The 66,887-nt window shown below is 47.6% G+C and overlaps 9 protein-coding genes across 18 annotated transcripts in view; 3 read left to right on the top strand and 6 right to left on the bottom strand.

Moving 5' to 3' along the window:
* Positions 1-3,873, top strand: part of LOC114800001 (RING finger protein 10-like) — a 7,827-nt gene extending 3,954 nt beyond the window's left edge. For both annotated transcript variants that reach the window (XM_028997047.1, XM_028997046.1), the window contains exons 10-17: positions 612-745; positions 822-939; positions 1,341-1,442; positions 1,551-1,691; positions 1,777-1,859; positions 1,944-2,007; positions 2,927-3,091; positions 3,169-3,873. In XM_028997047.1, coding sequence (XP_028852880.1) covers positions 612-745; positions 822-939; positions 1,341-1,442; positions 1,551-1,691; positions 1,777-1,859; positions 1,944-2,007; positions 2,927-3,091; positions 3,169-3,242 — 881 coding nt within the window. In that variant the 3' untranslated portion in view covers positions 3,243-3,873. The remainder of the gene's footprint in view (positions 1-611; positions 746-821; positions 940-1,340; positions 1,443-1,550; positions 1,692-1,776; positions 1,860-1,943; positions 2,008-2,926; positions 3,092-3,168) is intronic.
* A 1,248-nt stretch (positions 3,874-5,121) lies between these two features.
* LOC114799509 (protein unc-119 homolog B-like) lies at positions 5,122-8,685 on the bottom strand. Of its 2 annotated transcripts, none has more exons than XM_028996224.1 (5): positions 8,350-8,685; positions 7,227-7,340; positions 7,045-7,156; positions 6,225-6,397; positions 5,122-6,152 (listed from the first exon to the last, which is right to left on the bottom strand). In XM_028996224.1, the coding sequence occupies exons 1-5, from the start codon at positions 8,663-8,665 to the stop codon at positions 6,040-6,042; spliced, it is 828 nt and encodes a 275-aa protein (XP_028852057.1). In that variant the 5' UTR covers positions 8,666-8,685; the 3' UTR covers positions 5,122-6,039. The 2 variants fall into 2 exon arrangements, with proteins under 2 accessions (XP_028852057.1, XP_028852059.1); XM_028996226.1 differs by having other exon boundaries at positions 5,124-6,152; positions 7,045-7,153; positions 8,350-8,681.
* Positions 8,686-10,401: 1,716 nt separating this feature from the next.
* LOC114799790 (malectin-like) lies at positions 10,402-15,194 on the bottom strand. Its single transcript, XM_028996668.1, has 5 exons — positions 14,795-15,194; positions 12,559-12,737; positions 12,255-12,431; positions 11,114-11,171; positions 10,402-10,691 (listed from the first exon to the last, which is right to left on the bottom strand). Exons 1-5 carry the CDS (start codon positions 14,979-14,981, stop codon positions 10,435-10,437), a joined length of 858 nt encoding a protein of 285 aa, XP_028852501.1. The 5' UTR covers positions 14,982-15,194; the 3' UTR covers positions 10,402-10,434.
* Positions 15,195-16,303: 1,109 nt separating this feature from the next.
* On the bottom strand, positions 16,304-27,124 carry LOC114799377 (calcium-binding protein 1-like). Its single transcript, XM_028995976.1, has 7 exons — positions 26,575-27,124; positions 18,112-18,142; positions 17,840-17,983; positions 17,572-17,681; positions 17,417-17,491; positions 17,257-17,329; positions 16,304-17,168 (listed from the first exon to the last, which is right to left on the bottom strand). The coding sequence occupies exons 1-7, from the start codon at positions 26,995-26,997 to the stop codon at positions 17,143-17,145; spliced, it is 882 nt and encodes a 293-aa protein (XP_028851809.1). The 5' UTR covers positions 26,998-27,124; the 3' UTR covers positions 16,304-17,142.
* A 2,920-nt stretch (positions 27,125-30,044) lies between these two features.
* Positions 30,045-34,217, bottom strand: LOC114799712 (beta-galactoside alpha-2,6-sialyltransferase 1-like). The gene is made up of 5 exons (XM_028996514.1): positions 33,731-34,217; positions 32,728-32,825; positions 31,153-31,254; positions 30,690-30,864; positions 30,045-30,286 (listed from the first exon to the last, which is right to left on the bottom strand). Exons 1-5 carry the CDS (start codon positions 34,215-34,217, stop codon positions 30,045-30,047), a joined length of 1,104 nt encoding a protein of 367 aa, XP_028852347.1.
* A 1,239-nt stretch (positions 34,218-35,456) lies between these two features.
* On the bottom strand, positions 35,457-38,157 carry LOC114799711 (beta-galactoside alpha-2,6-sialyltransferase 1-like). The gene is made up of 5 exons (XM_028996513.1): positions 37,728-38,157; positions 36,971-37,068; positions 36,778-36,879; positions 36,526-36,700; positions 35,457-35,922 (listed from the first exon to the last, which is right to left on the bottom strand). The coding sequence occupies exons 1-5, from the start codon at positions 38,155-38,157 to the stop codon at positions 35,666-35,668; spliced, it is 1,062 nt and encodes a 353-aa protein (XP_028852346.1). The 3' UTR covers positions 35,457-35,665.
* A 3,540-nt stretch (positions 38,158-41,697) lies between these two features.
* LOC114799710 (beta-galactoside alpha-2,6-sialyltransferase 1-like) lies at positions 41,698-44,005 on the bottom strand. Its single transcript, XM_028996512.1, has 5 exons — positions 43,657-44,005; positions 42,817-42,914; positions 42,624-42,725; positions 42,372-42,546; positions 41,698-41,954 (listed from the first exon to the last, which is right to left on the bottom strand). Exons 1-5 carry the CDS (start codon positions 44,003-44,005, stop codon positions 41,698-41,700), a joined length of 981 nt encoding a protein of 326 aa, XP_028852345.1.
* A 5,670-nt stretch (positions 44,006-49,675) lies between these two features.
* LOC114800111 (E3 ubiquitin/ISG15 ligase TRIM25-like) lies at positions 49,676-56,474 on the top strand. Of its 3 annotated transcripts, none has more exons than XM_028997224.1 (6): positions 49,676-49,987; positions 50,184-51,426; positions 51,588-51,683; positions 51,896-52,129; positions 52,257-52,416; positions 54,581-56,474. In XM_028997224.1, the coding sequence occupies exons 2-6, from the start codon at positions 50,863-50,865 to the stop codon at positions 54,643-54,645; spliced, it is 1,119 nt and encodes a 372-aa protein (XP_028853057.1). In that variant the 5' UTR covers positions 49,676-49,987; positions 50,184-50,862; the 3' UTR covers positions 54,646-56,474. The 3 variants fall into 3 exon arrangements, with proteins under 3 accessions (XP_028853057.1, XP_028853056.1, XP_028853058.1); XM_028997223.1 differs by having other exon boundaries at positions 49,676-50,009; XM_028997225.1 differs by having other exon boundaries at positions 49,676-50,009; positions 54,499-56,474.
* A 307-nt stretch (positions 56,475-56,781) lies between these two features.
* LOC114800100 (tripartite motif-containing protein 16-like) lies at positions 56,782-66,617 on the top strand. Of its 6 annotated transcripts, XR_003751328.1 has the most exons (11): positions 56,782-57,136; positions 57,311-58,553; positions 58,715-58,810; positions 59,023-59,256; positions 59,384-59,543; positions 62,366-62,425; positions 63,876-63,935; positions 64,092-64,241; positions 65,564-65,764; positions 66,071-66,161; positions 66,282-66,617. XR_003751328.1 is itself a non-coding variant. In XM_028997209.1 (9 exons), exons 2-9 carry the CDS (start codon positions 57,990-57,992, stop codon positions 65,788-65,790), a joined length of 1,551 nt encoding a protein of 516 aa, XP_028853042.1. In that variant the 5' UTR covers positions 56,782-57,136; positions 57,311-57,989; the 3' UTR covers positions 65,791-65,836. The 6 variants fall into 6 exon arrangements, 4 of the variants coding, with proteins under 4 accessions (XP_028853042.1, XP_028853043.1, XP_028853040.1 ...); XR_003751329.1 differs by lacking the exon at positions 65,564-65,764; XM_028997209.1 differs by lacking the exons at positions 66,071-66,161; positions 66,282-66,617 and having other exon boundaries at positions 65,564-65,836.
* Positions 66,618-66,887: the final 270 nt, after the last annotated feature.

The raw sequence follows: 66,887 nt of genomic DNA, 5'->3' as shown, positions 1-66,887 counted from the left end.
GATAACCGTCTAAATCGAGACACGTCCAAAAGTCCCCCTGATAACTGAGAGCCCCAAAATTGTAAAACTAATAAAGCACTGTTCACCCCAGACTAGTTTTAAAGTGAAGTGATTGTCACACGGTGCACACAGTGAAATTTGTCCTCTGCATTTAACCATCACCCTGAATGAGCAGTGGGCAGCCATGACAGGCGGCCGGGGAGCAGTGTGTGGGGACGGTGCTTTGCTTCGAGGCACCTTGGTGGATCTGGATTCAAACCGCCCGATTATGGGGCCGTTTCCTTAACCGCTAGGCCACCGCTGCCCCCGAGGCTTTTTGCGGGCTGCCGAGGCGCTTCTCTTCACTTCGTCACTAAAAGGGAGCGGAGGAGGGCGGAGCTAGTCGTGGGTCTATATCTTAAAATCTATATATTATCCCTGGTCACAGCCTGGCAACGTCAGAATAAATTGTTCCAAATTTGCCATATGACCCGTCCCAACCTTCCGTAGTTGTCAACGGTATATAAAATATGTATATCACACACACACACGTGTACGTAAACCATACGTATCCGTGCATTGGAGCGTTTTATGAATAATTAGAATAATAAGTGACTAATCTGGTGAAACAGCGGAGGACGGGCAGCAGATGTTCCTGAACCCGGTGAACGTGCGCTGCCTGCTGAGGGAGTACGGCAGCCTGGAGGCCAGCCCCGAGTCCCTCACGGCCAAGGTGGTGGAGGTGCAGGGTCACGCGGTGACCGAGGTGAGGCCCCGCCCCGCCCGCTCTTTACCGCCCGGTCCCTAGCGAGCGTCCAGACGAGCCTCCGCTCTGCTTGCAGGACGTCCGCCGCCGCAACCGCTACCTGTCCCACCTGCCCCTCACCTGCGAGTTCAGCATCTGCGAGTTGGACCTGCAGCCGCCGGCCGTCTCCAAGGAGACGCTGGACAGCTTCGCAGGTGAGGGCGGAGCCAAGATGGAGGGGTCGATTTAACTCTTACCGTATCATCTTACAACCTAAGGAAGGAGAGAAATATTTACCAGGTGCCTTTTATAATCAGTAGTGACCGGCACCGTCCCCCCCGGAGACACTCGGGGACGTAAGTGGGTGGTATCTGCGTAGTGATTCCTGTAGATCTTGACTGATATAATGAGGCGTAGTTATAAAAGTCGTTATACGGTGCGACCAGCGTTCACCACGCCTACTTTCTGGCCCCCACCAGAGGTCAGACCCGATAAATGCTGATAAATTCCGCACCCGCCGGAACATTCTATTCCGATATTATCGGATCAGGAGTAGTGAGGAGGGTAGAACGTTGAATTTGATGAACGTGTGTGGAACATCTCCCTCCCTCCTCAGAGGACTTTGAGAAGAGGAAGCGCCTGCGGCAGAAGAAGGTGAGGGACGAGAAGCGGCGGGAGAAGCGCATAGAGATGGAGGAGAACCGGAAGCAGGGGAGATGTGAGTGACCGACAGAAGCCGTGTCATGGCTACACCTTCCTGCGGTTGTCCTCCTGGAACGCCGCTTCGTGACCAGCGCAACGTTGTCATTTGTCTGTGCCGGAGTAGATCCGGAGGTGCACATTGGCCTGGAGAACCTGCAGCAGTTCCCGGCGTTCGGCTCCCCACCCCAGATGAGCGGCAGCCCCCCGGACGGCCCGGAGTTCCTCCTGGGACCCTCGCCGCCCCTCAGCAGCAGCCCTCAGTCGGGTAACCGCGGCGACGGAGCGCTCTTACGTGGCCGTTAATCCTCTCCGTCCGGCGGTGTTCAGAGCTGCTCTTTAACTGCTTTCAGACGGCGTGATGTTCCCCAGCCTGAGTGGACGCGGTCCCGCGCTCAGCGTGGACGAAGACTCCCACTGCATGTCCTTTGCTCAGGTTCATGCGCTCTTCCACCCACGAGCATGTCTACAGAAGGTGAGCACTTGGGCTCTTCATCAGTAACTCCTCTCTCCTCTGTAGATGCTGAGAGATGGGAAGGCCAGAGCTGATCCTGCTCCTGCTCCCAAACCCACCCTGAAGAAAGGTGAGGAGTCTTCACACTAGTTCAAAATACTGGAAGCTGCTGCTGCTTGCTGCTGGTTGGACACAAACCACCCACCCACACCCTTTTTGTTTGTTTTAAATGTTAGCATGTAGGCATTCCAGTCAACGTGACCACGCCCACTACCGACACCGATATGCAGGTTATCAGGCGCTTTAATTCCTAGTCAACGTGACCCCGCCCACTACCAACACCAACATGCAGGTTATCAGGCGCTTTAATTCCTAGTGAACGTGACCACGCCCACTACCAACACCTACATGCAGGTTATCAGGCACTTTAATTCTAGTGACCGTGACCACGCCCACTACCATCAAGCAGGTTATGAAGCGCTTTAATTCTAGCAAACGTGACCACGCCCACTACCAACACCAACATGCTGGTTATCAAGCGCTTTAATTCCTAGTGAACATGACCACGCCCACTACCAACACCATCAAGCAGGTTATCAGGCGCTTTAATTCCTAGTGACCACGCCCACTACCATCAAGCAGGTTATCAGGCACTTTAATTCTAGTGACCACGCCCACTACCATCAAGCAGGTTATCAGGAGCTTTAATTCCAGCGAACGTGACCACGCCCACTACCGACACCAACATGCAGGTTATCAGGCGCTTTAATTCCTAGCGAACGTGACCACGCCCACTACCATCAAGCAGGTTATGAAGCGCTTTAATTCTAGCAAACGTGACCACGCCCACTACCAACACCAACATGCTGGTTATCAAGCGCTTTAATTCCTAGTGAACGTGACCACACCCACTACCAACACCGATATGCAGGTTATCAGGCGCTTTAATTCCAGTCAACATGACCACGCCCACTACCAACACCAACATGCAGGTTAGCGTAGGTTTGACTTATGATTTTTCTTTTTAATAAATTTCTGTCTCTGTGTAGATGCATTTCTGGCTGTCCCGGTGGCAGACAGTGACGGAGAGAGTGACTGCTCAGACCGTGTCCTGGTCCCCAGCTTCCAGAACTCCTTCAGCCAGGCTTTTGAGGAGGCTCTGTTGCAGCTGGACCATGGGCCCCCTGCTCCTCCACAGCCTGTACCTATCCCAGGTGTGTGTGTGTGTGTGTGTGTGTGTTGGGTTTTTCATCTATGAACACCTTCTCTAACATGTGATTTTGTCTTTCAGAGGAAAAAGGAGGAAAGAAAAAGAAGAAGAAACAGAAGCTTCTGTTCAGCACCTCGATGGTCCACACAAAGTAGAAGACCAGATGTGAGGTCCAGCTTCACTCTAGCCCTCTCTGCCACCCCCACCCCCTCTTTATTTCATACGTTAGATTAAATAAACCCGAATGGCCCTCAGACCATTTGAATGTGAGAACGAAGCCTCCGGTCTGAAAGATCTGTGTCTCAGAGGAGACAGTCCCAGCAGTCCATCAGCTGAAGATCTTCTCAACCCTGTTGTGCACCAGGATGCCTGAGGTGATGGCTGGACCTGAGCTGCAGATCTTTCAGCAGAGCAGAGAGATGGGCTTATTTTCCATTCTCGGGTTCTATATTTTTTACCCCCCTTCACCCCTCAACTCGAGTTCTGCAACCAGCAAGCTAGACCTCCAGCAAAGCCTGCTAGAACCAGGAGGGACTGAAAGGGTTTGTTTTTAAAGCCAATGTGAGCCATATAATGGCCGACACCGTACGGCACTGATTCAATTTCTGCTTTTTCTGCGCTTTTGATTTTCATGCAGCAAGTCTGGCTGGAGGACGTGTCCCGTTTATAAGGAGAGAGACTGAGATTTAGTTTGGTTTTTGTTTAATTCTGAGTGTCACCGGTAGTGGGAACCTGATCAGATATAAACCTGAAGCTGGTATTAATAAAGGGTATTATGCACAAAAACCAATGTGTCTTAAGTCAAATTTATTTATTTATTTATTTATTTATTTTTTATTAAATGTAGCTTAAAAAAAGTGACGTGACTGCAGCACAGCACACAGTGTCCTCTGTATTTAACCATCACCCTTGGTGAGCAGTGGGCACCATGACAGGCGCCCGGGGACCAGTGTGTGGGGACGGGACCTTAGTGGCGCCTTGGCGGGTCAGGATTTGAACGGGCAACCTTCTGATTAAGGGGTCCATGTCTTTAACTGCTGATGGTGATCGTGAAGCACAGCACGTGGTGGCACAGTGAAATGTCTTCCGCCCTTTAGTATAGGGTGAGCAGCCATGAAAAAGTTCACAAGTTACTTCACTCCCACAACGAGTGGTCCGAACTCGCAGGAAACTCGTCCCCGTAAAATACATAAACGGCAAATATCTTCAGTGAAGTAACATCCCTGCAGAACCGATACGAGCAACTAAAACGACCACGATGGTGCGATGCGCGGGACCCGTACACGTCACCAGCGCTATTACGGTTAACATCTGATGGTCCGTTCTAGGAGTTAGAACGTGGTCCAGTTTAATTAAGCCGGTTAAATTATATTGAATAGTGTATATTTAAACCGATCTTTAAATATCTGGTAAAGATAATAGTCTTGAATTGAATTCATTAAAATTTGTTTTGTAGCGTTTCAAACCTCCAGCTTTTTAAAGACATTGAAATTACAGGACGTTCCACATTATCTGAGCGGGTTTTAGAACATGTAGAAATATTACAGAAATGTTGGTTTTTCCAGAGAAAACGCAGGAGCGTACGAAGTTTAGTTGTGATCTAAGGGGTGGTAGTAACCTAGTGGGTAACACACTCACCTATGATCCAGAAGACCCAGGTTCAAACCCCACTTACTACCATCGTGTCCCTGAGCAGGACACTTAACCCTGAGTGTCTCCAGGGGGGGACTGTCCCTGTAACTACTGATTGTAAGTCGCTCTGGATAAGGGCGTCTGGTAAATGCTGTAAATGTAAATGTGATCGTCTGGTCCTAATTAAACGCGAGTAGAATTTCCTGATCACGGATCATATTATATTACGCGCGACTTAGAGCATTTACCAGACGCCCTTATCCAGAGCAACTTAGTAGTTACGGGGACACTCAGGGTTAAATGTCTTGCTCAGGGACACGATGGTAGTAAGTGGGGTTTGAACCTGGGTCTTCTGGGTGATAGGTGAGTGTGTTACCCCACTACCACCCATATAATTATTAAAGCAAAAATATGAAACCCTGGAAGAGAAGAGGAGACCTCGTATTATACGGTCACGCGGGCGTTTGAAGAAATCAGACGGCTTTACGAAACGAGTCCTTTATTTCTCTGATTAAAACACTTTTTTTTTTTTTTTTTTTTACCTCAAACTCATACAGAAGAAAAGGCGGATTTGAAGTGAAACCCGGGAGGCGTGGCGGTCCTTCGGTGACGTTCTGCATGTTTAACACGCCGTGCGCCCAGAATAAATTCCTCGTCCTGATGCGGCCCCGCCCTCGCCAACACCAGCCAGCTCACAGGAAATATCGAGATTCCGGAAATTCTATCCACATGAAGTACCTGCCCCACGTCTGAGATGTGTGGAGAGCAGGAGCAGCGTGAACAAACACACACACACACACACACACACACACCGCGCCCGTCACTACGTGACCAGGCCGTGACGAAGGCCCCTGTTAAGGACACTTCTGAGGGCGGGGCCGCGGGGCTCTGCACCTGACACCGGGCTCTCGGACGGACAGCTGAGCGTGACAGGAAGAGGCCGGCGTCATGGCGACGCAGGTCCCCTCGTCCAGCCGGCGCCGCCACTTGCATTCGCCATAGTGCCGAAGCAGAGGGGACAAGAGGGGAAAGTCATCGTGGACGCTCGGGCCACCTTAATAAACACTTAATAAACACGTTTTGTGCAGAAGAACCTCACTAACACGGTAAACCGGCAGCGAGCGCGCCTTCCTCCGATTCCGGGGTCCCCCTGCCGGCAACACTCACCGGAGTCGAGGAACGTTGTTCTGGTTCAAACCAACGAACTAGAAACCGAGCAGAAAAACAAACAAAAAAAAAAAACGAACAGAACACGAGCGAAGGTCAGAAGAAGAAAAGCAGGGATGAACCGTCCACTCGGGCGGGGTCAGGGGTCAGACCCTACTGCCCTCCGTTGTAGGCGTAGTCGGCCTTGTTGTGCATGATGAGCTTGTTGTCCACGAAGTAGAAGCTGTCGGACCTCGTCTCGTACGGGTGCGCCACCATCAGCCGAACTGCAGGGGGAACAAAGACCAGGTGAAGACCACGCGAAGACCACGCGAAGACCAGCAGGACGGGGAACTCACTCATGTCTTCTGGCAGCTGGGGGAACTCGTAGATGTGTTCGCAGGTGTTGCGGCTGTTCGGGATGCAGAAGCTGAAGTCGAAGTCGAAGCTCTTGAGGAGCTGGTCTCGGAAGTAATGCCTCTCGATCATCCGGAAGCTGCTGACCGGCCGGTCGCCCACGGTGAACTCCACACTGCGAGCGGGACACCATCGCACATGGCAATAACCATAAATAAATATTCATTGTGAAACTAGAAAACAGACCACCAACCAAAAGGTGAAAGGTTATCTTAAGACTAATTGTGGCCAACATGTAAACTTGTCTGGAACGGTAGGTAAATTAATGAAAATGACCTAAAGGGCCGTATATAAAGTTATCACCAGTCAGAAATTAAATGCTTAGACAGACACAGTCGTGGCCGTACCCACCATAGACCCTCCAAAGGCCCACCACAGACCCTCCATAGGCCCACCACAGACTCTCCACAGACCCTCCATAGGCCCACCACAGACTCTCCACAGACCCTCCATAGGCCCACCACAGACTCTCCACAGGCCCACCACAGACTCTCCATAGGCCCACCACAGACCCTCCACAGACCCTCCACAGGCCCACCACAGGCCCACCACAGGCCCTCCACAGACCCACCACAGACCCTCCATAGGCCCACCACAGACCCTCCATAGGCCCACCACAGACCCTCCACAGGCCCACCACAGACCCTCCATAGGCCCACCATAGGCCCACCACAGACCCTCCAGACCCTCCATAGACCCACCACAGACCCGGAACATCATCAGGCTTGTTTTAATCGATGTGTGTCTGCAGACGTGACTCACGTGGCTCCGACGGTTCGTAACCGGAGGAAGGCGGGGGTGAACTGGTACCGGACGAAGCGTCCTGAGCTGGAGTCTCCCTCCCCACCCTCGTCGTCCTCGTCCTCCTGCTCTGCTGGTGCAAGTTTTGGGGACGGTCACACATGCACGACACCAGTTACACCGTCCAGCAGAAAAGCCCTTACCACAATTTGGGGGTTTCGCAATCTCAAAAAGGACCGTGTTGGTCTCCAGGTCCCTGATCTTGAAACGCGTGAAGTCCACGTTGTAGACGTTGTGCTCCGGTTTGCACAGGTAGTCTGCAGGGGTTCAAAAAGCGTCACGGGTTACGACCACGGAGGTGTAACTTAAAACGAGACACAACGTGTTATCTCTCAGGACCTGCACAGCGCCGGATCCGCATAGACCACCCGAACCCAGCACGACGGTACAGGGTCCGACCTGACACAGTTTCACCCACTTCTCCTCATGTACGGAATCTAGAACGTCTGTACAGATTCTGGTGGTGATGTTGGTCGTGAAACAACCGAGCGAAGGTGGTAGAAAAAACGGTGTCGTCCTTAAAATGTGGTAGTGGCCACACACTCGCCTGTCAACCAGGAGACCCAGGTTCAAATCCCACTAACTACCATCGTGTCCCTGAGAAAGACACTGAACCCTGAGCGTCTCCAGGGGGGGACTGTCCCTGTAACTACTGATTGTAAGTCGCTCTGGATAAGGGCGTCTGGTAAATGCGGTAAATGTAAAATGTAAACGGTGCTTCACGTCACCAGGGTCACTTTCCCGGAAGCTAAAATGATTCTGCGCTCTTTTACTCGGTTCTTCCGTAGTTCCGTTTTAATGTGACAGCAGGTTGTAAAAACCGCGACGTCAATTTTAAATCTCGGGGGTTCCGGATAAACGTGATCGGAACGTATCGATGGTGTTGCTACATGTTACTATTAACCTGCTAGTTAGTTGAGTTAAAGGGCTTTTCCGGGTAAAAAGTTGCTGTTTTGGACGGAGAACGCGTGTTGCCAGATTGGTTGGATTAATTATGATTATATATATATATATATATATATATATATATCGCTGCTTGTCGAGAATTCGCATTTCTCGTTTAAACACGATACAGTGTACAGGTTACAAGAGTAAGAAAACTTCCTTATTCCCGACCGTTTAGAGTGTGCACGTCGGTGCATTTTTCACTGTTTGGAGCGGAAACCTTCCGGCACCTGGCAACATCAACCAAACTACCAATTTACTGCTGGTTAACTAGATGTCTAACTAGGCGCCACACCACACTATCCACGCAGCCGCGCTCACCGCGGGTCACGGCGCGGAGTCCCAGCACTTCGTCCGGGCCGATGTCGGTCCCCAGCGCCCGCAACTCCTCCTCGGTCACAGGCCGCCTGTCCGGCTGACTCCGCCTGGACTTCAGCCGCTTCAAGACGCCGCCGGCCGACTTCCGCTCCCTGGCGGCGGCGGGGCCCTCGGGGCCGGTGACCGCGGCGTCCGACTCGTTCCGGGGGCTCTGGCTGCTCATGTTTGGCGGGGATCGTCGCGTCGCGTCTGCTGCTTGAACGGATCCAAGATGGCGCCCGGCGTCTCTATGGAGAGCGCACGCCGACAACGCCAGCATCTCATTGGCTGGACGGGCCCGGGGTTACCATGGATACGGCCACGACACCTGAGGGGCGTCACGTGGTGCAAACTATGCCTCTCATTGGTCGACGCAACAACGCACAATAATTCCATGTTGCAAGATAAGAATTTTTAAAAACGAGTTTTTGAACTGGTCTTGCTTGCTGGCAAAAACCAGTCCTGCAACGCACGTTAGATTAAAATAACACATTTATTATTTTTGTGCGTGTATATATATATATTTAAACAGCAGTTCCTCCTCAAGATGCATATGGAGCTGAGAGCATGCTGCTGGGGATTTCTGTTGCAGCTCCTTCACCACTGTGTCTGGTGTCGAGAGGGTGTGGAATTACTGAAATCACACCGAACGGCGAGGAAATGTCACGGAAAGAGCAAAACGGAGGCCATGTCTTTGGTTCTAACCCAATCATCTACAGGTGTTTGAAGATGTTAAACGCGCAACGTATGAAATGCACATAAAAAGCGCACAGCAGGAAATGGCAGAGTATGTTTTTGCATGTATTTAAAAAAAAAAAAAAAATCAAATCAAATCAAGGCAATAATCATCAGAATCAAAATAATTATACACAAGACAGAAAAAATGCTTAAAAAAAGGCAGGCATTGAATACCACAAAATATTTTAAAAAGCAAAATCCTGAGAAAATAAAAAGCAATACAAATATTATTTTTTAATCAAAAAAAAAAAAAAAAGTCAAACACCCCCCACATTTAAATTAAACCAAATATATAAAAAACCGAATCTGGGGTGGGGGGGGCAGCCACGTTTCGCCGGTTCGCTCTTCTCTTTCTGACGGTGGGTCAGTGCGTCTCCGGCGGTCTCGTTTAAGTTTCGGTCGCGGCCAGAGAAGGTCACTTATCAGCCAGTCGTTTAAAATAAAAAAACCCCGTAAAACATCGTACCGACGAGAAGAGGAAAGTGGGGACCCCCCCCCCCCCCCCCCCCCTCCGTACCTCATATACACACCGCGTAGCCTCGCATAAGAAAGACGGAAACGAACGAATACTTTGGTGCAGATCTCGATGGACTTTTGAGTTGATTCGTACTTCTTGTTGCTGTTAAAAAGGTTCTTGCTTTTACGATTGCTTGTTAACATTAATGAAGAGAAACGTATGGGCTCCAGCGCGTCTGAGGTGAGGTACAGATGACGGGTGACTCGAACCAAACACCAAGCGCGTACTGAGAAAATGGCACAAAAACACAATAAATATTTAAACGTCAAATTTATCCAGAACATTCCCGACGTCCCCCCCCCCCACCGCCAGCGTGGTTCCGGGACAGAGACAGGGTGAAATTTGTCCAGCACGTCCGCTCACAGCGGTGGGACGTTGGGTTGCCAGGTGCCATAAATCCATAAACGCTCCGTAAGAAAACGGAACCGGCCGATCGGCGAAAGAAACGACAAAGGAAAAAGAAAGAAAGAAAGAAAAGAGAACAGCACCCCCGAGATTCCTGCCGCCACAACAGCCAATCGCGCTGCGCGGGGCGTCCTGGAGAGTCTCGTACCGAGAACGGGGAGGGGTGCCCGGTCACGGGAAGCTGGTCGACCGCCGACGGGACCGGTCGGTCCAGTCTGGCGGGACGGCTTGACCTCGTCCCAGTTCACTCGGATTTCGCCACGGTCCATAAAGAAGGAAATGCTGAAGAGCCCCTGCCCCCCCCCCCTCCCTCCCGATGCCCCGCCCCCATCCAACCCCCCACCCCGCCACCCCTCTTCCGCAGTCCTCCGCACGGTCCTCTCGTCCCCTCACAGTCGGCAGAGGCAGAAGAGGGTGGGGATGAAGACGCCGAAGGCCACCAGGATGGGGAACATGAGGCTGCTGTTGTCGGCCGCGTACGGGTTGGGGGTCCGCGGGCCGGACTGCACGCGGTTCTTGGAGGCGGCGGCGCCGGCGGCGGCGCCGCTCTTCCGGCTCCCGTCCTCCCCGACCTCCAGCTCCTCTTCATCCAGATCCTCCAGCTCACGCTTCTCCAGACCAGGATGGGGCTGCAGCTTGGGAACATCTGGCAGGGAACGAGAAACGAAGCTGGAGCGATCTCGGGCCGCATCTCGTGTCCATGGATGGATTAAAATGATCCTAGTTGTCACGGTTACACCAGACACGTGCCCGTATCGCCTAAAAAGGGGTCAGCGGTGACCTAGCGGTTAAGGAAGCGGCCCCGTAATCGGAAGGTTGCGGGTTCGGATCCCGAACCGCCAAGGTGCCACCGAGGTCCCCTTGATGAAGGTCCCGTCCCCACACACTGCCCCCCGGGAGGACACGTTTCACCGTGTGCTGTGCTGCTGTGACAATCACGTCACGGCATTAACAGGTATGGTCTACCTTACAATAAACACAGCCCGAGGAAACCATTTTTCACCCAACATCTCCATCATACGACACAACAAGGGATCATTTTGTGGCGCCGGGCTGCTGAATGCTCACCTTCTAAAGTCCCCTTCATGACGTACAGCGCACACACCTTCGGGTTGTCATAGTAACTCTACACACACACACACACAGAAGGAGAGGCAGGATTAATACAGAATCAGCGCAATATTTTAACCCCACTTCCTACCACGTAGTCCCTCAACTGAACCCTGAACGTCCCCAGGGGGACTGTCCCTGACTGTATCAATTCAGCATTAACGCAATATTTTTAATCCTGAATATAGAGGTGGAAAGTAGTAGCCTAGCGGGCCGCTCTCCTACGAAGCACAAGTCCCGGGTTCGAACCCCACTTCCTAGCGTCATGTCCCTGAACCCCGAGACTGTCCAGGGGGACTGTCCCGGTCACTACTGACTGATTAATTCAGCATTAACGCAATATTTTAATCCTGAATATAGAGGTGGAAAGTAGTAGCCTAGCGGGCCTGCTCTCCTATGAAGCACAAGTCCCGGGTTCGAACCCCACTTCCTAGCGTCGTGTCCCTGAACCCTGAGACTCTCCAGGGCGACTGTCCCGGTCACTACTGACTGTATTAATTCAGCATTAACGCAATATTTTTAATCCTGAATATAGAGGTGGAAAGTAGTAGCCTAGCGGCCCGCTCTCCTACGAAGCACAAGTCCCGGGTTCGAACCCCACTTCCTAGCGTCGTGTCCCTGAACCCCGAGACTCTCCAGGGGGACTGTCCCGGTCACTACTGACTGTAAGGGCAGCGTGATTGTCACGCTAGCGTTCCTTGAACACCGCGGGGCGCCGTTACGAATGGCGACTAGCTGAGAAACTCCAGGTTTGTGCAGGTAAAGCAGGTCCGACCTGCTGCACCTCCCACACCTTCAGACCGTAAATATCTACTCTAACCTACAGGAAACTACAGGAACTACGCCAAGCGTGCTGAAGATCTACCGGGGGGACAAAACAACGTCCACACAGTTATCAGCAGAATAAGTATGCTTGTCGTATAATAAACCTTTAAATATTAGTTATTTTGCACAATTCTGTTGGTATAATTTAATATTATTGCACCAGTCACATGACCCATATCTATTACATGACATTTTTTACTGAAATGTTGAGAAGTCCTCTTGAAATGAAGATTCTAGTGAGAAACATCGCATCTTATTCGTGCACCGCAGGTACCTTGACGAACTCCACAGTCAGCTTGGCGTTGAAGGTGGACACCTCCCCCTGGACGCTCAGTTTGCCCCTCTTTATGGAGAAGGCCACGATCTCGTCGTGTGCCGTGCTGTGTCCCACTCGCTCGAAGATGTCCAGGTCCTTCACCACCACGTGGCTGTTCAGGCGAATGTCGAACACCTGCAAGGGCCGATATACGGCGTCACCATGACGACCCTCTTGCTCCGCAAGATCTATTTACAGTCGCGGCCGCGTTCCGGGTGAGGAGAGATGTGGGACTCTTCCCCCCGCCCTGCTCCACACGCACCTTCTGCTGGGACTGTGCGAAGTACACCTCCGCGAACTTCATGACCAGGATGTAGTCTCCTTCCTCCCGGATGGGCACCTCGTACCCGAACGAGTCCTCGTTGTAGCGCTCCGTCTGGTACAGGATCTGGTCTTCCGGACTGGAGCGCAGGATGGGGAGACGCACGCCGTAATCGGACGCTGGGAGGATCAGATATAATAATACATTAACGTGCTCCTGGCCAGCAGTTTTCCTTCATATCATTCATATAAGTGTAATATATATATATATATGATTTAGTACAAAAACAGGGTTTTGTTCCAATTTCTTGGGAAAGTAATTAGAATTTTTTTTTTTTTTTTTAGTTTTGGCAAACCACGGATGAAGCAAAAGTACGTACGGTATTACAAGTACGTAATTAAAGTACACTTTTCACACACTGCGACGTTATTTCTTTTTTAAATTAAAACCACAAATTTACATTTACATTTTAAGCCGTTTGGCAGACGCCCCTCATCCAGAGCGACTTACAACGTGCTTCCATGTCACCATGGATGAAGAGGTCAGTTCAGGTTCACTAGGACCCCCAACTATGAATACAACCTTTTTATTCACTCTGTTCTAGTTTCTATACAGAAGTCAGACAAGAAGAAGGTTACAAGTTCATCTAAATCTTCTCTAAAGAGGAAGGTCTTGAGCTGCCGTGTGAAGGTGCTCAGTGACTGAGATGGAAGTTCATTCCACCACCGAGGGGCCGAGACGGAGAAGAGTCTAGATGAGCGTCTTCCTTTTACCTTCAGAGATGGAGGGACCAGGCGAGCAGTACTGGAGGCTCGGAGTATACCAGGTGCAGTGTGAGGTGTAATAAGGGCTGTGAGGTAGGATGGTGCTACTCCATGTTTGGCTTTGTAGGCCAGCATCAGTATTTAGAACCTGATGCGTGCAGGTACTGGGAGCCGGTGGAGGAACGTAGCAGAGGGGCGGTGTGGAGAACTTGGGAAGGTTGAAGATCAGTCGTGCTGCTGCATTTTGTATTAGTTGTAGAGGTCGGATGGAACATGGTAGTAGACCAGCTAGAAGGGAGTTACAGTAGTCCAGTCGTGAGGTTACTAAGGTATCTGGGTGGCCTGGGTTGACAGATAAGGGCGGATTCGTCTGATATCGTAGAGAAGGAATCTACATGAGCGGGAAAGGTTGCTGATGTGAGTCGAGAAGGAGATTAACGCATTAAACAGCGTAAGTGTCGCAGCAACGCTTGAGCTCAGCTGTATATGTGCAGGGAGCACACGAGTGGCAAAATAAACCTTCCTGATTGGTCAACGTGCTTGCGCAATTCGATTGGCTGTCGCTTTCTAGCACCAGCAAGGCGCCACAGTTCATGTTTTGAATATTACAGCAAGCACTTACATCACATATTTTGCAAATGATTTCAATTTTATTGCTCATTTTACTTTACTTATTTCAGCATCATGCGTTTGTCTATACACAAAACTGGAATTTGTCGAGATTTGCCTGGTTAGTTTTAGCACGGACGTTAACTTCGGCCCTTTACTTTTTCCACGAGGAATCCAGGAGCTGTAAAAGGACGTGGAAACTGAACTAAGTGATCTGCTGCGGTCGTCCTTCGTCACCACGCGTTTCATGGGAAATGTGCGTACGACCTTGGACTACTTCGGGTCGGGCACTGAAACCGAAACCCTGAACAAGGCCCGTCATTTATTTAACGCGGACGCGGCCACAGATGCCTCACACCCAACCCTGAGACCGGTTCTGCCCGTAACCTGAACGTTGTGTCTAGAGGGCAAAAGGTGATCAGATCTGACCAGTGTGGAGCAACGCTTACAATGCAGGAGCTGAACAGGTTCATCTGGGGTGGGGGGTCAGTCAGTGTTACTCCAGGGACGTGAGCTGATCATCATCATCATCTTCATCCACCATCCAGCGGCGTTTAGCGCACGTCTCTACGTGTTTGTGCGTGTTGCCAGATCGGAACGCTCATTACTCCGCTCCATTACGCCGTGACGGGTTGCCAGATCTGAGCCACATTGGTAAACCACCCCGGGAAAAAAAATGAAATAAACCCCCCCAACCGGCAAACCAGAGAGACCGAGCCACGCTCGGCAACGCTCGGTGCACGTCAGATCCGCAGCACCGGGCCAGACCCCGCTTCCGGGCGGCAGCAGGAAGCGCCGGGCGCCTTGTCCTGACAGTTACACGTGTACTTCCTCCAGGCTAATAATAGCGGCCCGGTTCTCACCTTTCCCCACTTTCCCCTCCAGCGGGTCCTTCTTGTACTGGATGCCGTGCGTGTCCGTGTGCGCCTCCCCGCCGGCGTTCACGGCCCACACCACCCGCTCCGTCAGGTCCGCCCGGCACGCACCGTTTAGCAGCGACAGGAGCGCCGCCAGCAGCATGCCGCTCCCCGCCGCGGCCGCCCGCCGCATCGCCGCGGGTTCGACGCGCTCAGGCGCGACGCGGAGGCACCCCGCCGACCGGCCCCAGGCCCGCTAGCTGCCCCCCCGGCCAACCGCTCACCGACGCTGGCGGCCGCAGGCGTCCTCCGCGGGAACCGCGCTGGTCTGCAGCTCGTCCGGGCGGCGAAAGGCGGACGCGCTGAGGCTAATCCGGCGCTCCGGCGAGGGCCGCACGGCGCGCTGCCTGGCCGCCGCGGATTGGCTGCGCGGCGGGGGGGCGGGGCGCCCGGCCTCCCGGCGGCGTCTCCGATTGGTCGGTGGGGGTGCCGGTAACAGGGAAGCGGCCAATCGAGCCGCTACCAGGAACAGCGTGCCATTGGCTGGCACGTCATTTAAATATGCATCAGAAGGCCAACCGTGTTGTGACAAATGCCCCCGGAAATTCGAGAAACAGCTGAAAATCGCAATTCAACTATTGGAATTTTGAAAAAAGAAAAACTGCTTCTAATAATTGGGCTTTTTTTGAAACAATGACCTGAATGTGTGTGTCTTTGCCGTTTCCACCACTGTGTTCTCCCACGGTCACACTGAGATATCAAGATTTTCTCCCTAATAGGCTACACCTTGTAAACATTTCTCTTCGCAAAATGAGTCCAACTGGAAACACGTTAGATGTAATGATTTGGATTGATACCCATATGGTAGTGGTAGTGGCCTAGCAGGTTAGACACTTACCTATGAACCAGAAGACCCGGGTTCAAATCCTGCTTACTACCATTGTGTCCCTGAGCAAGACACTTAACCCTAAGTTGCTCCGGGGGGACTGTCCCTGTAACTACTGATTGTAAGTCGCTCTGGATAAGGGCGTCTGATAAATGCCGTAAATGTAATTCTTTCATGCTTTTCTATCTAAAACTTTGACAAGCAAATTATATGAGAGGTAGACATTTTGAATGGGCCGAAGGAAAGCGTGTGAGATGCGGTTTACGTGTCGCATGATAAAACCTCTCAGCTCTGACCAAGAACTAAAAAAAAGTCGGACTAAAAGTGAAGCAGCAATAAGCCTGGGGCGACTGCAGCTAGGTGGCAGTAGCTGAACACGTCACCTGCCTTTCCTGAGGTCGCGCCCTTGTCATCGGTATATACGGACGATTAAAAATCCATCCATCCCGTGTCCATTCTCCCTGGCGGCACGAGTGTCCACAGACGTGATCGTTGGGTCATCACCTGACACCTGAGGACTTCGGTGTTCATTTTTATTTAATGGTGTTATGGGAATGTGGCTCCAGTGAAATATCCCCCTTGCTTCACCCTAAAATAAAACTGTGTTTGTTCAGTGCCAACAAAAGCAGCAACTTTCAGGGGGTTTTAATGGCGGCCATATCGTAGCCTATTACAAAAAGAGAAGAAGTTCAGAAGCTGTCCCAACAGGAGACTGTTGCCATGACAACTGTTCCATCCATAGAAAATGTTCTGTTCGTGTTATACACCACGCCAGTGGGCGGATTTAAAGACACACACAATATTATGTACAACGAACTGTCTTCAAGACTCGGAGTCTACTGTTTTACACAAGTGCAAATGAGCGTCATGGTTTGGCATGCAAATGACAATTTTAAAAAAAGACACCAACGGCAAACACTGTACACGAAAACGCACGGAACACAGGCGCGGTTAACAGTGGGGAGTACACCGTCCGAGGCGATCCAGGGTCGGGGAGGAGATACAGTACCAGGCCAGGACATCGCGTGATCAGATGTAAACCGCATTCTAGAACACGGGAAGGCCAAAGATCAGTCCACGTATGGTGAAGAACCTACATGCCACATGGGGGGGTCTTCTTTCTGCTGCACTTCCTACTTCCTATTACGCACCATCAAGTCACAGAGTAGGTCAACAGACAAGGACTCTACCACACACATTTACACGGAGAAGAAGGAACATCTCACAGGACGTCATATTGCCTTGGGAAACACCATTTTCTCCGTCTCGCACGAGCACAGAGAGGACAGGTGGTTTTTGGTGGGTCAGAAAAGTGCTACGAATGGCAGGTGGAGATTGTTGGGGAAGAGCGGTGAAGAGCAACTGGGTTCTTCGTCCCTGCAGGGTTCCAGTTCGCATCCTCAGGACGGTCGGCTCAGAGTCAGGAGTCTGTAATGTGGCCTCTAGCCTCGGGAGCAGGAGTGTCGTTTCAGCGAGACATCATGCGGACAAACTCTGGAAAGGGACGCGACCACGGTGAGAAAACAGTCAACTCTTGTCCAAACCATAATACAAATTTGACTGCGGAAGCATCATGGCTCACCCTCAAAGTCTACTCTCCCGTCCCCGTTCAGATCGATGTCTCGTAAAATATCCTCTAGGTCCCTGTGACCAACCTAGACGAGGAGAACCGTGAGTGCTAATAATATAACGTCAGTGGACTTCATGTCTGTACGTTCGGGGAAAACGTGAAGGCATCTCACCTGCTGCCCGAGGAGCTTCCTCATGGCCTCCCTGAGCTCCGCCGTGCTGATCTCACCGTCTCCGTTGGTATCGAACTGCCGAGGAGACAGGGACGAGACAGAATGAGACAGGCGCCCGGCTTTAGCAGGCGTAGCGGCCGCAGTAGCTCGGTCACCTCTTTAAAGGCGTCCCTGAGCTCCTTCACCCCGATCATGTCCGCCGTCTCAGCCAGCAGCTTGGGACCCATGAGCTCCACGAAGTCGTCAAAGTCCACGTGGCCGCCCACTGACCGAAGGACAGACAGACGACAGACAGTTTTTGTCATATTTCTCTCGGTTTAAATTATAAGTGAAAATCGTGAATGAGTGAAAATAGGACCGGGAGATCTTTCCATCCTGGACCTGCTGGATCCATCCCAGCAGTGTAGGAACGTTCTCACTCACGATTCATGTTGATCTGCTGGCTCAGTTCGATCAGCTCCATCTCTGTCGGCATGTAGCCCATGGTCCTCATGCAGTTGCCCAGGTCCTTGCAGCCGATGAAGCCGTCCTTGTCCTTATCAAACTCCCTGAAGGCTTCTCGCAACTCTAAATACGTCGAGAGGAGACGATTCAGCACCATGTACATTCACGGCATTAGTAGGGCCAGGGGGACGGTCCCCCTGGAGACACTCAGGGTCAAGTGTCCTGCTCAGGGACCACTAGCAGGAACTCACCATCGATCTCCTCCGGCCTCAGCTCCCGGTCCTGGAGGAACGAGAAGAAGAAGGGACAGAAGGTGAAGATGAAGAAAAGAAGTACTGCAGTGCCGTGGTGCGGTGTAAATACCATCGTGTCTGCGAACTCTGCCGCCGACCTCGCGTCTCACAGACGGCCTTCCGTGTGGATTTATACGGGGTTTTTTTTCGTGGCGGGCGGGGCTCCTCCTCTGGATTTAACGGTGTGTCTCAGGTCTGGTGTCATTGGTCACGAACAGATTCCAGAAACGAATGTGAGCGACTAGGACAATGACGAGCACCTTTAAAGGAATGGAAGGGGGGAAAGAAGACGGATCCCAGAAGCCTCAGGGTTAACCGCACGGAGCAGACAGGAGCGTAAACACTGTCATCACTGACGTCACACACCCGACCCCGGCACTGTCACGCCCTCATCTGCTTTTAATGCCTGACTGTCCATCGCTCTGCTTCCTCCTGCACCGGGACAAACTGGATTCGGCGGTTCCATTTCATGGGCTTCTGGTTCAGAGGCGAGTGTTTTCATCAGGTGCCACCGAGGTCCCCTTGATGAAGGTCCCGTCCCCACACGCTGCTCCCCGGGCGCCTGTCATGGTGCCCACTGTCACCAAGGTGGAGAAACGCAGCATTTGGCGCGCGGGTGACACGACAACCATATTGGTAAAATGCAGAAATAACTCCAACTACCTTCATAAATTGCTCCGCTTCACCCGCTACATATTCAGGCTCCGCATCTTAGCAGCTCTGCTGCCCACCCGTAGTAGCTCCATGTTGGAAAGGACCAAGATCAGGGAACAGGGACAGAGACAAATCTGATGCCCTGAATGAGCACACATTTTTAAAAGATTGGGAAATATTTCAATATTATTTTCAGTTTTTACTGTCATGCAGAACGATTGATTTCCCCATTATAAAGAATCCATGACATTTTATTATGTATTATTTTAGTGATGTATTTAGTTTTGGTATTAATAGCCCTCCTGACAGCCTTAATTAATTTACTGTAAATTGTGTTTAAATCAGCTGACTTAATAAATAAGGTCCCAGCGGGACAGGCTTTCATCACAGCACGTCTCCACTCCAGCACGTCTGGTCACAGTCAGTTCCGCAGCACTGTGGCAGTTCTCCAGAGGGACATTCAGACTGTCCTGTCCTGTCTCTTCAGGTGCTGAGGTCAGCACTCAAGGTCTCTCCGACTCTCACGATGTCAGGCGGATGCAAGATGCAAATACACAACCACAAAATAGAATGCAAGTGAAATTTCTTGTTATGCACTTAACTATATTGTTATTATGCACTTTATTGTTGCAGGCATAGTGGTGGCCTAGCAGGTACGGAAGTGGACCCGTAATCAGAAGGTGCCACCGAGGTCCCCTTGATGAAGGTCCCGTCCCCACACGCTGCTCCCCGGGCGCTTGTCATGGTGCCCACTGCTCACCAAGGGCGATGGTTAAATACAGAGGACACGTGTCACCGTGTGCCGTGCTGCAGTGTCTCACAATCACTTCACTTTCAAAATGTTGATAAAAGGCAATAAGGAACCAAAGTGAATATGACGTGATCTTACAAGAGAATGTATAAGAAATGACCGTATGGTCGTACATACTTTATACGCACATAAAGATGTGAATACAGCTGTGTGTTCGGCAGCAGGTGGTGACGGGTGCTAGTAGCCTAGTGGGTAAGACACCCACCTGCGAACCAGAAGACCATAGTAATAATAGTTTTGGATTTTTCATTAGATTTAGTTTTTATTTCGTTTAGATTTTTTTTTTTCAAATTCAGTTAGTTTTAATTAGTTTTTAGAGGCAGATTTACTAGTTTTTATTAGTTTTGATATTTTGAAATTGCTTAGTTTTAGTTTAGTTTTTATTAGTTACAGTGTTAGTTTTAGTTTTTTTTTTTTTGTAAATTCGGATATTTGTCAGGTGCATGAATCAAAATCACCAGAATAGCCTTATCCATCTTAGCTCCGATAAGGTTATTGACTCTTGCAGCTCCGGGTGTTTTGAATTTTGGTTCGAGTGAAGTGGTGAACTTTTTGAAGGTAATCGAGTCACACAGTCGTGTAGACATTCCAGTCTTAATAAACATATTTACCAACGCTTCTTCTCATTTGTGGTGTTCCTGCGTATTTACTAGCCAGCAGCTACTTGGTCCATTATGGATGCTGTAGTACCACGTTCCTTTCCCATGTTACCTGGCCTGGCTACCGCCTCTCTTTCTGGGGAGGGCGGGCGAGAGGCTGGCTTGTTCAGGTACTCTTGGTTCGCCTTTTTGTGTGAGCTTTTCAAATGGACTGTCAGATTCGTGGGGTTTTTCCCCTTGAGAAGTATTCCACATATTGTATCACCTGCTTCTACAACAAGGCACTTACTTTTATTTTTGCCACTGTCATAATCATAGAAATCCCAAATAGGACTTTCTGCCGCTTTCTTCCGACTTTCGCTGCAGCCATCACGCTAGCCGGCGGCGTCACGGACAGACTATGGACACGTGACGTCACAGACCACGTGTTACCATAATGGTCAAAAACCTGGCTTAAAACTGGCAGCGTGAAGTAAATAGATTTTAATTCTTATTACAAAGACGAAAACGAAGGACGTTTTTGCTATAATATTAGTTCGTTTAAGTTCGTTTTGTATACACACAAAACAGTTTCAGTTAGTTTTCGTTTTTTTTTAACTCTTTATTTCAGTTAACGAAAATGCTTTTTCAATTCTAGTTTTAGTTTTATCGTTCGTTTTCGTTAACTATAATAACCTTGCAGAAGACCCAGGTTCAAACCCCAATTACTACCATCGTGTCCCTGAGCAGGACACTGAACCCTGAGTGTCTCCAGGGGGGGACTGTCCCTGTCACTACTGACTGTAAGTCCCTCTGGATAAGGGCGTCTGGTAAACGCTGTAAATGTAAAATGTAAGGAGCTAAACCAGCAAACACATGAAGCTGAAAGGTCCTCCTCTTCCCGCCCCACCCACCACACACAGTGCTCATCCCTCATCATTCTGGGGTGATGACAGGGGGGTTAACGAAATGGCCAGCGGCGAGCCCTCAGTCGGCTTTTGGGGGGTCGTGACCTCTGAGCAGCGGCCACGTCTTCTTTAATCCATCTGAGCGAGGGCTGAAGGGCGGGGATGAACAGTCGGCTGCACCGTCCACCTCGACGGGCCCTTGACTGGTAGCACGGTTGTCACGGCAACAAATTACTGGTCTGATTAATGCACCACTCTGGCGCCCCGAACCCAATCTTGTCCTGCACGGCGGAACCGGCATCGCCCACCGCGGCCATCTCACGTTCACAAGGCTGCTTGAGAGCGAATTAGCATAATGAACGTGCAACTTGGAAATGTCGGATCGAGCTCGTGGCAAACGCGAACCTGCGGCCTATAGTACCGCTCCTTTCCGTCTGCTTCGCTGCGTGCGAATTTGGTAAAAGTGTTTTGCATGTTGAAAAATTATTATCTTTTTTTTTTTTTTTTTTTTTTTTTTACATGTTCATTGTTTTTTCAGTTCCCGGCCATCGCGGTCAGGTCGCCCGTTTTAATTACGGCTGAAACGGAGGCCAGACGGTTTCCCTCGTGTTCCAGCACTCGTCAAAGCCCTTTAGGCCCGGTTACCTCCATTCCCGCATTGGCTTCATTCCTCTGTCCCCTGGACCTGTCTGGGGACGGACGTGACCTCAGACCATGCTTGGTTCAGCCCTCCTGTCCGCACATTACTGGAGTATGACTCTCACCGGGGGGGGACTGTCCCTGTCCCTGTCTTACTGAGAGTTGCTCAGGTCAAGGCCATTTACTACGCGTTGTAAAGGTTTTTATTCTCTTAACACTTAGAATGGAAAACAACCCGCGCGTCACCATCGGCCGTCCGGCAGCCAAATCCCCAACATTCTACACCCGGGATCCTCCGTCCACTACGCCGACTTTCTGCAGGGGACGCATGGACCCGGGGACGGAGAGTTACGAGCAGGGACAGTGGGGCGGGGAGGAAGATCGTCCGCATGAATTCAAAAAAAAAATGTTCCGTTCATCCATCATAACAGTTTACAGAGCGCATTGTGTAGACTGGCACTTAGGACCTACACACTGTCAAGGGAACAGTAAACACACACACACACACACACACACACGTACACACACACACACACACACACATATACACACACACATACAAACACACACACGCACACACACACATACAAACACACACACACACACACACACACATATACACACACATACAGACACACACATATATACACACACAAACACACACACAAACACAAACACACGCACACACACATATACACACACACATACAAACACACACGCACGCGCACACACACACACACACGTACACATACACACAAACAAACACACACACGTACACACACACATATACACACACACATACAAACACACGCACACACACATATACACACACACATACAAACACACACGCACGCGCACACACACACACACAAACACACACACGTACACACCCACACACACGTACACATACACACAAACAAACACACACACGTACACACACCCACCCACACACACACACACATACACACACACGCACACAAACACTACGAAGTCCAGTCAGCAGGTTATTAAAGAAGAAAGAAAAAAAGAAAGTAAACGTCACGCGGCGCCGTAATTGAAGATGAGAAGTCGAGCCCTGAGGATCGTATTTGTGACGAGGACCAATCGGGGCCCTTCAGGCAACAGAACGTGTCACGCGCTGTCACAGCACGTCACAGCAGGCTCTTCATCGTGCTGGCTGACCAATCAGGTTCAGCGGCTGTGATGATCTCCCGCTCCGGCCCACCATCAGCCCAAATGTCATATTTACACAGAACATCACATCTTTCAAATCAGGTTCTGTCGTGCCCGCTTTTGAATGGCGTCCGCTGGCCGGTCCCTCCGGCTCCGGTTTTTAATATTTCAGGGACATCGTTGGACTGGCGGGCGCAGACGGGTTTTATTCGCGTCACAGTCATCTTGCGATTCATAATTTATTAGACGTGAAATGTAAAACAGGCCACGAATTCCTGCGGCAGCAATGCTGTGGGCCCCAGCGGTCCCGTCTCCGTTCTGCAAGTCCACCAAACTACCAAACAATCACCGGAATTACGAGGACCAGGTCCAAGGCCCCAAAAATGCCACAAATAATATTCTACAGTTGTACAGGAACTAGAACCCCGAAATCCCTTTACGGAACTGCCTTGGATTCTGGGCCATCAGATGACCACGAGATGAAAATGTCCGTCCTCCACCTGGAAATGATCCCAACCATGTCTGACAGTTAAATTCCCCTCTGTGACGTATGTGACGGTGGCGTGTAACGACGCCGTAATTCTCACAAGCCGAAAAAGACGATTCCAAAAGAGGCGAAGCAGCCTGGGAGCGCGGCGCGGCGCGGAGAATGTGCAGAATGTGAGTCGTGGAGTTACAGGAAGTCCAGACATCAGCTTACCTTCACGGAGACATTCTCCATCGGAGACGTCACACGGTTTCCAATTACCGATGAAGCCTGTGTGTGTGTGCGTGTGTGTGTGTTATTTCTAATATGCTATGTTGACCTCTGCGAGTTCGGATGAAGGACAAGCTGCTGGATCGCCATGGAGACCCTGGAAAAAGTGACAGAGGAGCGAAGGAGAAGGTGGCCAACCCATTAAATGTGAGCAGTCAAAGGCTGAGACCAGAAGAGGGAAAGTGTGTGTGTGTGTGTGTGTGTGTGTGTACGTGTGTGTGACAATATGTCATGGCATATGTCATGAGGAGTGTGAAAGAAAGCTGTGATTACTTGTTCATTTGCCAACTATCCTGGTCTCTCTCTCTCTCTCTCTCTCTCTCTCTCTCTCCTTCGCTCCCTCGCTCTCCTCTCACAGTTACAGGCGGAGCGTCTCATTCACGGCGAACTCGAGTCCGGTTCAGTACGAACTCTTGTACTGGTGGACTGTTAAACAGGCATAGCACACACACACACACACACACATATATACACACACGTACACACACACACACACATATACACACACACGTACACACACACACACGTACATAAACACACACACACACGTACACACACACACGTACATATACACATACACGTACACACACACACACACACACACATATATACACACACGTACACACACACACACACATATACACACACACGTACACACACACACACGTACATAAACACACACACACACGTACACACACACACGTACATATACACATACACGTACACACACACACACACACACACATATACACATACACGTACACACACACACGTACATAAACACACACACACACGTAAATAAACACACACACACACACACATATATACACACACGTACACACACACACACACACACACACACACACACATACACGTACACACACACACATACATAAACACACACACACACACGTAAATAAACACACACACACACGTACATAAACACACACACACACGTAAATAAACACACACACACACACACATATATACACACACGTACACACACATATACACATACACGTACACACACACACGTACATAAACACACACACACGTACATAAACACACACACACACGTAAATAAACACACACGTACACACACACACACATATACACATACACGTACACACACACACGTACATAAACACACACACACACGTACACACACACACACACATATACACATACACGTACACACACACACGTACATAAACACACACACACGTACATAAACACACACACACGTAAATAAACACACACACACACACACATATACACATACACGTACACACACACACGTACATAAACACACACACACACGTAAATAAACACACACACACACACACACATGTACACACACACACACACGTACATATATGCATTCAAACTGCTGCTATTTATTACTGACCGAGCGGAATAAGAATAATAATTGGTGGTAATGGTTTATAAATGTTTACTACGGGAATAACAGACTCAGTCGGGGCGGCGGCGTCATCATTTACTCCTTAATAAATAATCCGCACAACTCCCTACAAGGTCAACACACACACACACACAAGCATGAACGCACTAACACATGACAACACGTGTAAACACAGCTGCGGGAGTCGCGCGCCCCATAAACCCCGAAAACGTTTTCACGCTGCGTCTCGTGTAAATAAAGGCGCGTTCAGGGTCCGTTTAGAAGACCCGAGACGGACCAGAAGGACCCCAGAAGGACCTCAGCGCAGCAGCAGGACACAACGGGGGTGCACGCACACACAGGCCCGGGACACTTCCATTCAGGAGCCCGGGGACATTCTTCCCCCTCCGGAATTAATGCCGGTGGCCGGATTCCATCCTGTCGCCCTCTTCCCTCACTGTGTGTGTGTGTGTGTGTGTGTGTGTTTCACCCTTAATGAGGACCTTTCACACAGGAAACACACACACACACATAACAGAGAATTAAATGAAATGGAACAGAAAGGAAGCGTGAAAGATTTTCTTTTACTTGGTTAACTGTAGGCGTAGGATTTGTTCCATTGTGGGTTTCATGACGTTTCCAGTCCCACAGGGACGTTGTTGTGTATTATCTGATGAAAATATGCGCGAATATGCAAATACGCGGTTAATAAGTGAGAAGCAATTACGACCTGCAGGATCAGGACCACGGCTCACATTTTACACCATCCTGAGAGGATCTCCACACGACTGCAACCAAAACAACCGCAACTACGACTAACAAACACGACTACACACGACCGAAACGACTACAACCGAAACTACGACAAAATGAACACACGTGGAGTTCTGTACTTCACAAAAAAGGTGAAATAAGTTGGTTCTCCAACAGTCTTGAAGGAGTTCCCAGAGGTGTTTAGCTCACCCCAAACCATCTGGACTGGGTTCAGGTCCGGTGACTGTGGAGACCAGGTCTCCACTTTTTGTTAAGTACAGAACTCCACATGTGTTCATTCATAGTTTTGATGCCTCAGTGAGAAAATATGAAGATGAAGAAGACACGTTGAATGAGAAGGTGTCTCCAAACCACAGGCCGGTACTGTACAACTAACACGCACAATTACATCTGACACAACTTCCCATTGGAAAAATCCTGAACCAACCAGGATGGATTTGAACACAGTAAAGATATTCTGTAATTTTTAACCTTTTAATGTCACAGTCACATGTAACATTGTAATATTTTGCCTTCAGTTTAACACCCTGTTTCTGGACATCAACACATTCAGGTTTCAGAAGAAGCTCCTCCATTTCATCCTGGGACAGTAACCCCATCATCCACCCTGGATCTGCTGGAGGTCTGCTTTGGGAGGTGCACGTAAAGGACTAGTGATGGAGAACGTGGAGGAGGTGGAGATGTCTGCTGCCCACCTGTAACGTTCTGCAAGCTCCAGGTCTTACCTGTCCGAACACGGACTTCAGGATGGGCCGCGGGTTGAAGTCCGATTCCGAGGACGCGGGCAGCGGGGACGACGACACCTCGCCGCCGGTGGAGGAACTCGGGCGCCGGGGGTCCAGCGAGAGAACCGGGGCGGGTAGAGAGCGTCTGTGGTCGGGCTGGTCCTGGTGGTGGTGGTGGTGGTGATGGTGGTGATGATGGTGGTGGTGGCGGTGGTGCGGGTGTCGCCGCTGCCTCTCCCCGCGGTTCTCCTCCTCCCGCCTCCGGCTCGTACCTCCGTCCTCCGGCGCCGGGCGGCACAGCGGTCTGCGGGAGCTGGCGTCGCTTTCCCCGGGACCCGGGCCGAACGCGGACCGCCGGCTCGCCGCCGCCGAACATCTCAGCAGGGAGGTGGTGGAGTCGCTGTTCGGGAAGGAGAAGCTCATCGCTCCACCTGCTCCACCTCCTGCCGAGAAGGTTCTGCTCGCCAGCGGATCGCGGAGGGAGACCACGCTAACGTCTTCAGAATAGATATATAGAATGTGGACATGACTCCACCCTGAGACATTTACTCCACCCTCCTGAGACATTTACTCCACACAGAGATATTTACTCCACCCTGAGATATTTACTCCCTCCTGAGACATTTACTCCCTCCTGACATATTTACTCCACCCTGAGACATTTACTCCACCCTCCTGAGACATTTACTCCACACAGAGATATTTACTCCACCCTGAGATATTTACTCCCTCCTGAGACATTTACTCCCTCCTGACATATTTACTCCACCCTGAGACATTTACTCCACCCTCCTGAGACATTTACTCCACACAGAGATATTTACTCCACCCTGAGATATTTACTCCCTCCTGAGACATTTACTCCCTCCTGACATATTTACTCCACCCTGAGACATTTACTCCACCCTCCTGAGACATTTACTCCACACAGAGATATTTACTCCACCCTGAGATATTTACTCCCTCCTGAGACATTTACTCCCTCCTGACATATTTACTCCACCCTGAGACATTTACTCCACACAGAGATATTTACTCCACCCTGAGATATTTACTCCCTCCTGAGACATTTACTCCCTCCTGACATATTTACTCCACCCTGAGACACTTACTCCACCCAGATATTTACTCCTACAATAAACTGTGCAAAACCAGAGCTGGGAGCACAAAATAAAAACCCTGCATGTCAAACACTGAGCAAATATTCATGTACCTGCAGCAGAACATGTCGTCTCCTCCTTCTCTGTATTATGAGTCTGTTTTGATCATTCATTAGTTTCATTAGAGACGGACATTTACATTTACGGCATTTACCAGACGTCCTTATCCAGAGCGACTTACAGTCAGTATTTACAGGGACAGTCCCCCCCCTGGAGACACTCAGGGTTAAGTGTCCTGCTCAGGGACACGATGGTAGTAAGTGGGGTTTGAACCTGGGTCTTCTGGTTCATATAGTCAGTAGTTACAGGGACGGTCCCCCCTGGAGACACTCAGGGTTAAGTGTCCTGCTCAGGGACACGATGGTACTAAGTGGGGTTTGAATCCAGGTCTTCTGGTTCATATGCGAGTGTGTTACCCACTAGGCCACTAGCACCACCAGTGAAGATGAACTTCACTTTTGAATCAGGACTGTTTTAGACGGTCCCATCCTTGACGTAAGATGTTTAGAAGTGCTGCCTCGTCTTTTGTCACGGCAGAGTGACAGTGTGTGTCCTCGTTTGTCGACTTTGTGATCTGATCCAGCGATGATGACCGGTCATCCTTCCTCCCCGCTGATCCCTGCTGGTGCTGATGATGCTTGTTTTTATGGATGACATGACGCTCATTTTGTTCAGCGTAGGAAATGTTATACAATTTAAATTTTACACGAAATAATTGTATTTAATTTGATTTAAATGCATAATTAATCCACAATGATATCATGATTTGGTACAAATGCAGCAGGCAGGAAAGGTCTCGTTCTTCACCAGCGCCAGCTGGGGGAAATGTTGTGATATGAACGATATGAAGCATTTGAACATTTCACCCCCTCCACTCTTCTCCTCAGCACCCAGACCCCCTCCAGAGTCTCATGGAGGGACCGCCAGAAGGATCCTGGTCCCTGTCAATGAACTGCTGACGAGACGAACCAGGGGGTCACCACAGCCACCACCACCGTAACAACTACAGCTTCAGGGATCTTCAAATGGACCAGCAGCATCATGGTGGACACGTAATGTTGACCATGACACTGGACTAGAACCTACTCTGCCCTGTCCAGCGCCTCCAAACATGGACAGAAGCTCTAGACTACACTGTGGACGTCTCCACCTCTTTCTTGGACAGAATGTGCCCATGTAAAAAAGAGGGGAAATGGCTTGTAGGAAGTGTGTGTGTGTGTGTGTGTGTGTGTGTGTGTGTGTGTTTCTAGGATGTTCTTGCAGTAATAGTGAATTTAGGCTCACGCTGGAATGACTGCGTATAAGACAGACGCGGCAGAAGTGCAACACCAAGGCGTGGCTGCTGGAGGCCGTCAGGGAGTGATGGGTCTTCAGGCTGGTGGTGGTAGTCTTAACCCTGAGTGTCTCCAGGGGGGGACTGTCCCTGTAACTGCTGGTTGTAAGTCTCTCTGGATAAGGACGTCTGGTAAATGCTGGAAATGTAAATGTCTTCGTCTCTCACAAACGGCCACAGTCTCGCGCTTCATTAGGCTCGTCCCTCGTCACGGAGAAGTGGGCGCCGGCATTTAGTCGCTGCTCGGCTGATCTCTGAGGGACATTCACGTCCTCCCTGCACTAATCCGGAGGACGGGATTTCTCCAGCTAACAGCCGCCATCACGTCTTTCCCCAGCTGGACAAAGGACGATGCGCCTTCTATCTACACAATGCTGAGGTCTGCAGGGTCCTCCACCGTCTCCTCAAACCTCCTGATGGATGGAGCTCCTATTAAAGGGCGCAGCTTGACATTCCTGTACATGGACTAATCCTGGTCCCCGGGGTGGTAGTAGCCTAGTGGGGTAAGACACTCACCTATCAACCAGAAGACCCAGGTTCAAACCCCACTTACTACCATTGTGACACTTAACCCTGAGTGTCTCCAGGGGGGGACTGTCCCTGTCACTACTTCTCTGGATAAGGACGTCTGGAAATGAAAATGTAAATGAAGTCCATTTCTGCCTGTCATGGCTGCCCACTGCTCACTCAGGGTGATGGGTTAAACGCAGAGGACACATATCACTGTGTGCACTGTGTGCTGTGCTGCTGTGTATGACAATCACTTCACTTTATTTTCGACTGGATGTCGTTTATTCATTTGCTTTTAAGTTAGAGGAAGGCCGGAAAGAGAAAAGTGGACACGGCGTACGTCACATACATATAAATACAGATGCGTTCACATTCCTGTTTAGAACCGCGGAGCTCCGGCTGGGAAACCAAAACCAGCAAATTCAGAGGCGGAATTCAGGCAGCGGGCGCGACCCAGACAGTAACGGTTACGGACACGTTATCTGCGACAGTCCACTCAGCGTGACCCGTCCCAACGAGAGGACATCTTCACTGGTGCCTTGGTTGAGGCGCTTGACGAGGCTCTTTTCGAAGGTCAGCGGGTGGTAACCTCCATACGTGCAGTAGGTCTTGTGCTTCTCGTAGTAGTGGCACAGGCTGGTCTTCCTGTGCGAGGGCAGGAACTCGTAGACGTTCACCTTCTCGCAGAGGTTCATCATCAGGGCAATGCCTTGGAGAAGCAGCTCATTTAGTAATCCACCATTAAAATGTACATTTCTCCATCATGGTCTCATGTTAAAGATGCCTGCAAACTGTAGAATCGATTATAGAACCCGTGTTCTATAACAGAACCCGTTCTTTCACACACAAACATGTTTTTAAAATGCTTTAACGCTGAAGTTCTCATCTATTGTTCTGTTTCGTACCGGAGAACTCAAGTGTTACTGAAGATTTGAACAGTACAGGATTTCTCCACAACTTCATTCATATCCTCATCCTCGTAAACATCTGAACAATGTTCACCTGAAAACTTCCACCTGGTCACCTGGCTGCAGAGACAGAATCTAAAATTGAAAATTGGCACCTGCCCAGTGAAGTTCTACGGTAGGATCTACGGCCTGATTTCCACCCACCTTGCATTCCGGTAGAAGGCGGGTTGAAGACCAGGTTCAAAACAGTGTTGTCCTGAATCACATCCCAGAGGTTCCAGTGATAGGAGGGGCTCAGGATGTAGAACGGCTGGTCGGGATGGAGCTGCCGATACTTCTGGTAGGACTTGAAGAAGTCAAAGTCTGGCTTCTTGTACCACTAAGACGGAGACGGAAGAAGCGGGCGCAACACAGAAAACACAAAAAAACGGGTCCCGTTACACCGATCAGCCATTACAAGCAGCTCGGACCTGGCAAGGCACATCACATCACATCAGATGCTCCTCAAACCATTCCAAAGCACCAATACTGTTTCCATGACGGATGTTTGGGTAGGTGGCCCGCCAAGGTTCCAAAGCAAGGCTCCACCGGCTTCACTGGGTCTCCGTCCTTTGACATAAAGTAATGGCCGATCGGTGCTGGAGACTTGTCCAGGATCCGTACTCACGTCTGTCAGGTTTCTGGAGTAAGGCGCCGGGTCCCACACGAGCAGAACCCCCGTCTGATAGAGATGCGAACTGGAGAAGGCGTCCCAGCTCTTCACCACGACCTTTATTACAGCAGAATGAAATTAATCGTTTTTACGGAAAATATGGCGTTTCACCAACTTGCACTGCCTGTCAGAAGTCTGGACGCCCCAACTCAATTATGGATCTTGCATTTTTTATATGATAGAATGACCCGGAAGATGCAGGACTATATCATGTGAGGATTGTATGGGTCTGCACTTTTCACGTGTTGTTTGACCATCACCTTTAGCCAAAAATCCGTAAAACGGGAGAATTGTGAGCCATTAGTGCGAGAATCAGTTTCGTTATCTGCGAGCTTTCTTAGCAAGAACAGTTGTTGTTGTTTTTTTTATTCCCCAGGCGAGATCGAGTAAAGATATGTTTAAAAAAAAAAAAACACATTTTAATTGAGACCATAATAAAAAAAAATGGGAAAAGTGACTTATTAGTGACTTATTAGTTCTGTAACGTATTTAATGATTAAAAAAAGGTGTATGTGTGTGTGTGAGAGGGCAGACCTTCTACCTCTCCCTCTCTGGTGTGTGTGTGAGAGCACAGAACTCCCATGCGCAGACCTTATCCCCCTCTCTCTCTCTCTCTCTCTCTCTCTGGTGTGTGTGTGTGTGTCTCCAGGGGGGGACTGTCCCTGTAACTACTGACTGTAAGTCGCTCTTGGATAAGGGCGTCTGATAAATGCTGTTAATGTAAATGTCAGCCCCACCCCCTAAAAAGGCGCGGCCGCAGTCCGGGAGGAAGTTTCAAATAAGGTCATGCACACCTACACTGACACACACTGATACACGCATACACTCCCTGCACATTCCACACCTCCTGCCATTGTGGGATTTATTTTATTGCGTTGCCGCAGCCACAGCATTTAATGACCAATATGACGCAGTATTATGTTTCATGATTTAAATGATAGCATTGAGATGACGACTTGCGCTGTGCCCTTTTTGTTTCCTGGACTGATTTCTTTGGTTTTATGTCTAAGATCTGTGTATTTACAGCTCTCTCCCTCCATCTGACCCCCCTGAGTTGGCCCACCACCGCCCAGGCAGGGTTAGAAGAAGAAAAGAAGAAGAAGAAGAAAAAGAAAAGATTATTGTCTCAGTTTTGGTTTGCATTCCAGTTGCATTTTGCCTCCAAATCCGTTACATTTCTAGGTCACATTATTAGTGGAAAAGACAAGGACCCGTCATCTAAACACCCCACAGCCGTTACTGTAAAACAGTTGTTGTCGTTTATTGGCCTTTTGTTCCTACTGTAGAATGTCGGTTCTGGTTGGATACTTCATGTTACTTTATTATTTTGCATTATTTTACCGCGTGCATTATAATCATTTTTTCTTATTTCTTGATTTGATGTTTTTATGTACTTATGTACCCCTTGTGTGTCTGTTGTTTTTTTTGTTTTTTTTGTATAGCATTCTTCTTTATGGCTTCATCTTAGTTTCCAAAACCACCAGAGAGTCGGGGCGTCCAAACCCGACAAGGTATTTGTGAGAATCCCACCTTGGAGTTTACCAGGCGGAGGGTGGTCTTGTTCCCCACATCTACACTGTAACCGTCCGTTGTTGCGGAGTTAAAGCGAAGCACGGCATCATGGGAGTCTTTCAAGAAAGAAAGAAAGAAAGAAAGAATCCAAATGAAACATCATTTCCAGGTCAGTGGCTCTAATAAGTAAACTTTTATTATGCTCATGCCCCTCTTTCACATTTTACCTAAAACTTCCACATTGTGACCAAAAAATAAAAGCTGTTGGGGATTTTCCAGTGAAATATATCGTGCGTCACCTGCCCTCTGCTGACGATGCACCCCTGAATCAAATTATGGACTTCAAGGTCCTGAAAGCCTGGACAACCTGGAACTGGGGACCACAATTCCAGGTTTTGAGGCCCTACAGGTTCTCGAGTTCAACATTTCCAGGTTCTTGAAGGCCACTTATCACCTGTGATGATTGAGATGTGCAGGATCCTTGTATTTCCTGTCTGTATCTGTCAGTATGGCCATTAACACTGCAATATCTTACCATTGAAGCAATCATAAAAAAAAACTAAAGTACTGATCATAATTGTGGGCTTCAAGAACCTGGAATTGTGAAGTTCACAGGCTTTAAAAGGCCTGCTCATCACGTCCACTTCCACGTTTCGAGGTCGGAGTGGCCACGACATGTAAAACCCTGATTCCTTATCAGGCGCCGGGCTGATCGTGTCCTCGCAGAGCCGCTACACATTAACCAGAACGTGGAACAATGCTCTCTGATAACCGCCTTCCAGAACCATCTCTCCATCTTGTTATTAAATCAGCGCTCTTGAAATGTACATGATGCATTGGATATACGGTCGTATGTTTATGAACGGACAACGCCGGACACTTCCTGTCCATCGTGTGGTTTACGGCTGTAACTTCAGAACGTCACCGTCATGCTACCATCACACCAAAAGTGACACCGTTATGTTCTATTTCAAAGGATATTTTAATGGGATTCATCTTCATCCTGCACCATGGTGCTTACCAATCTCCGGTCCCAGTCCCGAGTTGAGTAAAGCTCCTGCAGACGTGACCACAGCGCAGCTCCTCAGAGGACCCAGGGTTTCCTCCAGGCTTTTTGAGGGAAAGCTCCTCTCCCACTCGTCCCCTGAAAACGGCCCATCTCCCAGCTTCACGACGCTGAGAGGGACCTGCTTCTTCAGCGCACACATGATCTCCTTCCGGCTCCGCTCCCCGCTGCGCCCTCTCACCCTCGGCCGGACGCCGAACCATCCCCTCGGCCTCCCCCGGACCGCCTGGCGAATGTCCACAGGCGGCGCGTCCTCTTGGCGGGAGCCGTGTCCCTCGAAGTCCCCGGCGGCGGGCCGGCTGAGGTTGAAGAGCGTGTAGGATGCGGCGGTGAGGATGAAGGTCAGGAGAAAGCACTGCCGCTGGAGGCTCCCCTGCATGGTTGAAGGCTCCTCCAGCGCATCGCCGGGCAGCGGAGGCTCCTCCCGAGTCTTATCGCACATCTGCGGGTGAAGAGGACCTTTGGACAGCAGTTACTTGCACGCAGTAAAGTTTACGGCCTGAGCGGCGCGGTGCAGCCGCGGGCAGATGAGCCCGCTTGGAAATGCATGCAAACCAACCTTCTACGCGAAGCCTCCTCTGATGCCGTTCCAGTTCGTTCATGTAGCAGAATACGGGGCACATTTGGTGGAAAAGGATATAAATGACACCAAATAATGAAAAGTGGCGTAGCAGGCCACATCAGGGATGAGAAATCGCTTATCGTCACATGCCATGAAGAGCAGAGTGTAAAACAACGGGAAATATGGGTTTTATGGGCAGTAAATTGCATGATGAGCGTCCCGTGATGCCGTGTAGATAGATACTGCAAATAAACCATATTAACCGAGAGCTGCATGCTGCGGGACTTCTGTCCCACTGCCAGATCTTGCCAGTAAAAGGATCTTATTCCTTTACATTTCCAAAAGGACTGTTTTATACTCATTCAGAAAGAATTAAGGTTCCACAAAGCAGGGTTTCTTCTCAGACAGTCATGGCCTTCTGTCTTTTTTTAATATTTTGTCCACCTCTCTGTGAAAATTCATCTGTACTCCCGTTAAAGTGGCGCCCCCTGGTGACCACAGGGATGTCCTCCTTTTATGAATTAACTGAATTTATTTGAAAGTGGACACAATGTCACAATTTTTTTTTTTTTTTTTAGAAATGGATAGTTTTAATCTTTGGCTTCCAAAATATATATGGAACTTCTAAGTTCTACAAAAGCATACGGAGAACTTGCATGAGGATGCACACCATGACACATGCAGATAAGATACTTCCCCCTGGAGAACCCGTCTGAAGCTGGAACTGCGGTTCTCCTGTCAATGATTAACGTGTTCAGAAATTCAGATGGACAGGAGGAGAACGTTTAAAAAGCCACGCAGAGGACAGCTGGACCAGGGCGAAACCATGGCCGACTCGTTCCGTTCCTTTTCAGATGCAATATTGCCTGCGCAGAATGTATTTCATGACTAAGTGGAAACAGGAAATGAAGCTGCGATGAAAAGTGCTGAGAGATCCGAACTTGTATCTGTAGTATATGATGGAAGGTAGTAGTCTAGTGGGTAACACACTCTCCTAGAAACCAGAAGACCCAGGTTCAAACCCCACTTACTACCATCGTGTCCCTGAGCAGGACACTTAACCCTGAGTGTCTCCAGGGGGGGACTGTCCCTGTAAATACTGATTGTAAGTCTCTCTGGATAAGGGCGTCTGATAAATTCTATAAATTTAAATGTAAATCTTTTGTCTGACTGCTAACGCTGAACTAGGTAAATATTATTCATGATAAATGACGTCCCGTTTGACTTTTCCCGGTACGATCAGGGTTCAAGGTTGATCAGTATTGTAGTGGAAACTTTTAATGATCCGTAATAAATCAGAGTGAACGACTCTGGACAGGACTAGAACTTTAGGGACATTTCTCAGGACACTTCTCCTGCGAAAGTCCATTTAACGTCACTTTCCCCAGAGCTGCAATATCCTCATCGCTTCCCTGATTAATACGGCCGATTAGCAGCTTTTCGAACTTCATGGGATGGTAGCTTCCTACAGTACAGCTCCAGCTGCGGTGCTTCTCGTAGTAGTGGCAGAGGCTGGTCCTCCTGTGCGATGGCAGGAACTCGTACACGCTGACCTTCTCACAGAGGTTCATCATCACAGCAATGCCTACAAAGCAACATGTTATTATAATATAAAGCAGGACTAGGGCCATTATGCCATTAAATAGTCAAAAAGGAGCCTAAAGCCAAGAGACAGAATCATCTACTGAAGAAGAAGCCAATGTAATTGTACATCTACCGCACTACTAAAGGGTGGTAGTAGCCTAGTGGGGTGGTAGTAGCCTAGTGGGTAACACACTCGCCTATGAACCAGAAGACCCAGGTTCAAACCCCACTTACTACCATTGTGTCCCTGGGCAAGACACTTAACCCTAAATTGCTCCAGGGAGACTGTCCCTGTAACTACTGATTGTAAGGGCGTCTGATAAATGCTGTAAATGTAAAATGTAAATGTAGTTGAGGAACAGAACTGAACTTGAGGGAACTTCAAAAATGCCTTAAATATTGAAGTTTTCTTTATACAGTGAATACATGTAATACAATGAGTCGTTACGGCACTTTTACATCAGCCGCCCTTATCCAAAGCGACTCACAGGCAGTAGTTACAGGGACAGTCCCCCCCTGGGGACACTCAGGGTTCCGTGTCCTGCTCAGGGACATGATGGTACTGAGTGGGGTTCGAACCTGGGACTCTGCAGGTTTTACTCACCTTGCATGCCGGTGGATGGAGGATTCGGTACAATATTGGGGACGGAATTGTCCTGAATCACATCCCAGAGGTTCCAGTGGAAGGCTGGACCCAGGATGTAGAAGGGCTGTTCTGGGAACAGTTTACGATACTGCTGGTAGAGCTTGAAGAATTTAAAATCTGGTTTCTTATACCACTAGGGGGAAGAAAAATGAAGAACTATACGTGGTGAAGTTCCTTTCGTTTCTCTGTAAAGATCTGACGGGGACTTACTTGTGTCAGGTTCTTCGAGTAAGGAGCTGGATCCCAGACGATCAGAGTCCCCGTCTTGTAATCAGGAGATCTGAAGAACTTGTTCCACTGCAGAACCACTAACTTGGTGCAATAACACAACGTCAGCAAGACGTCAGGCAACGTTGGCCAATTAAAGGTCAGGACAGAATGTTCATGGTTCTAAACGTTCTACCTTGGAGTTGACCAGACGGATTGTAGTTTTATTCCCTACATCCTGGCTGTAGCCAGTAGTTGTTGCAGAATTAAACCGGATTACGGCATCGTGGGAGTCTGAAAGAGGACAAAGTGTTCAGTTTTTGCCGCGGTTGATGGTCCAGGTCGCGTGTGGTTAATCGTTTCACCGTGTAGTCCATGCTGTTACCCTTTCTCAGAGGGGGTCACCACAAAGACGTCTTTTATTCGTAGAGACTTGAACTCCAGTGTGGGTTTTACATTTAACTCCCAATCATTTTTACTAATGAAGAAAAATAATGAGCTCGTGCAGATTGTCATTGTCATACACAGCAGCACAGCACACGGTGACACGGTGAAACGTGTCCCCTGTATTTAACCATCACCCTTGGTGAGCAGTGGGCACCATGACAGGCGCCCGGGGAGCAGCGTGTGGGGACGGGACCTTCATAAAGGGGACCTCAGTGGCACCTTGGCGGATCAGGATTCGAACCGGCAACCTTCTGCCGCTTCCTTCACCGCTAGGCCACCACTGGCTCTTGATGAAGGCACCACTGGTATGTTTCTGTGTAGCCAATGTTACCATAACGTTCAGGGAATATTTTTTAAATGTTTTCTTTATGTTTATAATAGAACTATTATAGAACCAGAGAGCTAAAAGTGGGTTTGTTTGGAATAAAATATGATCTCCTGTTCACCTCCTTCATAACAGATGCAGAGCCAACAGCAAGATGATGAACCTGCACCATGGTGCTTACCAATCTCCGGTCCCAGTCCCGAGTTGAGTAAAGCTCCTGCAGACGTGACCACAGCGCAGCTCCTCAGAGGACCCAGGGTTTCTTCCAGGCTTTTTGAAGGAAAGCTCCTCTCCCACTCGTCCCCTGAAAACGGCCCATCTCCCAGCTTCATGACGCTGAGAGGGACCTGCTTCTTCAGCGCACACATGATCTCCTTCCGAGTCCGATTCCCACTGCGACCTCCCACCATCCGTCTCACGCCAAAGTAGCCGGACGGCTTCCCTCTGACGTCCCCTGAGACGTTCCCGGTCCTGGGAGGACAGGCCGCCGGCTGGTCTGTCTCTGGTACGTGTCTGTCAGTGAAGGTGTGGAGGCCACCGTGTGGCATGTATAAAAACAGGCTCATGGTGACGGACAGGGCGAGGGCGCAGAGGAAATACGTGAAAAGCATCGCTGGAGAACCTGAGGTGAAGGCCTGAGAGAAGTCTCATGCAAACTCGGGCCTCTGGTCTGTATCTAAGGCAGTAGCTTCAACCCGCCACGAGGTGGCGCTTTATCGCGGCGCATTAATTCTAATTGGAAGGCTCGTCCCTGTTGGGGCTGCAACGTCATTTCCTGTTGGGGCTGGAGCGTCACTTCCTGTTAGGGCGCCAGACGCTGCTGCGTCATTTCCTGTTAGGCGCCAGATCTAGATTTCCGTGTGAAAAGTCCTTCTCGTATGAAGCGTCTGGGGTTTTGAGCCTCGTTTATGTTATAAGCTGATTAAATTTTTTATTGCCCGGAGTCCGTCTCTAGATGGCGCTGTTGCCCCATGAAACGCCGCACTGCCGCCTACCTCCCGGGACGGTATTATAATATAAAGGGGCAGTGGTGGCCTACCGGTTAAGGAAGCCGCCCCCGTAATCAGAAGGTTGCCGGATCGAATCCTGAGCCGCCAAGGCGCCACTGAGGTGCCACTGAGCAAAGCGCCGTCCCCACACACTGCTCCCCGGGCGCCTGTCATGGTGCCCACTGCTCACTCAGGGTGATGGGTTAAAAGCAGAGAACACATTTCGTTGTGTGCACCGAGTGCTGTGCTGTGTATCACAATGACAATAATTTCACTTCACTTAAAGACGATGAGGTGAACCAGGAGAAGATCCAGAAGAAGTAGAAGAAAGAATTCAGGTGGGGAAAACGTCATGTGATGAACAGAGAAAGGAGTTTCAGCAGGAGAAGGAGGAACGTGAGATGGTGAAGATGCTCCATGAGGTCCAGTTACAGCCGGGACGGTATTACAATATAAAGACGATGAGGAGAACCAGGAGAAGATCCAGAAGAAGCAGAAGAAAGAATTCAGGTGGGGAAAACGTCATGTGATGAACAGAGAAAGGAGTTTCAGCAGGAGAAGGAGGAACGTGAGATGGTGAAGATGCTCCATGAGGTCCAGTTACTGGAGCTGACGAATGAGGAACTGGACTTTCAAATCCATTACAATTAAAACCGCTTTAGTGTTTCATATTTCAACCTCCAAACGTTTATTAAGCTGAAATGCATCGTTTTTGTCCTCTAGCTTCCTTGCGAGGTCCTCGTCGCCTCCGTCCTTGATAAAGTCCAGGCGCAGCTTACTTCAGCTTACGGGTCACTTCAGGTCTTCAGGTCGAGACCGCATCTGTAGACATGTGGTTCTTCAGAACAGTCCCATTAACAGCAGATATTCATCAGTCATATTTTTACTTCTTCATTCTTTAAATTAACCAAAAATATGAACAAAGAAAATTATGTTGCGGTTGCAGAAAGTGACGATCTCGACCCCGTCGAGTCCCATCAGCTGGACCATGAGCTCCTGGATCATGTCGGGGATCCGCCAGGCCTGTGGTGAATCGTGTGAAACCACGAACGGATTCAGCGGGCGGTTTTGTGACCGGCTCAAGGTTGAAGGGAGCGGAGCGATGGAAGCCGAGGGTGAAGACGGAAAAAAAAAAACAGAACGCAGGACGTGAGGAAGAGGAATAAAAGAGGGAGGGGTCTTGTGAAGTGATACACAGCAGCGTGTCCTCTGTATTTAACCATCACCCTTGGTGAGCAGTGGGCACCATGACAGGCGCCCGGGGAGCAGCGTGTGGGGACGGGACCTTCATCAAGGGGACCTCGGTGGCACCTTGGCGGGTCGGGATTCGAACCGGCAAACCTTCTGACTACGGGGTCACTTCCTTACCAGCTAGGCCACCACTGCGACTTACAGGAGGAAGACACCAGCAATTTTGAGTTACAAAACTAAGAGCCCTGATGAGGCTGAACTTGTCAGGAATAGAGCATGCTGGGAATTGTTAAGTGCGGGACGATTTTTTTATTTTTCTTGTTTTGTGCAGTGTGTGTGTGTTTTTAAACAAAAAATACTTTTATTTTTGTGTTCCCTTCATTTTTCCAGCAGTGTATTTTGTACTGTAACCGCGTCGTTTCCCCACATAATTCAATAAGACATTTATTCTCATTACGTAGCACGAAGGTAGAATGTGAGGATGAGGGATCATACGAGCTTCATCTCGCCGGCTTCTGTTCAGAAGCTGGCCTGACCGACATCAACAACCTCACCAGATACATCACTGCTGAAAATAATAGAAAAGTCCGGGTTTTTAGTATATTTAGTATTGCTACACTAAACTCGTACTTTGTTGTGCGAACAGCATTTTTATGACTGCTTCACACCTGTGTGGCAGCTTCACTCCATGGTTCTTTAACAACAGCCCACAATTCAGTTACACTTCTTGGTTTCGCTCCAGAAACAGCATTTTTGATGTCACCCCACAACTTCTCGATGGGGTTAATGGTCCGGGGATTGGGCTGGCCGCTCCATAATGTTTGGAACCAAGACTTTGCACGTTTACTAGCGTGTTTGGGGTCCTTGTCATTTCAGGGGCGTGTCCTCTTCGGCATAAGGCAACACGACCTCTTCGAGTATTCTGACATGTGCAAACTGATCCGTGATCCCTGGTATGCGATAAATAGTAGGAGAAACATGCCCATATCATGATGCTTGCACCACCACGCTTCACTGTGTACTGTGGCTTGAATTCAGAGTTTGGGGGTCGTCTCACAAACTGGACCCTTGGACCCAAAAAGAACAATTTTACTTTCATCAGTCCACAAACTGTTCCTCCATTTCTCTTGAGGCCACTCTGATTTTTGCCTATTTACATTCTTACATATATTTATTTATACTCAGTAGATATATTATTTATAAAAATTATAAACTTACACACGCTGCTATTTTTTTGGACACGCCCCTTTCAACTATTTACCCAATCGCACAGCCTTTAGGGCGTGCACATCATGGACGCTGGGTCTCGCTTGATGTCTGAGAATCCACCGCACCTACTGGTAACTAGCTTGCCATGAAGCAATAAAAAAATAGACCAAAACCCTGGATAATTCTGCACTGCTGTTATTTTCAGCAATACTGCATGTGTTCTATATTAATTCTGAGCCATGTCCTGCGGCACGAATCTACAGTGAGAACGGTTCAAGTTGATGATATGTTGAAATAATCTTCACGCCACTGAGGAGAAGGTTCCACAGGAACTGCTCAGAAAAGTGTCACCACACCGTGCTGAGAGATCCGAACTTGTATCTGTAGTATATGATGGAAGGTAGTAGTCTAGCGGGTAACACATTCACCTATAAACCAGAAGACCCAGGTTCAAACCCCACTTACTACCATCGTGTCCCTGAGCAGGACACTTAACCCTGAGTGTCTCCAGGGGGGGACTGTCCCTGTAAATACTGATTGTAAGTCTCTCTGGATAAGGGCGTCTGATAAATTCTATAAATTTAAATGTAAATCTTTTGTCTGACTGCTAACGCTGAACTAGGTAAATATTATTCATGATAAATTACGTCCCGTTTGACTTTTCCCGGTACGATCAGGGTTCAAGGTTGATCAGTATTGTAGTGGAAACTTTTAATGATCCGTAATAAATCAGAGTGAATGACTCTGGACAGGACTAGAACTTTAGGGACATTTCTCAGGACACTTCTCCTGCGAAAGTCCATTTAACGTCACTTTCCCCAGAGCTGCAATGTCCTCATCGCTTCCCTGATTAATACGGCCGATTAGCAGCTTTTCGAACTTCATGGGATGGTAGCTTCCTACAGTACAGCTCCAGCTGTGGTGCTTCTCGTAGTAGTGGCAGAGGCTGGTCCTCCTGTGCGACGGCAGGAACTCGTACACGCTGACCTTCTCACAGAGGTTCATCATCACAGCAATGCCTACAAAGCAACATGTTATTATAATATAAAGCAGGACTAGGGCCATTATGCCATTAAATAGTCAAAAAGGAGCCTAAAGCCAAGAGACAGAATAATCTACTGAAGAAGAATCCAATGTAATTGTACATCTACCGCACTGCAACAAAATTAAAAACCTCATGTAGTTGAGGCACTGAACTGAAGTTGAGGGAACTTCAAAAATGCCTTAAATATTGAAGTTTTCTTTATACAGTGAATACATGTAATACAATGAGCCGTTACGGCACTTTTACATCAGCCGCCCTTATCCAGAGCGACTCACAGGCAGTAGTTACAGGGACAGTCCCCCCCTGGGGACACTCAGGGTTCCGTGTCCTGCTCAGGGACATGATGGTACTGAGTGGGGTTCGAACCTGGGACTCTGCAGGTTTTACTCACCTTGCATGCCGGTGGATGGAGGATTCGGTACAATATTGGGGACGGAATTGTCCTGAATCACATCCCAGAGGTTCCAGTGGAAGGCTGGACCCAGGATGTAGAAGGGCTGTTCTGGGAACAGTTTACGATACTGCTGGTAGAGCTTGAAGAATTTAAAATCTGGTTTCTTATACCACTAGGGGGAAGAAAAATGAAGAACTATATGTGGTGAAGTTCCTTTCGTTTCTCTGTAAAGATCTGACGGGGACTTACTTGTGTCAGGTTCTTCGAGTAAGGAGCTGGATCCCAGACGATCAGAGTCCCCGTCTTGTAATCAGGAGATCTGAAGAACTTGTTCCACTGCAGAACCACTAACTTGGTGCAATAACACAACATCAGCAAGACGTCAGGCAACGTTGGCCAATTAAAGGTCAGGACAGAATGTTCATGGTTCTAAACGTTCTACCTTGGAGTTGACCAGACGGATTGTAGTTTTATTCCCTACATCCTGGCTGTAGCCAGTAGTTGTTGCAGAATTAAACCGGATTACGGCATCGTGGGAGTCTGAAAGAGGACAGGAACTCAAATAACAGTTGGTAGTCCCAACAATCCATAGTCCACGTCTAGCCACACCCCTTTCTATCTACTCTGCAGCGTTGGCCTTTGTTTGACCTCCCAGATCCCAGTGTGCAGAATTGTTTACGGCCTCCGTTATAAAAACTCTCACCTGCTGCAGCCATGTTCTACCTCCTCACTACGGCAGCCCAGCGACTGTTTTTAATGACTTATTTCCCGCAAGTCCCGGAGGATGTCCGAGTGAGTGATGAGACGAACATGGTGAATGGGGTGACGTTGTACGCAGCCAAACTGACCACGGACCAATGGCAGGCCTGATAAACCCGGCACTGGTTGAACACAGGTTAATCGCCTGGTGAAAAACATTGACTGGTTGCCGCTCCTGTGCTCCCTGCATGGCAGGCAAGGCCAAGCGCAAGTGTTCATGCAACACGTATGTAAGAAAGGTAAAAAAAAAGGATTTATTTTGAATGGCTCTAACGATCATGTTAATATCAAAGTGATCTGTTCACCGGGTAAACAAGCTGGAACCACCGTGGACCTGGTGGACCTGGCCGACAGAAAAACTGGGTGCTTCAAACACACATTCACACAGGTTGAAAGGGGTTAAACTTTACCAATTCATAAATACTCCTAAATTACAGTCATAATTAACAGTTTCATGCCTGTTCACCTCCTTCGTAACAGATTTGAATATTCTGTATTTTGGAACCTGCACCATGGTGCTTACCAATCTCCGGTCCCAGTCCCGAGTTGAGTAAAGCTCCTGCAGATGTGACCACAGCGCAACTCCTCAGAGGACCCAGGGTTTCTTCCAGGCTTTTTGAAGGAAAGCTCCTCTCCCACTCGTCCCCTGAAAACGGCCCATCTCCCAGCTTCATGACGCTGAGAGGGACCTGCTTCTTCAGCGCACACATGATCTCCTTCCGAGTCCGATTCTCACTGCGACCTTCCACCATCCGTCTCACGCCAAAGTAGCCGGACGGCTTCCCTCTGACGTCCCCTGAGACGTTCCCGGTCCTGGGAGGACAGGCCACCGGCTGGTCTGTAGAGTGTCTGTAGAGTCCACTTTGTGACATAGCAACGTAGATCCTTGCAGTGATGTGAGCTCTGTAGAAAACAATGGTCACCGTGACAGATATGAAGAGGGCGCAGATGAACAACTTTACGAATGGAAGCATCGCTGGAGAACCGCTGGAGAACTTGAGGCGTCTGTCCTGTCAAACGGACAGTGCCAATAAGGAAGTTCCTTAAGTAAATGTTTAACAAGCTCGTTTTCAGAAGCTGGATGTGTCTCTCATTTCAAGAAATAGATTCAGTTCTTTTTGGAGATAAATGTGTAAATATGCTATTAGGAAAATGTTTTTTTTTGTTTTGTTTTTTTTAAATGAGGAAATGCTTTTATTCTCTAGCATAAAAACCCCATATTCCTAAAACAAACGAAATCAGGATTATATCTGAATTCGTATTTTTGAATAGTTAAAAAAAACACTTAGTACGACTATATTGTCGTGTTAGAGTTGTACGCCGTTCCAACACTTATAAACCAGAGAAGAATGACACGAAGAAGTTGAGCTCTTTTACTTGCAAGGAGAGCGATCAGAGACGACCAATACAGCAGCCTCCAAAAAGCTCTGCCGTCTCTTCCGCTTCCTCTCTTTTTATTCAATAATAGGGCGGTACATTCATCACAGGATCACACCAAATAAGCTTATAATTTGCATGTAGGTTTGTCTCTTTGGTAGACGCTCCATCGCCAAGGTCTTCTTGTTTTTCTTGCTTCTCCGCGGCTGCAGGCCTCCTCTTATCAAGTCGCGGTCATTCTGTTCTGCAAACAGCCTTTAGCCCACCAGTTTCTGAAGAGACTAATGATTCAATGTAGTGCGCATATTAAAAAGATTAATATAGTTTAATGCATGCGAGATATATATATATGTCAAAAGGATTAATAGAGTTTAGTACATGTGGGATATATATGTCAAAAAGGTAGTAAAGGTTAATAGCATGATAACTTATATACATTTTCCAACAATTCCCCCCTGTTTATCATGTATCATACCTTTTTCTAAATCTCCTGTTTTTTTTTTTTTTTTTTTTTTTTTTTTTTTTTTTTCTTAACAATAACAACAATAATAATAATAGAAAAAATCGTGAGTATAGTGATATATACATATATCTTTTTTTTTTTTTTTCTTAATAATAACAACAATAATAATAATAGAAAAAATCGTGAGTATAGTGATATATACATATATCTTTTTTTTTTTTTTTTTTTTTTTTTTTTTAATAATAACAACAACAATAATAATAATAGAAAAATCGTGAATAAAGAAAATAAAAATAATAGGAAAACATTGTGATTATCACACAGATTGATAATGCCGTCCTGGACCACATAGGGACTGTAGTACGGTGCTGAGAACAGGCCACATGACGCACCGAATCGAAACCACAATGCAACCAACCAAGCATTCAAGAGAACAAAAACGTGGTGTCGCTGTTCAGGAGAGGACAGAATAAACGCTACCCTGCCGATTCAAAATTTTTTTTTTTTTTTTTTTTTTTTTTTTTTCATTGAATCAGCAGATTCAAGTCTGCTGAGAGATCCATATTCTACCATCCTATCACCATAAGTCACCATATTTCCGAACGTCGTTTCCAGCCTTATCCAAACAGCACCTTGCCTGATAAATATAGGAAGTTCAGAATTAAAACAACAAAAAGCCTGATAAATTCAGGAAATACAGAATTAAAACAACAAAAAATACATTTAAAACATAATGAGTCAAGCATGAAAAAAAGCATGCATGAAAAATCAGCTACAGGACATAGTGAAGGAGAACAGAGGTGACACGGTCACAACTTTGGAGGCCTAATGTGGGTGGGGAATCTGTTTAAAGCTAAGAGGGCCTGCTCTGCATCAGGGTTCCACAGCACCTGAGAAGACATCAATTTATAATGAGTGAGGGCAGTTAAAGGCTTGCTGAACCTTGGAAGAAATACTCAATGGTAGGAACAAAAGGCAATAAATAACAACTGTTTTACAGTAATGGATGTGAGGAGTTTGGATGACAGGTCCTTGTCATCTTCCACTAATAATGTGACCCAGAAACGGAAATGTAACAGCAAAAATGCAACTGAAATCCAAACCAAAACTGAGACAATAACCCTATTGCTGTGAATAACAATAATAATAATTATTCTCTAAATGCTCTCGGTCTGGGTTCAAGGAAACAAAAAGTGCACAGCGCAAGTTATAACCAGAATAATGTAGTCATCCCAATGCTACCATTTAAATAAAAAACAATACAGCATCATATCGGTCATTGGCTGGGGCAACACAATGAAATTAAATAAAATCCACAGTACAATATAAATGTGAAGCCTTTTTTTTTTTTTTTTTTTTTTTTTTTTATATGTCTTCCACTGTTCTTTTTTACATGGCTGCACTAGAATCAACAATGAGAAAAGAAAAAAATTCACTTGTCAGAGGGATGCGTATCAGTGTGTTATGTCTTCGTATTCAGCGTGAGTGTCAGTGTAGGTCAGTGTAGGTGTGATGGACCTTATTCAAAGACACAGTAACAGAGGCAAACAGTGCAGCCGTTGGGAAATCTCCCTTCTTAAATAAAATAAAACAACACAAAACCCAGAAAAAAGAACCCAAAGTGTACATACAACAGTACAATATTCATTTAAAATTGCACAGTTTAGATGTAATGTATATATTTTCCCCAGCTTTTCACAAACTTAATTTTAAAACTCTCAGAAAGAAAAGAAAACAAACAAACAAAATACACAAAATGTAAATTCAAAATATTTCCCATATTCCCTTTAAATCTGAATAAGGTGGAGACCCGTTGTAAATCGCTGTGCTGATGCCCAGACGGTAAAATCTATTGCTAAGAGTTCCAAAACAAAACGAGAGAGAGAGAGATAGGCCCCACACACACACACACACATACCAGAGAGATAAGGTCTGCCAATGCGTGTAGACGCACATACCCACACACACACACACACACCCACACACAGAGGCTGGAGTGTCTCATCAGAACTCCTGTCCTGCACTTGTATTTTCCTGTAGATGTAACCATTCCCCTATTCCGCCAGTACTGAGCAAATGTATATTGGCTATCAGTATATATAGTAACATCTTTCCCTTTCATTAATTTACAAGCCTCAGTTAGAGCAATTATTTTGGCTGCTTGCGCTGAAAAAGTTGATGGTAAGTTGTCAGCTTTAATCACTGCTGTCACCATGGCGTAGCCCGTTTATGTTTTTCCCAAATAATTTTTCTTTGAAGAGCCATCGATGAATATTACCTCACCCTGAGGCAAGGTTGGTCACTTAAATCTAATCTAGATTTAGCTGTGTGTTCGTGTTATTCTCCGTCATCGGGTAAAGTTAACAATGTGGCTGGGTTAAATGTGGTGCATTGTTCGATAGTGAGATGTGGCTGTGACAGCAACGTGGCCATGCAGGAGAGGTGCCTTGCAGGTGATAAAAAGATCATATTGGTTTGCAGTAGTAAAGCAGCCACTGCATGTGGGACCTTAAGGGTCAATGGGTGGAATAAAACTATTCCGGCACTTGCTTCTACTGCCATCGACGCCGCTATCACCGCCCTCACACAGTGTGGCAATGCGCGGGCTACATTATCTAATTTAGATGAAAAATAAGCTATCGGTCTCAGGTTGTCTCCATGTTGTCGGCCTAGGACAGAAGTCATATATTTGTCTTTGCAGTCCACCATTTGTATAAACGGTTTACTATAATTTGGCAAGGCTAGAGCTAAATTGGAGGTCAGCGCCTGTTTAATATCACAAAAAGCTTTTTTCTGCTTCTGACGTCCAATTTAGCGGTGATGTCATTTTCAGGTCTTCAGTGTAAATTAAAGCCGTGAGTGGGGAAGTAATCTCAGCGTAATTTGGTACCCAACTTCTACAATAATTAGTTAATCCTAAGAATGACATCATTTGTTTTTTATTAATTGGTTTTGGCGCCTGTAGGACCGCTGTTTTCCGTTCTTCTAGAATAGTTCTGCCGCCTGCACTGAGGTGGTGACCCAGGTATTTGACTTGTGGATTCCACAATTGCAATTTGTTTTTACTAACTTTGTGCCCCTCTATAGCTAGGTGATTTAAAAGGGCCACAGTGTCAATTTTACATGCTTCCAGACTCGGAGAAGCCACTAATATATCATCAACGTAAAGTAGAATCTGACTTCCCCCCGGTGGTTGAAATTTGGACATGCTGGCATGCATGGCTTGGGAATATATAGTAGGGCTTTCGCAATAGCCCTGGGGAAGCCTAGTATAGGTGTATCGTTTCCCCTTAGATGTAAAAGCGAACCAAAATTGGCTGTCTGTGTCTATGGGAATGCAGAAAAAGGCATTACTAATGTCGACCACAGTAAATATTTGCGCATCTGGTCTTTAGAATTTGGAATTTAGTAATGTGTGTGGGTCAGGCACACACAGAGCTCGCTGTACTACTGCAGCATTTACTGCCTGCAGATCCTGCACCATTCTCCATCCCACCGAGGGAGCTTGCTTTTTCACCGGGAATATAGGTATATTGCAGGGGGAATAATCTCTCTCTATAATAACCCCTGCTTGCTGTAAGTCACGTATCACTGGTGTGCCTTCTAGTGTGTCAGGTTTAAGCGGATATTGTCTTATGCAAGGCCGATATTCTGTTTTGGGTCTGACTTGTACCGGCAAAATTCCTTTTATCAGTCCAACATCAGACGGTCCTTGTGACCACAATGATTGAGGGATTTGTGCTAGTTCATCTTCATCTTCTTCAGTGAGCAGAAAATGTCACTGGTTTCTGGATGTACTCCAGTCTTAGTCTGTATTGTCCAATACAGCCATTTCCAAATTATGCTCTAATTTGTCCCACATGTCTGCCCAAATCCGTTGCGCTGTCACCTTCTTGAACTATGGTGCCCAACGACTTCCAACTCCTCTCTCTGTTTTTATACAGTGAGATGTGCGGTGGATACCAACCCGGAGCATTGCTAGGTAAAGCGACCCCCGCCCGTCCTTGCCCGTCCGAGTAAACATAAAGAATGACTATGGTTGTTGGCGTGTGTCGTGACAATTTCTTTTCGTATATTGGATCAGGTCAAGGAGAGTTTTTATACCACATGGTGACATGCAGTTTGTCAGAGGGCATGAGCTCCACACCTGTTACGGAGTGGAGACGAGTGCCAAACCTAATTTAAGTAAGCCGTCTCTTCCCAGCAAATTAACAGGGCATTCTGGGATAAAAAGAATGGACACGTTTTACATGATGTTCCTTTGGGGTCTCTCACCCAAACTGGTTTAGAAGCAGTGACTATTGTTGTACCCCCATTTACTGATCTCCCTACTACTCCCTACTAATTCTTCTCCTCCAGTCATGCCGTGTTATCTCCCGGCCCTGCTAGACAGTCTCTGGCTATGTGCCCAGCCTTCCCACAGGACCAGCAGCCTGCTCTCCATTGGCCCTGTGTGTTCCACCCTCGTCCTTGGACACCCCCTCTTCTTGCATGTAGGTTTGTCTCTTTGGTAGACGCTCCATCGCCAAGGTCTTCTTGTTTTTCTTGCTTCTCCGCGGCTGCAGGCCTCCTCTTATCAAGTCGCGGTCATTCTGTTCTGCAAACAGCCTTTAGCCCACCAGTTTCTGAAGAGACTAATGATTCAATGTAGTGCGCATATTAAAAAGATTAATATAGTTTAATGCATGCGAGATATATATATGTCAAAAGGATTAATAGAGTTTAGTACATGTGGGATATATATGTCAAAAAGGTAGTAAAGGTTAATAGCATGATAACTTATATACATTTTCCAACATGTCGTCATTATTTAATAGTCATTTCATTTCCACTGGTTACGTCCCTGGACACTAAGGGCGGTATTGACGTGTTGCTTGCAGGTGCTCTCTCTCTCTCTCTCTCTCTCTCTCTGTGTGTGTGTGTGTGTGCTTTACCTTTTTAGGTTGGATGGGAGGAGATAGTGAAGATCGTGGAGGATGAAGGAATGGTGTGGTGTTGTGGAGGAGAGAGAAGGGTATTTAGCTGTGTGCGTTTGTGTGAGTTTGGATTTATGAACTCTGTTGGTTTGCTCTACATAGTCTGTGTGTGATTGGTTGTGTGTAGATCGTATCACATAGTAAATAAAATTCAAGTGACGTGATTGTCATTGTGAAACACTGCAGCGCAGCACACAGTCACACGGTGTCCTCTGTATTTAACCGTCATGACAGGCGCCCAGGGAGCAGTGTGTGGGCACGAGACCTTCATCAAGGGGACCTCAGTGGCACCTCAGTGGCACCTTGGCGGGTCGGGATTTGAACCGGCAACCTCCCGATTGCATCTCCTTGCCTGCTGCTCCAGTGGATCCCATGTGCAGTGCATACAGTTTGAACATCTAAAACATCTGTAACTAGTGAGCAGAAGATGGAGAGTGTGGCCGGGTTGCCACACAGCATGGAATGGTTTGAAGAACAGTTGGAGAAAAGTTGGAGATGTTGAACCTTTCACCAGGAAACAAGTGCTGAACAAGAAATCTGCTGATGAAGGTTGTGCAAAGCATTAATAAACACGTTCTTCTGGTGTCACTCCCAGACAGCCCACGTTTCATATTCTGCAAGAACAACTGCAGCAGTTCCGTTTTTTATTGTGTAAAAAGTCATAAATGGAACATCACAGTTGAAGAATAATGTGTAATAAGATGGACTAAAGCACCCATGACCGTGTTGTGGATTAAATATGAAAGTCACGTTTAATGTAATGTGGATCCACCCAGAATATGGGAGGGTTTACGCCCCCTTGTGGCTGTAGGAACATCTACGCTCACTCAGAAGCAGGAAGAACCACAGATCTAGAGAAACTAAAGTGAAACGGAACTTATCGCTCTCTGCTCGGTGGGTTTAAAGCAAGAAGATGGCTGAAGGATTTTCAGAAGATCAGGATCTGTTCACGTGTTCAGTCTGTCTGGATCTCCTGAAGGATCCGGTGACTCTTCACTGTGGACACAGTTACTGTCTGAGCTGCATTAAGGGCTGCTGGGATGAAGAAGATCAGAAGGGCGTCTACAACTGTCCACAGTGCAGACGTACCTTCAGACCAAGACCTGATCTACACAAGAACAACGTTATTGCTGATCTGGTGGAGAAGGTGAGGAAGACGAGACGTTACGCTGGACCTGGAGATGTGGAGTGTGACGTCTGCACTGGGAGAAAAGTCAAAGCTGTCAAGTCCTGTCTGGTGTGTCTGGTCTCCTACTGTGAGACTCACTTCAAAGTTCATAATGAAGCAAATCCAGGAGGAAAACACACAGTGACGGATGCTACTGGACCACTGCAGGAGAAGATCTGCTTTAAGCACAACAAAGTCTTTGAGATATTTTGTCGTACTGATCAGACGTTCATCTGTTATCTGTGTATGACGGATAAACACAAAAACCACAATACCGTCTCAGCTGCAGCAGAAAGGACCGAGAAGCAGGTAAGAACTTGAAACCAGTGGAAGAGTCATCAGCTCATTCCACACCTTCTTATTACGAGTGAGTGTGAGATGTTTAGGTCTGAAAGTAACATCACCTTCAGATTCTCACACATCTTATAGATCCCTGAATAGAAATTTCGGGTCGTCATTTTTGACTGCAGAGGCAGTTGGTTGAGACCCAGAGAAGATCCCAGCGGAGACTCCAGGAGAGAGAGAGGGAGCTGCAGGAGCTGAGAGAGGCTGTGGAGACTCTCAAGGTGAGAAGTGAGGGGAGGAGAAGAGACATTTCAGGACTCGGTCTGGTCTCTCCTCCAGTCAGCCAGTGAGGAGCCCAGTGTTGGGACACTTTCCAGTCCCACTGATACGCCACACTGTTGGGGACCAGGCTGCTGTCTGGGGTCCCAGTAGTAGCTGAGTGAGGGTCTGCTGCTTCAAATGGACCCTGTCCTCTCTTTGTGTCTCCTAACAGCACTCTGCAAAGGCAGCAGTGGAGGACAGTGAGAAGATCTTTACTCAGATGATCTGTTCCATTGAGAAGAGATGCTCTGAGGTGTGTGAGCTGATCAGAGATCAGGAGAAGGCTGAACTGAGTCTGGCTGAAGGACACCTGGAGCGACTGGAGCAGGAGATCGTTGATCTGAGGAGGAGAGACGCTGAGCTGGAGCAGCTTTCACACACAGAAGATCACATCCATTTCCTTGAGGTAACATCACTGCTCTCTGATCATCTACAGAACAGGGCGTCCCTCACAAACTGATTTTCACTTCTCCACAGTAAAGTGTGTTTAAGGTCTCTCTCCATTTCTGTCTCTTGTCTGTGTCTCTCTGTAGAGTTTCCCGTCCCTCTGTGTCCCTCCTGGATCTTCAGACGTACCCAACATCACTGTCAACCGCAGCTTCTCCTTTCAGGCTGTAGAGGACTCTGTCTCTGCACTGAAGGCGAAACTTGATGATTTCAGCCAGCGGCAAGTAGAGAAGATCTCCAGATCAGGTAGCATGCAGACTTTCTTAGAGCTCAGGGTCACAGGTCAGGGGCGGTTCTAGACAGGCAATATAAGAGGGGGTCACATCATGGCGACAGGTGGGACCGGGGTGGGGTGAGGTGCTCTGGATAACTGCTTTTGTCATGTAACTGGCTTGTTACTGGACTTTGTCGGGCCTCTACCCTAAGACCTGTCCAACTTGGGCGTCCACTATGAAGGCTAAGCTTCTGGTTTTGCTCTTAGGGTCATTGTGGCACACAACCACGATGAGGTGGCAACTCCTCACTGGGAAAAGGGAAGAATAAAACAGCAAAAAATCAAATAAATTATTCCTCATCAGTGGGTCTGTCACATATTACTTCAGACCGACAGCTCGACATGGGGGGCGATGCTGGTGCATGTTCTCCAGTTCTGGAGCGACCATCACATTCCACATCATCTGAACACAGCGTGAACGCTCTAGCTCAAATATGGCCAAATGTTGATCTCACCAACGCTGGAGAGGGTCAAGCAGGGCGCACTGTCACCTTGGTAACTTCCCTCAGATTGCCAAAGTTCCGTGGATGCAGAATGAAACGTATCTACCTTAAAGAAAGAAAGTCCAGTTGCCACGACTCAACTTTTTAGACAATTTCACCCGGATGACTGAGAATCTTCACAGACCCCCTTCGCCATATGGTTTCTGAATGGTGTCCAATGGCTGAAGGCGGTCAGTTCCTCCCTGGGACCTAACAGTGGTTCTGGATGCTTTGTGTGAGGCTCCATTTGAGCCCATTGAGTTAATGGATCTTAGGGCAGTAGCCATATCTCCTGCCTGTAGGCGTGTTTAAAGGTGTCTTCAGCGGGGCATGCAGAGACATGGTTATACCATGCTTAGGGATGCTAATATTGACCGTTTTAACCGATTATTGCTATCATGTAAATGGTTTAAAATGTTTTTATATACATATATATAATTTATTTATTTGATTACAACCTGGGTCTTCTGGTTCATAGGCGAGAGTGTACTACCACCTACTACTATCACTATTAGTAGTAGTAGTATGAAGTTTTGTGGCATAAATATGCTACACATACGCTATTTGTTAACTCATGGGACGTTATCACATCCAACCACACGTGCCTTCAGACATATTTTGCGGGCAAGCAAGGGGTTCAAGGTTGATCAGTATTGTAGTGGAAACTTTTAATGATCCGTAATAAATCAGAGTGAATGACTCTGGACAGGACTAGAACTTTAGGGACATTTCTCAGGACACTTCTCCTGCGAAAGTCCATTTAACGTCACTTTCCCCAGAGCTGCAATGTCCTCATCGCTTCCCTGATTAATACGGCCGATTAGCAGCTTTTCGAACTTCATGGGATGGTAGCTTCCTACAGTACAGCTCCAGCTGTGGTGCTTCTCGTAGTAGTGGCAGAGGCTGGTCCTCCTGTGCGATGGCAGGAACTCGTACACGCTGACCTTCTCACAGAGGTTCATCATCACAGCAATGCCTACAAAGCAACATGTTATTATAATATAAAGCAGGACTAGGGCCATTATGCCATTAAATAGTCAAAAAGGAGCCTAAAGCCAAGAGACAGAATCATCTACTGAAGAAGAAGCCAATGTAATTGTACATCTACCGCACTGCAACAAAATTAAAAACCTCATGTAGTTGAGGCACTGAACTGAAGTTGAGGGAACTTCAAAAATGCCTTAAATATTGAAGTTTTCTTTATACAGTGAATACATGTAATACAATGAGCCGTTACGGCACTTTTACATCAGCCGCCCTTATCCAGAGCGACTCACAGGCAGTAGTTACAGGGACAGTCCCCCCCTGGGGACACTCAGGGTTCCGTGTCCTGCTCAGGGACATGATGGTACTGAGTGGGGTTCGAACCTGGGACTCTGCAGGTTTTACTCACCTTGCATGCCGGTGGATGGAGGATTCGGTACAATATTGGGGACGGAATTGTCCTGAATCACATCCCAGAGGTTCCAGTGGAAGGCTGGACCCAGGATGTAGAAGGGCTGTTCTGGGAACAGTTTACGATACTGCTGGTAGAGCTTGAAGAATTTAAAATCTGGTTTCTTATACCACTAGGGGGAAGAAAAATGAAGAACTATATGTGGTGAAGTTCCTTTCGTTTCTCTGTAAAGATCTGACGGGGACTTACTTGTGTCAGGTTCTTCGAGTAAGGAGCTGGATCCCAGACGATCAGAGTCCCCGTCTTGTAATCAGGAGATCTGAAGAACTTGTTCCACTGCAGAACCACTAACTTGGTGCAATAACACAACGTCAGCAAGACGTCAGGCAACGTTGGCCAATTAAAGGTCAGGACAGAATGTTCATGGTTCTAAACGTTCTACCTTGGAGTTGACCAGACGGATTGTAGTTTTATTCCCTACATCCTGGCTGTAGCCAGTAGTTGTTGCAGAATTAAACCGGATTACGGCGTCGTGGGAGTCTGAAAGAGGACAGGAACTCAAATAACAGTTGGTAGTCCCAACAATCCATAGTCCACGTCTAGCCACACCCTTTCTATCTACTCTGCAGCGTTGGCCTTTGTTTGCCCTCCCAGATCCCAGTGTGCAGAATTGTTTACGGCCTCCGTTATAAAAACTCTCACCTGCTGCAGCCATGTTCTACCTCCTCACTACGGCAGCCCAGCGACTGTTTTTAATGACTTATTTCCCGCAAGTCCCGGAGGATGTCCGAGTGAGTGATGAGACGAACATGGTGAATGGGGTGACGTTGTACGCAGCCAAACTGACCACGGACCAATGGCAGGCCTGATAAACCCGGCACTGGTTGAACACAGGTTAATCGCCTGGTGAAAAACATTGACTGGTTGCCGCTCCTGTGCTCCCTGCATGGCAGGCAAGGCCAAGCGCAAGTGTTCATGCAACACGTATGTAAGAAAGGTAAAAAAAAAGGATTTATTTTGAATGGCTCTAACGATCATGTTAATATCAAAGTGATCTGTTCACCGGGTAAACAAGCTGGAACCACCGTGGACCTGGTGGACCTGGCCGACAGAAAAACTGGGTGCTTCAAACACACATTCACACAGGTTGAAAGGGGTTAAACTTTACCAATTCATAAATACTCCTAAATTACAGTCATAATTAACAGTTTCATGCCTGTTCACCTCCTTCGTAACAGATTTGAATATTCTGTATTTTGGAACCTGCACCATGGTGCTTACCAATCTCCGGTCCCAGTCCCGAGTTGAGTAAAGCTCCTGCAGACGTGACCACAGCGCAGCTCCTCAGAGGACCCAGGGTTTCTTCCAGGCTTTTTGAAGGAAAGCTCCTCTCCCACTCGTCCCCTGAAAACGGCCCATCTCCCAGCTTCATGACGCTGAGAGGGACCTGCTTCTTCAGCGCACACATGATCTCCTTCCGAGTCCGATTCTCACTGCGACCTTCCACCATCCGTCTCACGCCAAAGTAGCCGGACGGCTTCCCTCTGACGTCCCCTGAGACGTTCCCGGTCCTGGGAGGACAGGCCACCGGCTGGTCTGTAGAGTGTCTGTAGAGTCCACTTTGTGACATAGCAACGTAGATCCTTGCAGTGATGTGAGCTCTGTAGAAAACAATGGTCACCGTGACAGATATGAAGAGGGCGCAGATGAACAACTTTACGAATGGAAGCATCGCTGGAGAACCGCTGGAGAACTTGAGGCGTCTGTCCTGTCAAACGGACAGTGCCAATAAGGAAGTTCCTTAAGTAAATGTTTAACAAGCTCGTTTTCAGAAGCTGGATGTGTCTCTCATTTCAAGAAATAGATTCAGTTCTTTTTGGAGATAAATGTGTAAATATGCTATTAGGAAAATGTTTTTTTTTGTTTTGTTTTTTTTAAATGAGGAAATGCTTTTAATCTCTACCATAAAAACCCCATATTCCTAAAACAAAAGAAATCAGGATTATATCTGAATTCGTATTTTTGAATAGTTAAAAAAAACACTTAGTACGACTATATTGTCGTGTTAGAGTTGTACGCCGTTCCAACACTTATAAACCAGAGAAGAATGACACGAAGAAGTTGAGCTCTTTTACTTGCAAGGAGAGCGATCAGAGACGACCAATACAGCAGCCTCCAAAAAGCTCTGCCGTCTCTTCCGCTTCCTCTCTTTTTATTCAATAATAGGGCGGTACATTCATCACAGGATCACACCAAATAAGCTTATAATTTGCATGTAGGTTTGTCTCTTTGGTAGACGCTCCATCGCCAAGGTCTTCTTGTTTTTCTTGCTTCTCCGCGGCTGCAGGCCTCCTCTTATCAAGTCGCGGTCATTCTGTTCTGCAAACAGCCTTTAGCCCACCAGTTTCTGAAGAGACTAATGATTCAATGTAGTGCGCATATTAAAAAGATTAATATAGTTTAATGCATGCGAGATATATATATATGTCAAAAGGATTAATAGAGTTTAGTACATGTGGGATATATATGTCAAAAAGGTAGTAAAGGTTAATAGCATGATAACTTATATACATTTTCCAACATGTCGTCATTATTTAATAGTCATTTCATTTCCACTGGTTACGTCCCTGGACACTAAGGGCGGTATTGACGTGTTGCTTGCAGGTGCTCTCTCTCTCTCTCTCTCTCTGTGTGTGTGTGTGTGTGCTTTACCTTTTTAGGTTGGATGGGAGGAGATAGTGAAGATCGTGGAGGATGAAGGAATGGTGTGGTGTTGTGGAGGAGAGAGAAGGGTATTTAGCTGTGTGCGTTTGTGTGAGTTTGGATTTATGAACTCTGTTGGTTTGCTCTACATAGTCTGTGTGTGATTGGTTGTGTGTAGATCGTATCACATAGTAAATAAAATTCAAGTGACGTGATTGTCATTGTGAAACACTGCAGCGCAGCACACAGTCACACGGTGTCCTCTGTATTTAACCGTCATGACAGGCGCCCAGGGAGCAGTGTGTGGGCACGAGACCTTCATCAAGGGGACCTCAGTGGCACCTCAGTGGCACCTTGGCGGGTCGGGATTTGAACCGGCAACCTCCCGATTGCATCTCCTTGCCTGCTGCTCCAGTGGATCCCATGTGCAGTGCATACAGTTTGAACATCTAAAACATCTGTAACTAGTGAGCAGAAGATGGAGAGTGTGGCCGGGTTGCCACACAGCATGGAATGGTTTGAAGAACAGTTGGAGAAAAGTTGGAGATGTTGAACCTTTCACCAGGAAACAAGTGCTGAACAAGAAATCTGCTGATGAAGGTTGTGCAAAGCATTAATAAACACGTTCTTCTGGTGTCACTCCCAGACAGCCCACGTTTCATATTCTGCAAGAACAACTGCAGCAGTTCCGTTTTTTATTGTGTAAAAAGTCATAAATGGAACATCACAGTTGAAGAATAATGTGTAATAAGATGGACTAAAGCACCCATGACCGTGTTGTGGATTAAATATGAAAGTCACGTTTAATGTAATGTGGATCCACCCAGAATATGGGAGGGTTTACGCCCCCTTGTGGCTGTAGGAACATCTACGCTCACTCAGAAGCAGGAAGAACCACAGATCTAGAGAAACTAAAGTGAAACGGAACTTATCGCTCTCTGCTCGGTGGGTTTAAAGCAAGAAGATGGCTGAAGGATTTTCAGAAGATCAGGATCTGTTCACGTGTTCAGTCTGTCTGGATCTCCTGAAGGATCCGGTGACTCTTCACTGTGGACACAGTTACTGTCTGAGCTGCATTAAGGGCTGCTGGGATGAAGAAGATCAGAATGGCGTCTACAGCTGTCCACAGTGCAGACGTACCTTCAGACCAAGACCTGATCTACACAAGAACAACGTTATTGCTGATCTGGTGGAGAAGGTGAGGAAGACGAGACGTTACGCTGGACCTGGAGATGTGGAGTGTGACGTCTGCACTGGGAGAAAAGTCAAAGCTGTCAAGTCCTGTCTGGTGTGTCTGGTCTCCTACTGTGACACTCACTTCAAAGTTCATAATGAAGCAAATCCAGGAGGAAAACACACAGTGATGGATGCTACTGGACCACTGCAGGAGAAGATCTGCTTTAAGCACAACAAAGTCTTTGAGATATTTTGTCGTACTGATCAGACGTTCATCTGTTATCTGTGTATGACGGATAAACACAAAAACCACAATACCGTCTCAGCTGCAGCAGAAAGGACCGAGAAGCAGGTAAGAACTTGAAACCAGTGGAAGAGTCATCAGCTCATTCCACACCTTCTTATTACGAGTGAGTGTGAGATGTTTAGGTCTGAAAGTAACATCACCTTCAGATTCTCACACATCTTATAGATCCCTGAATAGAAATTTCGGGTCGTCATTTTTGACTGCAGAGGCAGTTGGTTGAGACCCAGAGAAGATCCCAGCGGAGACTCCAGGAGAGAGAGAAGGAGCTGCAGGAGCTGAGAAAGGCTGTGGAGACTCTCAAGGTGAGAAGTGAGGGGAGGAGAAGAGACATTTCAGGACTCGGTCTGGTCTCTCCTCCAGTCAGCCAGTGAGGAGCCCAGTGTTGGGACACTTTCCAGTCCCACTGATACACCACACTGTTGGGGACCAGGCTGCTGTCTGGGGTCCCAGTAGTAGCTGAGTGAGGGTCTGCTGCTTCAAATGGACCCTGTCCTCTCTCTGTGTCTCCTAACAGCACTCTGCAAAGGCAGCAGTGGAGGACAGTGAGAAGATCTTTACTCAGATGATCTGTTCCATTGAGAAGAGATGCTCTGAGGTGTGTGAGCTGATCAGAGATCAGGAGAAGGCTGAACTGAGTCGTGCTGAAGGACACCTGGAGCGACTGGAGCAGGAGATCGTTGATCTGAGGAGGAGAGACGCTGAGCTGGAGCAGCTTTCACACACAGAAGATCACATCCATTTCCTTGAGGTAACATCACTGCTCTCTGATCATCTACAGAACAGGGCGTCCCTCACAAACTGATTTTCACTTCTCCACAGTAAAGTATGTTTAAAGTCTCTCTCCATTTCTGTCTCTTGTCTGTGTCTCTCTGTAGAGTTTCCCGTCCCTCTGTGTCCCTCCTGGATCTTCAGACGTACCCAACATCACTGTCAACCGCAGCTTCTCCTTTCAGGCTGTAGAGGACTCTGTCTCTGCACTGAAGGCGAAACTTGATGATTTCAGCCAGTGGCAAGTAGAGAAGATCTCCAGATCAGGTAGCATGCAGACTTTCTTAGAGCTCAGGGTCACAGGTCAGGGGCGGTTCTAGACAGGCAATATAAGAGGGGGTCACATCATGGCGACAGGTGGGACCGGGGTGGGGTGAGGTGCTCTGGATAACTGCTTTTGTCATGTAACTGGCTTGTTACTGGACTTTGTCGGGCCTCTACCCTAAGACCTGTCCAACTTGGGCGTCCACTATGAAGGCTAAGCTTCTGGTTTTGCTCTTAGGGTCATTGTGGCACACAACCACGATGAGGTGGCAACTCCTCACTGGGAAAAGGGAAGAATAAAACAGCAAAAAATCAAATAAATTATTCCTCATCAGTGGGTCTGTCACATATTACTTCAGACCGACAGCTCGACATGGGGGGCGATGCTGGTGCATGTTCTCCAGTTCTGGAGTGACCATCACATTCCACATCATCTGAACACAGCGTGAATGCTCTAGCTCAAATATGGCCAAATGTTGATCTCACCAACGCTGGAGAGGGTCAAGCAGGGCGCACTGTCACCTTGGTAACTTCCCTCAGATTGCCAAAGTTCCGTGGATGCAGAATGAAACGTATCTACCTTAAAGAAAGAAAGTCCAGTTGCCACGACTCAACTTTTTAGACAATTTCACCCGGATGACTGAGAATCTTCACAGACCCCCTTCGCCATATGGTTTCTGAATGGTGTCCAATGGCTGAAGGCGGTCAGTTCCTCCCTGGGACCTAACAGTGGTTCTGGATGCTTTGTGTGAGGCTCCATTTGAGCCCATTGAGTTAATGGATCTTAGGGCAGTAGCCATATCTCCTGCCTGTAGGCGTGTTTAAAGGTGTCTTCAGCGGGGCATGCAGAGACATGGTTATACCATGCTTAGGGATGCTAATATTGACCGTTTTAACCGATTATTGCTATCATGTAAATGGTTTAAAATGTTTTTATATACATATATATAATTTATTTATTTGATTACAACCTGGGTCTTCTGGTTCATAGGCGAGAGTGTACTACCACCTACTACTATCACTATTAGTAGTAGTAGTAAGAAGTTTTGTGGCATAAATATGCTACACATACGCTATTTGTTAACTCATGGGACGTTATCACGTCCAACCACACGTGCCTTCAGACATATTTTGCGGGCAAGCAAGATGAAGCGAGCGAAATGAAGTACTGTGTGGGACCATTTGGACAGAAAGGCAGACGAAGTCACTTGAAAAGTACGATGCACTATCACTTGCGAAGCAAACATCCACAAGCATTGTGCAATGAAGGAGGACAAGCACCGGGGAGAAGATGTGATGCACGCCGATCCAAAGAGAAAACTGAGGAGAATCTGCACAATGATGGTTCAGGACATTATGGCCATCAGCCTCGTCCGTGGTGAAGGTTTTCGAGAGCTGCTGAGCTATATTGAGCCTAATTACGATATCCCAGCAAGACCTGCTATTACCCGTAGAATTGAAGCTTAAAACACGACTCAGTTGCACAAAGTTTGTGGGCCTTACGACTGGCTGCTGGACGGAAGCTATATAACAATAACTAGCCAGTACATGGCCAGTTAATTCAGCTGTTTTACTAACACACAGCTGAGCCCATGTCTGACCTTCAAACCCTCAAAGGGGTTTCAGCGTGTTTTCTTCTTTTCATCTTAATTAGTTATTTAAATAAAACATTTCTTTTATTCTTTTTATTTATATTCATTTGCCTTTTTCAGCATTTACCGGACGTCCTTATCCAGAGCGACGTACAATCAGTAGTTACAGGGACAGTCTCCCCCTGGAGACACTCAGGGTTAAGTGTCTTGCTCAGGGACACGATGGTAGTAAGTGGGGTTTGAACCTGGGTCTTCTGGTTCTGGCTACTACCGAGCACTGGATAACGAACAGCGGTTATCGCTTGGGAAAATGAATCGAAATGAGCATCCCTAGCCATACTTCTCGTGTTGTACCTCGTTCCTCTCCCTCGGGGAACAGGGGATATATGCACAACCTGACCTTATATAAAGGGGGTGGGGCTCTGTGTCTGGGTCCTCCAGTCAGCTGGTGCTCATTGGATCAAGAAGGAAACACCTCTCTGCCCCACTGAACAAGCATAGATATTCATTTTTTGCTTGTTGGTACTAATGAGTCGCTATGATTTTGACGACGATTTATTAAAACACGTCTTTCTTTGCTGTACTAAGGACTGACATGAAAAAATAAACTCGCATTTACAATTTTTCCAATTTCACCGAGACAAATTTACAAGCAGCGAACCATAACGGATACGTACTACAAACCAGAAGTTCGTGTTTGCTGATCATTTACTGTGCGAGCTCGACCCAATCAGATCATTTGCATTTGGTGCAGTGGTGGCCCATCGGTAAATGAAGCGGCCTCGGAAGGTTGTCGGTTCGAATCCCCTTGATCTCGGTACCGTCCCCACACGCTACTGCCCGGGCGCCTGTCATGGTGCCCACTGCTCACCAAGGGTGACGGTTAAATACAGAGGACACGTTTCACCGTGTCACCGTGTGCTGTGCTGCAGTGTTTCACAATGACAATCACGTCACCTTCACTTACAGTGAATGGATGTTTAGTTGGAGGGAGGGGAGGAGCCAACAAGAGGCGAATCCCATCATCTAATACGTGCCTTTTCCAGTCGATTATTTATCTACTTTAGTAAATCTTGTCCATATTCAGTTTGTGGGTAATGTTTTATTTTCTTTATCAACTTTGATTTAAGGGGACAGGAGGTTTGTTTAAGGGGGCGCTGCTCCGTCTTGCCCCAGCAGAGAGCCGGCCCCATGATGTCATGAATGAAATTCTACTTTTCTCTTCGTTCTTAGCTGCGGATCCTTTGTACATCGAAGTCAAGAGAAAACGCAGTAAAGATGATCCACCAACCAGTAAGTCAGCGCTGCTTTATTATCTTTATTTCATGTCTCCTGTAGGATGAGCTGGTCTCGGAACATATTGGTCGCATATCAGAAACAACAGAAATGAAAAGAATGACGAGTCTCAAGTTGATTAGCACCGGTAGTTTATTGTCGCAGTTACATGTAAAGATTGTAGGTAAAAATGGTACCAGTGTTAAAGAAAAAAGAGAATAAAAAAGGGATAGAGGAAGAGAGAAAAGGCCAGGAACCAGGCTTCAGAGGCAGAAGCCGCTTGGCCCAGGAGAAACGGGGGTAGAGAGAAAGCCCCAGAAGCTGGGAGAGAAGAAGAGAAGAGCCCACAGACCACAAGAGTAAACTTTTATACTCGGAAGTAGGCTCCCCAAAAAAGTAATGGAAGTAGAATCCAGATCCTGTACGAGATAAATCCATGCTGCTATGAAGCAGAAAGCCCTACTGGTAACAGGCTTCATACTGAAGACCAAAAGATGAACCATCAGTTGTGAGAAGTGATCTGGGTTTTCTGTGTTGACCTGCTGGACTGAAGATGATTGTAAAGTCCATCAACACGACACACATAGTGATGATTAGTGAGGAGCTGCGTAGCGACGTGAACCTGAACATGACCACAGTCTACCTGGCTGGTAGCTAGACCTCTTATCAGTAGTTAGTGATGATGTTTCTACTGCTGGTAGAATGTAGTCATGTGATCATTATCAGCAAGAGAGGAGGTGCAACAACTGATGGACTGGTGCAAGGTCAACAATCAATTTTGGACAAAACGTAGAGAGACAACTCTCCACTGAACGTCGACGGATCTTGTGTGGAGATCGTCAGGAACACAAAGTTCCTCGGTGTTCATCTAGACGAGGAACCTCTCCTGAAATCTCAACTCCAGCTCAACTTCAAAGAAGTTTGAAGCGGAGAGTGAGGACAGCTGAGAAGATCATCAAAGTCTCTCTTCCCTCCATAGCAGATATTTACCACACGCTGCATCAGGAAACCACCAGCATTGTGAAGGACTCTACACCGAACCACCCGGACCCTCACTGTCAGACTACGCAACAGCTTCATTCCACAGGCCATCAGACACCTGAACACTCATGGACTTTCCACTCTGGACCGACACACTCATCCACACACACACACACACACACACTCCCCCTGTTATTTTGTAATATTATCTGTAATATCACCTTTTAATGCACCGCTCCATTTTGCACAGTATTTTATTTTGCACATTAATTCTTCATTTTACCTGTTTAGCGCTGTCTGTCTCATACATGTTTTTTTTGTGTCCCCTGGTTGTCTGTGTCACACACGTGCACTTTATGTCAGTACGTAACGTTGTCTAAGCAGCAGGTTCCGGAGGAACGCTATTTCGTTTCACTACGTACCGTCTAACATGTATATACAGAAATGACAATAAAGCTCAACTTCAACTTCCTCTCTGTCTCCATAGTGACCGGAGTCCTGCCTGGTCTGTACACAGAACCTAGAACCAGAGAGGAGTTTTTACGACGTGAGTTCATTCACAATATGAGACATAAATCGTAAAAGTACAGCTTCATCCAATCACTGTAGAGCTTTTTAAAAACAAATCTGTAAATCTTATTTTACTGATTTTAATAAAAAGTTCTATTCAGTGGAACATCTGTCCTGTTTTTACCTCCATCAGATTCCTGTCAGTTCACCCTGGATCCAAACACAGTAAATAAAAACCTCCATCTGTCTGAGGAGGACAGAAGAGTGACGTGGAGACCACAGGAACAGCCATATCCTGATCATCCAGAGAGATTTGATGTGTGTCAGGTTCTGTGTAGAGAAGGTGTGTCTGGACGCTGCTACTGGGAGGTGGAGTGGACTGGTGACTGGGTTTCTATTTCAGTCTCATATAGAACCATCAGCAGGAAAGTGGGGAGTAAAGCGTGTTGGTTTGGATCTAATGATCAGTCCTGGAGTTTGGTCTGCTCTACATCCAGCCCCTCGTTCCTCCACAATAACAATGTGACCAAACTCCCTCCAGACTCCATCTCCTCCAGAATAGGAGTGTATGTGGACCACAGTGCAGGAACTCTGTCCTTCTACAGCGTCTCTGACACAATGACCCTCCTGCACAGAGTCCAGACCACCTTCACCCAGCCCCTCCATCCTGGGTTCAGGCTTTATATCAAATCATCGCTGAAGCTTCGGTGATAAACATGGAATCAGAATAGAGTAAATAGTGTAGATTATAAACCACACACACAATGTGTGACATGTCGCTTAGTTCTCTGATGAGTGTTATTCATTTTTGAAATGGCACCAACATCCACAGTTTCTTCTACGTTTCAGATACAGACGTACTGTATGTGGATTTTGGGCGATATAAGAAATAAATGTTGTTGTTGGAGAACAATCGACCTGAAACTTGCTTAGCACCAGATCCTGTTTTAAACGACCTCTGTTATCCGGCTCGGAATCCGGTCGGCGTCAGGTTTGAAGAGGCTGTGACCATCTTAGACGCTGCGTTCCTAGTTCTGATTGTCTTCTTCTCACGCCGATCGTCATGTGGATTGTCCTCGTCTGTTCCCAGTTGACCGTGATGAAACCGAACCACCGCCGTACCCCTGACGACTCTTCCGGCTCAGAGTACGACTGACCAAGCCCTTCTGATTCCGACCGGTTCCGATTGACCATTCTCAAGCCAGTCTTGTTCTCCTCCACAGTAGACCCCGCTCCTCGTCTTCCTCCCACCTCCGTTCCGTTTCCGCCATGTCACAACAAACCAAACACCATCGCACGGCCAGCCCAAGTCCCCTGGCTTCCAGATCTTTTCAAATTTTTATCACCAGAGATGGATGTAGACCATTCATCCCGCCGTGAATCAGATTTTTATTTGTCCCGGAGGAAGCTGTTTTGTGTGGTGACTCCATAAATGCAACTGAATAGAATAAATTTTTTTTACATTTTAATATTTTTTTATTAATTAAATAGAGTATAATAAATGTTAGAAAACCATAATATAAATATTGTAAAAATATTGTACACATATTAAGATATAACATCTGAATAATAAACTGACTCCTCTCCAACATAAAAAGTAAATGACATTTTTTGAACTCATGTTTCTTAATATTATTTCTTCATGTCCATTACAATGGACGCCAGGACAAGATGGACATAAAATGTCAGAAAAACTTGATAACCATCACCAGAAAAACCTGGAGCCTGCGAGAAAAAGAGAAAAGACACGACGTGCACGTGGACACAACAGACGTATGAATGTACAAAATCTGTCTACTCGAGAAGACGTTAACTTGTGGACTTGTAAGAGCCCGATGACAGAAGAAGACTCGGGGTTTGGTAGAGGTATACTACCAGTCCAACTCCTATAACGTCAAACATTATCACTTCTAACCATTAAAACTATACTGAATTCAATACTGGATTTGTTTGTCCAGCATAAACATAAGCGTATGTGCTTGACTGAAAATGGACACGTCCAATGTCTGTCACTCTCTCAGAGCATCAGCGTTGCCAGATCCTATGTTGCAGTATTGTACCAGCAGATTAAAATGATCCTATTTTGAGAAAGATTATTATACACACGCAATAATAACACATATCATGATAGGCTGCGCATATTACAGTGTATAATGCAACATTTACCTACAGAACGTTCGTTAAAAGCACCAGGATGAGTCCCTACACTGAACAGCTGCAGACTTTAATAATCCGGCTGGTCCTGGATCAGCTTCGGCCCCTGGTGAGCTCATCACTGGACCCACTTCAGTTTGCCTTCCAGCCTGGCACTGGAGTGGACGTTTCCATCATTCACCTCCTACATCGTTCCCTCTGTGAAAATCTTGTTCTTTGATTTCTCAAGAGCCTTCAACACCATCCTACCCACAATCCTGAGCGAGTGAATCATCACCTCACAACATGGATCCTGGACTACCTCACCAACCAACCACAGGGATGTGTGGTTCCTCTTCACCAACTACACTGCAGACTTCACCTTCAACTCCACCAACTGCTTCCTGCAGAAGTTCTCTGAAGACTCAGCAATAGTCGGCCTCATCACAAATGGGGACGACAAGGAGCACAGAGAACTGACCAGGAACTTTGTGGACTGGTGCCAGCAGAGCTACCTTTCAACACTGGAAAGACCAAGGAGCTGGTGGTAGACACAAACATCCTCCACTGCAACCACTGAACATCCAGGGTCTGGACATTGAGGCTGTGGAGAACTACAGGCACCTTGGTGTTCATCTGAACAATAAACTGGACTGGACTCACAACTCTGATGCCCTCTACCTGCTGTGGAGGCTCAGGTCTTTTGGGGTGAAGGGTCCACTGTTGAAGACCTTTTATGACTCTGTGGTGGCCTCAGCCATCTTTTATGGTGTGGTCTGCTGGGGAGGTAGCCTCTCTGCTGGGGACAGGAAGAGACTGAACAGGCTGATCCGGAGGGCCAGCTCTGTTCTAGGAA

Source organism: Denticeps clupeoides, chromosome 11 (assembly GCF_900700375.1).
Source record: "Denticeps clupeoides chromosome 11, fDenClu1.1, whole genome shotgun sequence".
Lineage (NCBI taxonomy): Eukaryota > Metazoa > Chordata > Actinopteri > Clupeiformes > Denticipitidae > Denticeps > Denticeps clupeoides.
This window is presented reverse-complemented; position numbering and strand designations above follow the sequence as displayed.

What these genes read in the sequence shown, in the direction of transcription:
- LOC114799509 (XM_028996224.1), bottom strand. Translation starts at nt 8,665, where the DNA reads ATGCTGGCGTTGTCGGCGTGCGCTCTCCATAGAGACGCCGGGCGCCAT. An exon ending in ACTCCGCGCCGTGACCCGCG is followed by an intron (nt 7,341 to 8,349) that starts GTGAGCGCGGCT and finishes GAACCCCTGCAG; the next exon opens with ACTACCTGTGCAAACCGGAG. An exon ending in TTACGAACCGTCGGAGCCAC is followed by an intron (nt 6,398 to 7,044) that starts GTGAGTCACGTC and finishes TCCCGCTCGCAG; the next exon opens with TGTGGAGTTCACCGTGGGCG.
- LOC114799790 (XM_028996668.1), bottom strand. Translation starts at nt 14,981, where the DNA reads ATGCGGCGGGCGGCCGCGGCGGGGAGCGGCATGCTGCTGGCGGCGCTC. An exon ending in GGAGGGGAAAGTGGGGAAAG is followed by an intron (nt 12,738 to 14,794) that starts GTGAGAACCGGG and finishes TGATCCTCCCAG; the next exon opens with CGTCCGATTACGGCGTGCGT. An exon ending in TCGCACAGTCCCAGCAGAAG is followed by an intron (nt 12,432 to 12,558) that starts GTGCGTGTGGAG and finishes CGGCCCTTGCAG; the next exon opens with GTGTTCGACATTCGCCTGAA.
- LOC114799377 (XM_028995976.1), bottom strand. Translation starts at nt 26,997, where the DNA reads ATGAGCTTCTCCTTCCCGAACAGCGACTCCACCACCTCCCTGCTGAGA. An exon ending in TGAAGTCCGTGTTCGGACAG is followed by an intron (nt 18,143 to 26,574) that starts GTAAGACCTGGA and finishes TCGTTCCTCCAG; the next exon opens with GACCGGGAGCTGAGGCCGGA. An exon ending in CGGGAGAGTAGACTTTGAGG is followed by an intron (nt 17,169 to 17,256) that starts GTGAGCCATGAT and finishes GTCCCTTTCCAG; the next exon opens with AGTTTGTCCGCATGATGTCT.
- LOC114799712 (XM_028996514.1), bottom strand. Translation starts at nt 34,217, where the DNA reads ATGTGCGATAAGACTCGGGAGGAGCCTCCGCTGCCCGGCGATGCGCTG. An exon ending in GGGACTGGGACCGGAGATTG is followed by an intron (nt 32,826 to 33,730) that starts GTAAGCACCATG and finishes CTTTCTTGAAAG; the next exon opens with ACTCCCATGATGCCGTGCTT. An exon ending in ACTCCAGAAACCTGACAGAC is followed by an intron (nt 30,865 to 31,152) that starts GTGAGTACGGAT and finishes TCTCCGTCTTAG; the next exon opens with TGGTACAAGAAGCCAGACTT.
- LOC114799711 (XM_028996513.1), bottom strand. Translation starts at nt 38,157, where the DNA reads ATGCTTTTCACGTATTTCCTCTGCGCCCTCGCCCTGTCCGTCACCATG. An exon ending in TCCGTCTGGTCAACTCCAAG is followed by an intron (nt 36,880 to 36,970) that starts GTAGAACGTTTA and finishes TATTGCACCAAG; the next exon opens with TTAGTGGTTCTGCAGTGGAA. An exon ending in TCCATCCACCGGCATGCAAG is followed by an intron (nt 35,923 to 36,525) that starts GTGAGTAAAACC and finishes GTTGCTTTGTAG; the next exon opens with GCATTGCTGTGATGATGAAC.
- LOC114799710 (XM_028996512.1), bottom strand. Translation starts at nt 44,005, where the DNA reads ATGTCACAAAGTGGACTCTACAGACACTCTACAGACCAGCCGGTGGCC. An exon ending in TCCGTCTGGTCAACTCCAAG is followed by an intron (nt 42,726 to 42,816) that starts GTAGAACGTTTA and finishes TATTGCACCAAG; the next exon opens with TTAGTGGTTCTGCAGTGGAA. An exon ending in TCCATCCACCGGCATGCAAG is followed by an intron (nt 41,955 to 42,371) that starts GTGAGTAAAACC and finishes GTTGCTTTGTAG; the next exon opens with GCATTGCTGTGATGATGAAC.
- LOC114800111 (XM_028997224.1), top strand. Translation starts at nt 50,863, where the DNA reads ATGGCTGAAGGATTTTCAGAAGATCAGGATCTGTTCACGTGTTCAGTC. An exon ending in AGGCTGTGGAGACTCTCAAG is followed by an intron (nt 51,684 to 51,895) that starts GTGAGAAGTGAG and finishes GTCTCCTAACAG; the next exon opens with CACTCTGCAAAGGCAGCAGT. An exon ending in AGAGAAGATCTCCAGATCAG is followed by an intron (nt 52,417 to 54,580) that starts GTAGCATGCAGA and finishes TACTTGTGTCAG; the next exon opens with GTTCTTCGAGTAAGGAGCTG.
- LOC114800100 (XM_028997207.1), top strand. Translation starts at nt 57,990, where the DNA reads ATGGCTGAAGGATTTTCAGAAGATCAGGATCTGTTCACGTGTTCAGTC. An exon ending in CAGAAAGGACCGAGAAGCAG is followed by an intron (nt 58,554 to 58,714) that starts GTAAGAACTTGA and finishes TTTTGACTGCAG; the next exon opens with AGGCAGTTGGTTGAGACCCA. An exon ending in TAAAGATGATCCACCAACCA is followed by an intron (nt 62,426 to 63,875) that starts GTAAGTCAGCGC and finishes CTGTCTCCATAG; the next exon opens with TGACCGGAGTCCTGCCTGGT.